General features: G+C 37.8%; 2 protein-coding genes across 2 annotated transcripts; both read right to left on the bottom strand.

Moving 5' to 3' along the window:
* Positions 1-12,261: 12,261 nt before the first annotated feature.
* On the bottom strand, positions 12,262-13,540 carry LOC140926407 (neuropeptide FF receptor 2-like). Its single transcript, XM_073376156.1, has one exon. The coding sequence runs from the start codon at positions 13,478-13,480 to the stop codon at positions 12,521-12,523; it is 960 nt and encodes a 319-aa protein (XP_073232257.1). The 5' UTR covers positions 13,481-13,540; the 3' UTR covers positions 12,262-12,520.
* Positions 13,541-40,273: 26,733 nt separating this feature from the next.
* LOC140929012 (neuropeptide FF receptor 2-like) lies at positions 40,274-54,931 on the bottom strand. Its single transcript, XM_073378825.1, has 2 exons — positions 54,829-54,931; positions 40,274-43,327 (listed from the first exon to the last, which is right to left on the bottom strand). The coding sequence occupies exon 2, from the start codon at positions 43,290-43,292 to the stop codon at positions 42,333-42,335; it is 960 nt and encodes a 319-aa protein (XP_073234926.1). The 5' UTR covers positions 43,293-43,327; positions 54,829-54,931; the 3' UTR covers positions 40,274-42,332.
* Positions 54,932-58,379: the final 3,448 nt, after the last annotated feature.

The following is a 58,379-nucleotide window of genomic DNA, read 5'->3' as shown; positions in this document are numbered from 1 at the left end:
TCAGAACAGAAACGGAATTCGCAACTGCCGGCGTTTGGTTCATGTTATTTCAATCGAGGTTTTATACCTACTAGACAGCAGTTATTCTCAAGTATTGTGGATTTTCCAAGTGATGTTGAACACATTCATCGGCAAATATGTCAGAGAAGTTGTGAGAGCAGTAAAAGCGTTATAGTTTTGTAGCCGTATACAGAATTTTCCTGCTTTTTCGCCACCGCAGCATGAGGTAATGAATTAATACGACATTGCCAGTTTTAATTAAATGTTGCTGTTAAATTAACCAACACTTTTAATTTAAACAGCATGACAGGTGAAAAACATACGAAGGGAAAAAAAGTAAAGAAAGACTTAAAGACCGACGAATAAAAAATAATACGAGCAAACAAAACGCAACCGCTGCATGAGGTAATGAATTAATACGACATTGCCAGTTTTAGTTAAATGTTGCTGTTAAATTAACCAACACTTTTAATTTAAACAACATGACAGGTGAAAAACATACGAAGGGCAAAAAAGTAAAGAAAGACTTAAAGACCGACGAATAAAAAATAATACGAGCAAACAAAACGAAAAAGAAATGGAGTCAACTTAACAAAATCAATAGATTCGTTTTTACAAGGTGTTTTATAAGCTTATACAACAATGTTATAGTTAAACAGCCTAAAAAACTCCATGTATGTCATCTTATTCTTCGTTCCAAACAGAAATATAGAAATTATTATGTATCATTCAATTCTTAGTGAGAAAAATCATGGCAATATCTATAAATGAACTGGTGGACTAAATTACATTGTACTTTCATCGATATTAGCCGCAAATATCGAACTTCTGAGTCTGTTAATAAATGGCTCACACCTTGGGGGCCTAAGTGATGGATTCTCGCGTTCCATTAAACTCGGATTAGAATTGTTTCTCAGCAAATTGGCCGGAAACCAGATATCTCAAGAGCACTTTACATTTTACGATTCTTTTAGGGTCTACCGTTTGCATTGCGTCCGTACTAAAATATTAATGACTGGCTCCCTTTTTTTCCCCTTGTATTATCAGTCTTTTCTCAGTGAAATCCAATCATCAGAAGTAAAGGAAAAATATTTTAATGGTCAAAACATAAATTATCGTTAATTAATGTTTTCCACCGTTTATTTTTATTTATTAAAGATCGAGAGACATAGAAAGAACGACTTCAACGCCTTACAAACCCACGGGAAATGAATTGTCTACTCACTGGTGTTTGTCAGTAATAATATTCATTTAGTGTTAAATATTTATCATCATGATGGCACTTGTACAACGAAAACTCAATTTTTATTTTAAGATATTGGCGTTATAGTTAAGTCTAATCTACTGCAAGATCCGAGTGATTATCCATGTTTGTGACAAAAAGAAATCAATTTCGCCGTATTTAAAACCTTGTATGACATCAAACTTAATTAGTAAGAGTAAAAAAAAAAACGTTATTCATGATAATAAGCACTCTCCTTTGCATGGACCTCTTTGGCAACAGAGAGAGGCTGAGGAGAGAGGAAAAGAAAGCATACGGGGATGCTTCTTCATTTCCTGTTCCCATCATTCCCCGGTCGCTGTTTTTACAATTACTTGCCTTTTATTTTCGGAAAACCCTCTGAGAGCCTCTACTGAGGAGAAAGGAGCAGTAGCAAGCCATCATCGACGGTTAAAGGCCTCCATTAACCATGTTTTGAATCCGAAAAATAAGGAACGCATAAGAAACATAGACAGGAAAGGTCAACAGATTGTTTTAATTGAAAATGTTTTATTCAAGGTGACCACAGCCAGTGTGCGGCATCCTTTGTGATCCTACCGAAAGCGAATAGGAGGAAAAGACATATTACTTGGCGGAAAATGAAAACTGGAACATTTCTAAACACTTTAAAGCCGTATTTTCTTTCAGTCACAGACGGCGGTACCTTTTCAATCAGTTTTCGAAAACTATTTGTATAATCATAAAACATAACGAGCTTTTGCACCAGGCAGAGTACATGAAGTTTTCTGATGTAACTTGCAGAGTCCGTGATGATACTATAGAACCAGCGTGTAAGAACCTGCTGGCAGAAATTTTCCATTTTAATACACTTCTTAAGCCAAGCCCTTGTTCTTTATATATCTTTACAAAGGGCATAAATTCGATAATAAATGTGAGGAAAATTTCTTACAGTTCCCGAGAGCCCCACAAAAATATCACGCCACCACGCTAGCTACATTGTTGTTTGAACGTATAGCTAGACCAAACGTTCACAATAAAATCATCTTCATTTGAAAGAGTCGATCCGCGACTGAAATTTATAAAAAGTCATTCAGGATATTTCTCCGTGTGATCCTGCTGTACTGTCTGCTACACAGCCTTTTTTAGTGTTGTCACGCAACGCTACTCCCCACAAACGGCTGCTGAGAATCGAACCACGTTCCTTTCCCGCGGTTAATCAATTAGAATTCAGCTCCCATTTTCTGGAAGGTGTTCGCGCCAAGGTGACTCCTCCAATCACAGCTTTGCTTTTATCGGTGATGCTCCATGTGGAATGACAGAACAATAAAAATCGTCGCGTGAAAACAAGCCATTAACTGGAGTAGTGTTGTCGTAGTCCTATTCAAAATCAATGAGATAAGCAGCAGCAGCAAGCAAGTCGAGCAAATGTGGGGCACAACAGGCAAGGATGTGCTTGTAAAGTTTCCGTGTATGTTTTGGGAAATCGCTCATCGATAATTTATAAGATTGCTTAAAGTTGAATAAGTACCCTTGGGAGTTTAGTACTCACATGTACACTGAACCCCGGAGCAACACAATAAGCACATTCGGCACATGAAATTCATCATATATATGCCCCCGGACATATGCACGTTGAAGAACCAACCAATCCTAGTTAGAGTCTTTTCTTTTTAACTTGGAACTTTTATGCAAATTTTAATTTAAAGCTTTTCGTAGCTTATAGACACAAAGACAGGCCTTCCAATTATTCAGCGACGATTGATTGATTTGTCGAACATTGAGAAGCGTGTTCGCATCCTAAAGCCCTACGGCTCACGTATTCTCAAGTTTCTTTTTCATGATAGGTTTCTTCGTTAGACTACAAACACAAAGGGAAAGGAATGTACTGGTTCGGTTCTCAACAGCCGTTTGTAGGGAGAAATGTTGCGTGACGAGGCTAATAACGGCTGTGTAGCAGACTAGCTGTGCTGTTGAGTTTGACATATCGAGCAATGTAAAACTAAAAAAGCCAATATTTTAAGATGACTACATCATTTTAAACACGTGTCATTTAATAAACAGAAAAGTAGCTTATGTTTTTCCGTGAGACAGTGATGGTTGTTTCCTGTTTTGGCCCACTTCTGCTGAAGGCTAAGAGCTATAGAAATGAAATCAACTGAACGAAAAATGATTAGATTAGTAAATATACGGTGTTTTATAAGCTTATACAACAATGTTATGGTTCAGTAGCCTCAAAAATCCATGTATCTAATGTATCTTATTCTTCGTTCCAAAGAGTAATATCGAAATTAGTGTGTATCACTGTATATGTTTAATTCTTAGTGAAAAAAATCATGGAAATATCTATAAATGAACTGGTAGACTAAACTACATTGCACTTTCATCGATATTATCTCCAAATATCGAACTTCTGAGCCTACGCAAAACAATTGCTTAAGACCTAAGTCAGTCTTTCCTCAGTGAAATCTAATCCTCAGAAGTAAAGGAAAAAAAAATAATGGTTAAAACACAGGTTATCGTTAATTAATGTTTTCCACCGTTTATTTCTATTTATTAAAGACCAAGAGACATAGGAAGAACGACTTCAACTTCTTACACGAGAAATGAATTGTCTACTCACTGGTATTTGTCCGTAATAATATTCATTTAGTGCTGAATATTTATCATCATGATGGCACTTGTACAACAAAACCTCAATTTATATTTTAACATATTGGTGTTCTAGTTAAGTGTAATCTAATGCAAGATCTGAGTGATTGTCCATGTTTGTGACAAAAGAAATCAATTTCGCCGTACTTAAAACCTTGTATGATATCAAACTTTAGTAAGAGTAAAAAAAAACGTTATTCATGAGAATAAGCACTATCCGTTGCATAGACCTCTTTAGCAACAGAGAGAGGCTGAGGAGAGAGGAAAAGAAAGCATACGGGGGATGCTTCTTCATTTCCTATTCCCGTCATTCCTCGAGCTCTATTTTTACAATTATTAAACCTTTTATTTTTGGAAAACCCTCTGAGAGCCTCTACCGACGATCAATGGCCTTCATTAAACCTTTTTTTAGAATCATATTTTTAATCCGAAAGAAAAAAGAACGCATAACAAAAACAGACAGGAAAGGTCAACACATTATTTTCATTGATTTTTCTTTTTTTTCCATTACAAGGCTTATCACAACTTGTGCGGTATCCCTTGTGATCCCAATGAAACCGAATAGGAGGAAACGACTTATTACTTTGCGGACAATGAAAACTGGAACATTTCTAAATCCTTCAAAGCCGCATTTTTTCAGTCACAGACGGCGGCACCTTTTTCCGACGTAACGAAGCAATCGTCATCAATATTTACGGTATAGGTCATTAGCCTTGAACTGAAATATCAGTTTTCGAAAACTATTGTACATTCATAAAACATATTGAGCGTTTGCACCAGGCAGAGTACATGAATTTTCTGATATTATACCACTACATGAGAAAATTCTGCAATTTGATTGGCTTAGAGCAGTGGTATTTCAGCTTAATTTGAAATACCTACATGTGAAAATTACAACCTTTTGTGGGTAGTGGTATAAACAAATAATGGCATGATTTGTATGTGATATTTGGCATAAATACCACTCATGATATTTCAAAATTGTCTCAAATTTCGCTCGCCTAACGGCTTGTGAAATTACGTATAACAATTTCGAAATATCACTCGTGGTATTTATGCCAAATATCACTACAAATCACGCTATTACCTATACTAATAGAACCAAGAGCGTGTAAGAACCTGTCTGTTTAAGAACCTGCTGGCAGGAATTTCCATTTTAATACCCTTGTTGAGCCAAGCAAGATCAAGCAAGACAAACTAAGACAAACTCTGGCTCAATTTCTTACTCTCTCCTAGCCTCTCTTGCAGAGGGAGTCTGTAGGAACAGACGGACGGCCGTATGCTGAAGTCACAGCCAAGTTTGTGCAATTTGTAACCTCTATTATTGTTTCATGAATGTTTTATGGCACATCATGACTGGCTTTCCATGACTGCAAACTGGTTTGTCTGTGGCAATTTGACCGTTGTTTTGTTTGCCAGCTAGGCAGGGGGAATAGTAATACGTTCCAGTTATAGTTACATATTATTGATTCATTCAAAGAGATGTACCGTTTCATGTCTAAAGAGTGGAAAGCAGCTATTAGAAACAAGAGGAAATATGCCATCCAGTTTGTAAAAGACCACACGCCAGAAAACTTTGAACTTGAAAAGAAATAGCGCAAGAATTTTGCTACTCGTGAACGAAGGAAAGCTCTCACTGCATACTGGTACAAAAAGTCTAAAGAAATGAAGTCCAAAACCACATGATTTTTTCATCGATACACTTCGACCTTTTCTGAACAACAAAACAAAAGATGTTAATCGAATATTCCTTGAAAAACAAACATGAGGATGGGATTATCGAAGATCAAAAGCAAGTTACTGAGACTCTTGCCAACTATTTCTCCACCATTGCATCTGATATCGGTGGCAACCATGTGATCAGTCTAAGTGAAAATGAATTTAACAACCACAGTAGTGTTCAAATGATCGAAACCATCTATAGCAACTCTTCATTTCAATTCAAACATGTAAATACAAGAGACGTACAAGACTCATTTAAAAACCGCAATCCTAGAAAACCTTGTAGTGACCCTGGACTGGAGGGTATCGCACCATCAGTGACAAATCGTTACAACAGATGTATTGAAACTATAGTAACTGGCCAGCTATAAGGAAAATGGGAGAGCTCACTCCTATTTCAAAGGAAGGGGACAAGCATAATGTAGAAATTATCGACCTACGGCACCACGCTTCGATTATTGACAAGGCTTTTGAATCACTGCTTAGCAAAGAAACAACCAAACATTTTGACCCTACTCTATCCTCAAGATTGACAGCATACAGAAAAAAACACAGTTATGAAACGACACTAGTAAGACTTATAGAGGGCTGGAAACATGCTATCGACAGAAAAGAATTAGTGACCATTCTATCTACAGACATGAGTAAAGCTTTTGACTCTTTATGCTCACAATTTAGTCATAAAAAAGCTCAAAGCATATGGGTTCACTAGCCAATCATTGGATCTAGTTCGATCGTTTCTGAATGACAGATACGGCCGTGTTAAACTTGGCACTATTAGAAGTGAATGGTTTAAAATGTTACGTGGTTGTCCTCAGGGATCTTCATTTGGTCCGTTGTCATGGAACTTATTCCAGAATGACATGACCATGTTGGTTTAAGACATAAACCTTTTATGTATGCTGACGACCATCAGCTATATGTAACAGGGTCGGACTACAACATCGTATCTTCCAGGCTACAAAATCAAGAAAAGTTAGCCATGTCATGGTACAGGGATAACTTTCTACTTGCTATTGCTGTCTTACTATCAAACCAAGAAACATTGACTCAGATAAACAGACTGAAGCCCTGCAGATTGAAGATTAGATCATTGCCAACACTTCGCACATCAAATTACTTCGAGCTGAAATAGATTGCAAGCTTAATTTCACCAACCATATCAGAAAAAGTCAAGTAAAAGGCTAGTCAAAACGTTGGTGTACTATTGAGACTGCGAAATTTGATACTATGCCAAGCAAAACCGATAATCTACAAATCATCCACCCTGCCTCACTTAACATATTGCCATCTGGTATGGCAAAACTGCAGATCTTCTGACAGCAGAAAAATAGGGCAGATTCAAAAACGCGCACTTAGAGCAGTGTTTGACTCCCATTCAGAATCATACGGAAACCTTCTGGTTCGTCCAGAACTACCTTCACTACTAAATCGAAGACTGCAAGATATCGTTATATTAATGTACAAAGTAAAATATGGCCTCACGCCGAGTATTGTTGTCGAACTATTTAAGCAGAAATACACTTCTAGTTATTCACTAAGAAACAGTAATTTTGAAATCTCTACTTTTAACACTATTAACTATTATTTGTTGTTGAACAAATTGTGATCTAAAGATAGAAAGTAAACTATGACTTGCCACAATATTTTAGTAGCAACAAACTTGATTACAAGCCATAGAATATGGCTCTAATTTTGTTTGATTTACTGTTCATTTTGGGCATAAGGCAATCTTGTACCCAGAGTCTTCAGGTATTTTGGTCAGCAGGGCAACGCCGGGAAGACTTTTTTGATTGGCTATGCCTTTCATAACGGAAGCTGAGTACCAAAATAAATTTCTGCATTTTCATTGGCTCCCGGGTATGAGCGGAAGCTTTACGGGATCCTGGCGGAAGCTCGATGTTTTGAGGGATGTTTCGCAGAAACACTTCCGGGATACTAAATTTTCAAAAGCCGCGACGGATGAATGATGTTATATCTTTTCAAAGTCAAGTTGAAAAAGTTTAGCGCTAAATAATTCAGCTTGAAGCTTTTCGCCTCGTCTGTCTTCGAACCTCGCAATTCAGTATCGATCAGTAAAAAACCACCACTGCGGACGAGGATAACAGAGCTTGCTCTAAGGCTATGATAACAGGAGAAGAAAAAGACAACAACAACTTCTAATTATTTAAGCAGAGGAGAGAGTATTAAAGATTCTTTTAGACCTTAAAGTATTTAGCTTTTCTTGGCAAAAGTAATTTACACCGAGGAGGCTAAACTGCTTAGCTTAAAAGTTCGTTTTTTTATAATAGAAACACTGGCTTCAAACGTTTAATCTCATTTGGACACGAGACTTATGTACAAAGGTGTACCAAGTACTCCTCTACTAAGACAGTTAAGCTATATAATGCCATATGCTGATTTCAATATTTATTTTACACCGCTGGAAGCTGTCAGAAAAGAGCCGGAGCCTTTTTTGCTCTTCCCAGTTATTGATTGATGATCTTATTGCATGTGATTCCCGGTGGAGTATCAAGCAGGGATAAAATATTTCTCTTCTATCTCTCGAGCAGGCTCTATTTCATGGATGGTTGAGTATTCAAACGGGCCTTTCTGAAGTCTTATTTCCATATAATGATAGAGGGCAAAACAGCACTATTCTAGTGCCTTAATTGTTATTTGGGATTAAGCCGATCAAGAATCCAAAAAGATCTGCATGTTTTTAAGTCCTCACTATAAAACATGCCTAAAATAAATCAAATTAGGGATAAGAAGAGGGAGGTTATAATAAGAAAAGTAATGGAGAGGTCCTATTTTGTAACGGTAGGACCTCAATTTTTTAAAACAATAGGACACTTAAAAGTGTGAAAAACCTACAAATTCTTAATGAACGCCAGTCTTTTCCCTCTAATACACCCCTCAGTGCAGTGTACATACATGCATAAGGTACCTGGCCTTACTACAAAGTTGTGTAGCATGACCATTGCCTTCAGGTTGTTTACTTTTAAAAGGCATCTTGGGTATGATCTTAATAGTGTTTCTAGCATCTTCTTATTCCATAATCATACATGTATAAGACACAAAATACTCAGTCAACGGTTTATAGTCTACTGTTAGGAATCAGACAACCAATCCCTTTTTGCAAGGTTCTCATGTGGGACACATATCTACAATCCTACAACCAAGTTCTAGTTGATAACCCCTCTCCCACCAATTCGCCAGGAAAAAAAATTATAAAAAATATAAATGACAGCTAGCTACGAGAAAGAGTTTTCAACTGCACGCAAAGTAAGAGTATAGACAAAATCCCAGACAAGGATTTCGGCGCATAAAGTTAGCATATGGCTAAGATGAATAACTAAGATATAACCACCCACCACCACCACCACCAAAGTAACTACAATAAAAAAAGGCTGTGGTCTCATCATGTGGGAAGTAATTAGTTTATGGTAGCATAAGCGGATGTTGAACCAGACTCCAACAAAGGCTTCATTCCTATTATCACATCCTAATCATGCACATATTTCTCCCTTTATGCCGTCACTGTCCATTTTCTGCCAATTTTATAAGGCCTTAATGATTAAATCACAACAGTGTTTTTTTCCTTCCACCTTTCTGCATTGCACCCCTTTAATTTTGCTTCCTTCTTTTCTCATGGATCCCATGCACAGCTTGCACTCTCAACTAAATAAGGTATGCCAATAGGGACAAATATATTCTCCCTATAAGCTCCTTTAATTTGTCTACAAAGTGCATAATGAGACCCAGCAAGGGGGGAGGTGGTAACTTGATGCATTATTTTTGGGTTTAGTCTCTGTTTTAATTACATAGTAAAAAGAATTTTTTGGGGGCATCGCAAATTTCAGTGGGCTCATGATCCTTTCTGCATCCTTGCAAATGACGTCCTCATGCATACAAGCTCTAGACAGAGCATGGGACGTTTTTAGACATTTTTAATTGCTAAAGATTTAGATCTTTTAAGTATACTGTTTTTGATATTAATTGCATTGACCACTGTCTATTAATATCTCAAAATTCCTAAGTTCACCACAGTCATGTACTTTAGCTAAATCACAATAATAATTAAGCAGGTTGGAATATTCTTCATTAATTCTAGAACTGGCATGGCGAGCAATAAACTGTTCGATTAGTTGAAGCTTTTGCATTCAGTGCAGTTCTTTGCAGTTAACCGACGAGAAAAATACCGCATAAGATAGTAAATAGGCAAATATTTTGGGGGCAGGGAAGCACTTAAATCCAGGGGTAAGGGGACTAGGAGTGAAGCCCTTCTGGGGGGAGGGCAAGATAGAGTGGTAACGGGAGTAGCCACCCTGCTCAGGAGTCCCGCTCAGTTTCCAGGGGGTGAGGTCCATATCCCCTAGTCACTAGGAACGAAGTGCATAGAACCAGAACCTAACCTAGACAATACTATCCACAGAGATTTTAAAATCTAGGTAGCTACACTCAAAAAACATACAGCCAACAAAAGCCTGAACAGTCTGCCTGCAAGGGAACCTGAATCAAGAGACTTAGAGACATTATGCTGTACTAAATGGACTTACAGCTGTTTCGGATAATACGCGATTTGCGATGTCTAAAACGTCTTCGGATTTTGGGTTTTTCGGCGACGTCAATCAAACTCTATAGAATTGGCGCTTTCGCGCCTTCACATCTTACCGGGCCTCTAAGGAAACAAAAGGACATCATGGTTTGGGATTGTGATTGGTGGATTTTGATCCATTTTGTGAGTTTCTAGCCGGGTTCGTTGATTTTGAACTTCAGATTTCGGTCGCGTGTTGTTGAAAAGCGGAAATAGTTTTACCTTAGTTCTAAATTTTTATTATCTTCTTTATACTGAAACACGGCAAATTTAGATTGTTCCTTAGACCCTTGCGCCAAAAGCCTGGTAAAACCATGGTTTACCAGGGTGTAAGTCTGGTTGAACCAACCAGACGTTTCTGGTTGTCAAACCAGGCTTACCAGACTTTAACATATGTGCAAAAAGCCTGGTTAACCAGGTTATTCCTGGTAAGCCTAGTAAGCCTGGTTATTATAAGAACCAGGAAAACCAGACTTTAACCGGGCTATTATCAAGATGCTTATTAATAGTTTTAAAATTTGTAATTGTACAATTGTTCTTTTAAAGCAACGACTTCAGCTTGTTTTGCGGTTTATATATACAATACAATACCAAACTTTAAGCAAATATACAGTGTAAATAGCCCAAGTGGGATATCTTAAAACTCTAACATGACTCCGAGGCTTTCTGGTCAGTTTTCTATATTTGGTTTGCTTTGTTTTTTGCTCAGGGCTCTTCTGGAAATAGTCCAGTTTCGAATTAAAAATCACCGCTGGATACAAACATTAAAGACACATTCATACAGGGTTAGCCTCAACGTAAAGTAAAATATTGAGAAATTCTGGCAAGTAAGTGTTTGAAATTTAAATATACACAATAGACAGAGTAATAAAAAAAAACATCGTTAGGAACTGTGTAGCCCTGATAAGTTGATTACAATTAAAATTTGTCTTTGCGTTCTTAGCGCTAAAATGTTTGAAAATCCAGACGTTTCGGGACTACTGTCCCTTCATCAGTGGAACATGGGCATCTTCCACTGATGAAGGGACAGTAGTCCCGAAACGTCTGGATTTTCAAACATTTTAGCGCTAAGAACACAAAGACAAATTTTAATTGTAATCAGAGTAATAAACAGGTCTTTTTCTCGTTGGAATTTGTGAATATATTACTTCAGATGGAGGCTAAGGCTGTAAAAAATGCGTCTCCTTTTCTTTAATTCAGCGGTTATAGGGAACTCGAAAATAGGCTATTGCGAGATAATGGAGGCGTGAAAAATTTGCAATTTTGACCCTAAAGCCTCGAAGTCATGTAAGAATTTTAATATATCGAACGTGGACTATTTTCTGATGCCTATGATGTTCATGCACAAGTCGTTTCTCATATTGCTTGACTCATTGTCAAACTTAAAGTGACAGGTGCAAGGTTAAGAGCATGCTTATTAATTAAATTACCAATTTTTCAAATTTATTTTTAATTCTAGCTGTCAATAATCCATTTACATTTATCTCAGCGATCTCAGAGTGTATTTCTCGGTAGAAGTGTATTTTAGAGTAAGCTGAAGTAGGATGGAGGAGTACTAAAATCGCAGAAAAAATTAGTGGATTATGCCAACACTACGAACGTTGAATTTATTGTTGACCCGAAGGTTTTATTCCATGGTTGATTAATTTACAGCTATTTGCAAATATTTGAGTTAATCAAGTACAAGTGACTGCCAGGGGAGTGTGCAGATTGGTTCTTTGACAACATTATAACATGATATTGCTTGCATAGACGATACAGCATGTCCCGGCAGAAAAACGGCCTTTTTGTAAATGAGCATGCGCTGAACCCTGAACCTGTTCCTTTAAAATTTTGACAGAAAAAAAAAAACATGAAAAACCTGACAATCAAGAAATTATAAATCATTTCATGACGGGGAAGGGGGGGAAACAAATGATGTTATATTGACCATAATCTTTTAAAAATTTGAATGTCTTTTGCAAAGACCATCAATCATCGCGATAGTTTGTCTACAATTTACAATGCAGATATCTATGTTGTAAGACGGACGACATAACTCGTTCACTACATGTATCCTTTCCTTGACCATACAACCCGTTTTTTTTTTTTTTTTTGGAAAAATAACAAAAACGTTTTGTCGTTTAGAGAATCTCCTTAAAACAAATTGTCTTAAGTTAAAGGTAAAACAATCATTACATTATTTTAACACATTACTGTTCTTTGAAATCATAACGTCAGTTGAAAGGAACCCCGAGTCAGGCCAATAACATTCGCTAGGACATTTTCTGGAGTTAGTAAAAAACTTGCTGCTTTTCATTCTCAGACAAATGTTGTGGGCGGATGGTGGATAAGCTGGCTCTTACAAATTAAGAAAGGTGGCGTGGCAGGATATGTGTAGCGTTTAACAGGTTTGCTGGTAGACCAAACAATTCTGTTAGGCCTGCTCGAAATCCTCGCATCCGCAACGAATAAACTATTGGATTAGCCAATGAGTTGGCCAAGAAAAACAGTATCACGATCATTCTTACGTGAAAGTAAAAGATATTCGAAGGGAAAGAAATGTTTGAAAATGCACTTAAACTTATAAATGCTATTACTGGTGACAAAGTCAGCAAAGATACAACCGTTACAATAAATAAAGTGGAAGTCACCTGTCGTTCTTTAGATACAACTCTATTTCGACGGCTTTTTGAACGAGTGATGGTTTTAGTTTTAACGAAAATAGAACAATATGATATGCAAACAAGAAAAAGAGAAGTTAAGTAATATGGTACATATAGGGTGGAGTTAATCATTTGTAACAATTCTTCAGAGTTCTCATGAATCTCCATTAAAATAACTTGGAATGATTCCCTTATCACAGCTACCAACCAAATGATAGTTATTGTCGCTCTATAAGCTGGTTTTCCGATAAGACGATGTTTAAAAGGAAAAAATATAGCGTGTGCTCTTTCCATGGCCATTGCGACCAGATTGCCAAGAGAAGCCATAGAAAATAAATGGAGCAGTGCATTTTTCAGATAGTAATCCCAAGTCGATTTCCTAGAATATCCCCATACGTCACACCGTTCACCAAACCGTTCAATTTGAAGAGGACCAGAGATTGCGCCAGCCAAAAGGTCGATTACCGCAAGATTACGGATAAGTATGTATGTTTTTTTTCGTCGCAGTTGCCTTTGTTTCGTAAACACAATAACGGTGACGAGGTTAAGGACGACTATGAGCAACGATTCCGTCCCTATCACAATAATCCACGGAACACAGTGTGATGCAGGGAGAAGAAAGTCTGTATCGTTATTTGTGTTGTTGCTAGTGTTGGTAGGCATCAGGCTTCAAGGATATTTGCTAGGAACTCAACAACCTTGTGAAAAAGAAACAGACATTAATAAGCAGCCATGGGAAAAGGCTTTTGTGTTATTCGGAATATCAAGGTCTCGGTAAGTGCTATCCGCAGTAGTGGGAGAGGAATGTTTTACTCCGGTTTTTTGTGAATTTAAGTGACACTATCAGCTATTTATTATCTAAATGGGAGTAAATGGAGTCAATTACATCATACTAAAAATAGATAGAATGATGTAATGAGGATAACTTTTGCAACAAGGACATCAATAGTTTATTATACGGAGCACTTACCCGGAGTCTTCCCAGAAAGAAACAGAGCACTTATAACCTAAGTTACGCATTCCTGATGAAGCCGAAAAAACGCCATGAGACCCAGTTCAAGCTTGAATGAGCTGTAAAGCTGGGCGTTATAATGGCGTGACCGCATGCGTGACACGCCTAGTGACGCTAATAGTATGCATATTAGGTGTTGTTATTTTAGAACACACTATGTTGTATCAGAACGTAGGAAGTAACGGACGCGAGCAGTAGCTTTACGAATCGATTGTGAAACATATACGATGTAAGCCCGACATTAAATTGGCGACGAGGTAAAAGTGGAATGGCGGTAAACATTAGATACAAACAATTTCCCGAATTCGCCGTTCGGAATAGCCTGCGAAAACATCCGTTTCTCCTCGCTCTTCGCCGATGGGGACGTTAGTAGATGAAGACAACACTTTAACAAAATCGACCAGAAGACACGTAAAATTGGACAAATTTGTATTTGGAACCCTATGACTGCTGGATTTATTATGTAAACATTGGATTGCGTCATCAGTATGGAATTTCTGCCGCTAAGTCGCAGACGTTCCTCCTCGCTAAACGTCCCCGACAGCGAAGAGCGAGGAGAAACGGATGTTTTCGCAGGCTACGTTCGGAATGACCCCGAAACGGTATACTCGCGCTTCTCAAAATATGCTAAGCGGTTCAAGGACAACCACTTGAAAGCCTACAACATCACAGACAAGCACCAACAACGATCATTATTCCTAGATTCGATAGGCGAAGCCACGCTAGATATATTCGAACAGCTAGACGATACGGGAACGGATTTGGACGGAGCTATCACTGCACTACTGAACAAGTTCAAAGAATCGCAAAACCGACTGTTCAATATACACAAATTTCGTTGCACTATACAGGGAAAAGATGAAACCTGGGACTTGTTCATCGCTAGGCTAAAAGCAGAAGGCGAACACTGTGATTTTCCGGCAGGGTGGTTGGACACAGAGATATTAATGGCCATGATAACGAAAGGCAAATCAAAGAGAGTGAGAAGAAAGCTTTTGCAAGACTAACTAACGCTAGCTGAAGCTCTCAAATACGCTCGTGGTCTTGAGAGCGCGGATCAACACGCTACAAGAGTAGAAAACCAAACGATGACCGAAGTGACTGTCAAGCAAGAAATCAATAAAACCACTGTCGACAAAAGTAGAGAAAAACTGTATTTTAATTGCGGGAAACATTGGCTACACCAAGGTGGACAAAGAAAATGCTTGGCTTTTGGAAAACAGTGTACGCGATGTGGCAAAAGAAACCATTTTGCAAAGTGTTGCAAAGACAAGCAAGAAATTAAATTAGCCCCAGGAGGCGAGCAAATAAGTGACACATCGTCTGACAGCAGTGATGAAAAGTCCACGTGCACGCTGCAAGAGGTGAACCCCGTGGGACAGTCACACAATAGGCCCCTAAAAACAGTGCTAATTAGCGGCGTTGACATTACGGTACTACCTGACAGCGGTGCTACGGTCAACGCTATGGATGAGGTAAGGTTCAAGAAATACAGCCTAGACAAAAGACTAAAGGTTAGAAAGTCAAGATGCCAAATAAAACCATACGGGGCAGCTTCAAAAGCACACACCCTGCCTGTTCTGGGTTGTTTTGAAGCGCTTACGGAATTTAAGACAAAAATGAAAGTGATCACGTGGCAGCTAATAAAAGGAGACACCCGCACCGAACCGTTGCTCGGGTACAATGACGCGAGAGACCTCGGAATGATTCTAGTGACCAATTCAATTGCAACAGAAAGCAACCAGTCAGAAGGGACAGACAACCTGAATGAAGTGTTAGAGAAATACAAGGACCGTTTTCAAGGAATTGGAAAGCTAAAGGGATTTGAATGTAGACCCCGATTTTAAGCCGGTTGCACAGCCACCACGCCGGCAACCGATCAGCGTACGTCAGAAGATGGAGGAAGAAATAAAGCATTTTATGGATCAAGACATCATTGAAAAAGTCAACGAACCTACGGGATGGGTGTCACCGCCCAAGAAAGATCAGAGCCAGATACGTCTGAACGTGGACATGCGCGTGGCAAATCAGGCAATACCCCGCAGACACACCCAGCACCCCACAATAGACGACGTGGTCAATGAGCTGAGCGGGTCAACGGTGTTCTCCCACCTGGATATGAGCAAGGGATACCACCAACTTGAACTCAAAGAGAGTTCGCGGAACGTAACGACCTTTTCAACTCACATTGGCTTGTACAGATATAAAAGGCTCAACTATGGTACAAGGTCAGCTACAGAGATATTTCAAGAGACGATCAGAGAGGAATTGACGCACGACCTGAAGGGAGTTTTAAACATAAGTGATGACATCATTGTGCATGGGCGTGACAAAAAAGAACACGATTCAAACCTGGTAGCATTGCTCGAGAGAAGCCGCGAAAAGAATGTCACATTCAACAGAGCAAAATGTGAATTCAGAAAACATCGCGTGGTCTACTATGGCTTAATGTTCTCTAAAGATGAAGTATCTCCAGACCCATGCAAAGTGAAAGCCATTAAATCTGCGGGACGCCCTAGAAATGCAGCCGAACGTAACTCATTCCTCTTTACGGTTAGATATAGTTCGCGATTCATGGAAGCCAGACAGTATCAGAAAGCGGCGTGCAAACTGGGTGGGCTAGTGACCGGAAAATTCGAATAGAAACCTGAACACTCCGAAGCATTCGAGGAACTTAAGAACATGCTCAGTAACGACACAGTCCAAGCATACTTTGATCCCCAGGCGGAGCACGAGCTTCATATTGATGGGTGCCCTGTGGGTTTGGCCGCAACACTTACGCAGAGAAAGCCTGGAGAACAATATTGGAGAGTGGTGCAATATGCCAGTCGGAGCCTTACCGACCCGGAAAAACGATATAGCCAGATTGAATTAGAAGCTTTAACAGGTGATTTTGGGTGCAAGAAATTTCACCTGTTCCTGCATGGAAGACCCTTTAAGATCGTGACTGACCACAAGCCTCTGGAAAGTGTGTTCAACAAACCCACCCACACAACCTCGATCCGGGTCCAAAGGATCGTCAACCGTATGATGGACTATGATTTTGTAGTAGAGTATCGTCCTGGGAAAGAGAACATATCCGATTACACATCACGGCACCCTATGCCACTTCACGAGTGCTCCAAGTTCGAATTCAGAACGACTAAGGAGGTACGGCATTATGTAAACTACGTTGTAACGTGCAGAACGCGCAAAGCTGTCACCAGAGACCAGGTAAAGGACGCCACTGAGGAAGACCCAGCACTACAAGCACTAAAGAAGTAGAACCAAGGCTGGATAGACACAGATGATACAAGGACACACGAATTCGGCAAGTTTTGCATGAACTAACCATAGTAGACGGGATTGTCTTGAGAGGGGATCGGATCGTTGTGCCCGCAAAACTCAGACATGGAATGGTGGAAATTGCGCACGAGGGTCATCAGGGCCACGTGCGAACAAAACAGCTTTTGAGAGCACATGTATGGTTCCCCGGAATGGACTCACAATGTCACAAGTTCGTATCCACTTGCATCGCCTGCCAATCTGACACGCCGCAAACGCATCGCGAGCCACTACGGATGACAGACCTATCGGAAGGAACGTGGGAGAAGGTCAGCGTGGATTTTTGCGGACCAATGGCGAGTGGTGACCTCGCCCTCGTATTCTACTGTCAATATGCCAGATACCCAGTGGTTGAATTCGTGGGGTTCACGAGCGAGAAAGCAACAATACCGACATTCAAGAGGGTGTACGACACATATGGAGTGCCAAAAGAAATCAAATCAGATAACGGACCGCCCTTCAACAGCCATAAATTCGAAGAATACGCAAAAGAGGAGGGTTTAAGCACCGAAAAGTGACACCCGGATGGGCAGAAGCCAACACCGATGTAGAAAGGTTTATGCAGAGAATAAAGAAGACCGCTCGGATCGCCTCTTTGGAAGGCAAACCTGTGAGGGATCAAGTGAACCGGGGAATCAGGGCATACAGAGCAACTGAGCATGCGACAACTGGAGTCAGCCCGAACAGGCTCATGTTCGGAAGGGAATTACGTGGAAAGTTCCCTGAAGTCAAGGGACAGCCTAAATATAGGGATGACACGATGATTCGCTGTCGTGACCGTGAACAAAAACAGAAGATGAAGCAATATGCTGATAAAAGAAGACACACAGCCGTGATGAAAATTAAAGTCGGGGACACGGTGTTGTGTAAGCGGGAACGTAAAAACAGCCTGACACCTCTGTATGACCCGGATCCTATGGTAGTCATTGGCGTCAAGGGAAGCATGGTCACTGCCAAGAACATTGTGAGGATTCGCACCAGGAATTACGCCGATTGGAAACTGCTCAAATATAGTTGTAGGGAATCACCGCGGTGTGATGATTCTGACAGCGATGATGCATTTGAACCGGACGAAGTTATAGCGGAGCTCTCGCGCGCGGAGCGGAGCACCATGGGTAAGAAAATTTGATAAACTATCCATCCGAGAAAATTTGGTTATGACGTAGCGTACGCCCGCCCACCCGTACACACACCTCATGTAAGCCGATGTCAAATGTCACAATAGATCTTGCACAACTTGACTAGCCTCTTAGTTATGTAAGCCATCCGTATGAGTACGATTAGATTGACAGCTGTCAAAATCAGACATCCGCTGACAATTATCACATGTCCATCTCGCGGGCTCAGATGAAAGACCAGTCGTTTGCCCCTACATATAAGCTGATATAATATGTCACACTTACCAATTCAACATAAAAACGAAACTACGCCGGGCAAGGCTGTCAGTTGCCTCAGGTTCGCTCAGGTACACGATCTGGCATTTTCCAATACATGCCGGACGGATATGTCTTACTCACACCCGTAGTCTGTTAATTCGAATATTCACCATTCTAATGAAGGTTAATTGACAGCTGTCAAACTAGAGTATACGCTGACCATCATTACCTGAGTGTATCGCGGTCTCATTTTTCTATCCATTGAGGTCACGTAGTGTTTAAAGTTTTGCGCTGATATTTTATTTCATTACGGGCTTAATTCGAAGCCCCATAGCTTAGGAAATCAATCCATCCTAGAAAACGCGGCAATCACGTGACCGTACACCGACCACCCGACCTTCCGTCCGCCCGCACCACAGACGTATCAATGTTTAATCTCACACTTTCTAGATAGTTTGGGAGCCTGCAACCTGATATTGTACATCCATGTTTTGATTAATTGACAGCTGTCAAAATAGTGTTTCTGATGACCAGTATCGACTGACCGTATCGCGGGCTCAATTATCGACCCACTAACCCTACTTAAAGTACCTACCCTAAGTTCGAGTGTGTTTTGAAGGTATCCGCTGACAAGTGGCTACTTTTCAAATTATCGCAGGCTCAAGTTCAATTTTTTTAAAATGCATATGAAATAAGTCGTGTTCGTGAGCCGCACTTGTAAAATGTTGATTTCGAACTGACCTCGAACGCGAAAATTCAACCGGCATTTACATTTACATGCAGGGAAGGCAATCGCTTTTGACTTTTCTCACTGTCACGCGTTGATCACGCTCTACGTCCAATTTTTATGTTCTGATTGGTCAAAATTTGACAGGTGAGTTGATGCGGAAAATTTATGCAACGTCTGGAAACTTGCTTACTGATAGCTGGCGCTGACATAGTTTTGTGTCATCTTGTGATGTTTTAAACTGTCTTTTTCTACTTGGTGTACAAAATGAAATACAGCTGCTATCAAGATTGTTCTAAATTTAATTCATGGCTGGTTTGTTTATTGCGCTTTTCGTTGACAAATGCACCGCTTGTCAGAGTCATCGAAATCCGATTTCGGGTGGCATCGTTTTCAAAAATGAGCTTACTCACTTGCCCTTGCTTGAGGCATAAGAGGGTTGAAAAGTCTCAAGCGATTCTGGAACACTTGATGACCTTCAGAAGCAACATCTCGACTGGTAAGCCTGAGCAATTATTGTCTTTGATGTGTTCTTTTCGGTTTCCTGAAGTCGAGCGTATGGTTTATGTGGCTTAAGTTTATACAAGAGCAATGATCTAACCTACAATAGTATCAGGTTTAAAAAGCCTTTAGACATTTTTTGACCGCAAATTCAAAGAAAAGGTTCCGACGATTATTTAGTTATGATTTCGGCTGTAAACAGAAAGATCAGAGGGATTTTCTTGCCCCGAGTTCATCTTGAAAAAGAGCAAACACCGGGAAGCCCGCTTAAAACATAAATAAGCTGCTTACCTGACTCATGATTTTCAGAGACACTTTACTCTCAATACTTCTCTTCGTGAATGAAAATTATTGTCTCTGTAAGTGTTTCACCGAATTATATTATTTTATTGATTGTTAGTAGTCTAGCCTCTTTCTCAATTTTTATCGCTGCACCGGTTGTTTCCAGTCGAACATAATCATCGCATGGAGGAATACTCAAAACGCCGCGCGTAAATATCACTCGCTTTTAAAGATTACACACAACAAAACCATACACAGTTTAATAAATAAAGGGAAATAAAACCTAAACATAACAATTTCTCTATCATGTTGAAGCGTAAATGGTAACTCTATTAATCGCACTGCAAATTTGGTGTCTGTCAAAAGTGAGAACCCGTCCGGCTGGCCGAAAAGTGATTTTGGGAATTTTTTTTTTATCGTTTTCATTAAAAGCCCATAATTATTACCCTGCATATCACATAGGACAAGATTTTTTTTAACTAAAAAGTCCCGGCATTATAGAATTCTCTTCATGAAAGCGTTTTATAATTCAATGCTATAATTTGTTGTGAAAAGGAAGCGCGTGCTTTGATCGTCGTGGATATTGAATGAGTGCAAATTCTCTTGCAAAATTGTGAAAAACTGCAGAATTATAGGCAAAAAAGAACAAATTCTGTCCGAGGTCTGTATAATAAAAAAAAGGGCCTCATAGTACTGTTTACCTGAGAGGTGATGAGAAAAAGTATGTTTAAAAGGCTGGTTTACACGCCACCAGATTCGTGGCCAAGATTTACTAGTAACCTAAACTTGTCGAACACAAAAAATCCGGCCTGATTTTTTATTTTGGCCTCTCTAGCAAATTGTCTCTGAGATATTAGCCCAGTTACGCTGTGACGATTCCATGCAAATCCTTCTAAATTTGGCTCGGTTCATAAGATTAGGAACCAGGTAAGATTTAGAAGGATTTGTATGGAGTCATCGGAGCATAACTGGGTTAATATCTCAGAGACAATCTGCCCCAAATTGCAAACTTTTGGCGAGTAGGCGTCTTGGACGTTGTTCTTTCAGAATATCTTAACAAATTTCATAATTTCACTAATTTCATGTTCTATGACGTCACACTTCGGTACTCTATTCTCCATGGTACCAAACAGTTGTCATGAGTACTCTCAGTAATATGCTTAAAGGTAGGTAATCACGATTTTGACCATTTAACTTCGACTCCACAAGGTTTAGATATGCAAAGGATGCGCTTTTCACTTTCTGTTTCACTCGTGTATCTTGTGATATTCAAATCCGTCAGCTCATAAATGATATCAAATGTGCAAGTGCATTAGCTGACTGTGTAACCTTATGCCATAGTGCAACAGTGATTAATATCAGGATATTTGACTTACAGCCACTTCCTACTTTTGTCCATAACTTCATTATGTTTGGATCTATACTTCCCGCATATTTTTAAATTAAAAAATTGAGTGGACTACTGAGTTTATCATTGTCTAAACTTGAAATTACGATTACGACAATACCCATTAGCCCTTTTGTCGTTATCTTATCACTGACAGTGATAAGGATATTAGAAATGATTTTACGATTTTACACGTACATGATCCCATCATTTAGAATAGATGGTATACGATCTTCGCAATCTCCAATCCAGTTACATGCCTGTCCTTTGTCCTAATATTCCTTTCTTGGTTCTCTAGGCGAAGAACGAGGTGGCCGCCAAAATCGTCGGAGTTTATATTCCGATATTTGTGGGCAATCCCCGGGAGGACTCCCATATAAAAGTGAAGGGGCTGCTCGTCGCGAAAATTAATTTTAACCCCTAAGGGAGGACAATGTGGGTGTCGCTCAAGCTTAACCTGACCCCTAAGGGAGATTTCTGTTAGGTCAGCATCATGGCCTTTTTTTCTTGCAAATTCCTTTATGCACAGCCCTAAGCGATACCTGAATGAGAATATTTAGTTACTTTCCGTCCCAAACAACCGAAGTGAGACCAAAATCTGCAAACGACGAGCACCCACGTCACTTTTGTATGGAGTCCTCCTGGGGAAGCAGATCACCATCTGTTCCACTTAATTTTTCGTAAGGTCAATGATTACCATCTTTTGAGAGTACTGGGTCTGCTTCACTGAGTTCAAACTTCGATGGATGACAGTTTCATGGTGAGAAGTAATGGTGTCCTGACATTCGTGTACTTTTATCAGTTGGGAAAAACCGCGTGAACTTCCACATTTTATTTTCTTGTTACTTTCACTGATGTTGCACGATTCGAAATTAATGTTGAAACTTTATTATTTGCGTGTGCCAACTTCTTTATTAACTGGCTGCGATACAAAAGTAGCCTAGTTGGACTCCGGACTGTCTCTTGGAACGTGAAAGCAAAAGCTGACCACTCTTAATAGGAAGAAACAGTCAGTAAAAGGAAGAAACCTTCTAATTGAAATTTCATTAACAAAGGTCTTCAAATGTGGGCTCCTGATCAGTGGAAGGTAAATAAAGGAAAAATAGTAACTCGCCGTTCACAGTCCAGTACTATCGCCCCACGTTAGCGAATACAAGACAGTCTTGGATTCTGGATCCCATTCCATTTATTCTGGATTCCGGGTGCTGGATTCCAGTCTTTTCCAGTGGAACGTGGATTCTAGATTTCATTCCTTAGTGGGGTACTTGATCTCTATTCTAGATTCCAAAGCCCTGGATTCCGGATTCTATAGGCAAAATTTTCCCGGATTCCGGATCCTACAAGCAAAAATTTTCCAGATCCCGGAATCCGGATACCAGTCAAACATTTTCTGACCTGTTCACGCATATTTAATTAAGCAGTGGGAAACTTACTTTTCTTCTAACGTCAGTTTTATAATATGATGGATAGGAGTAACTTCTGGTCAATGCAGGTTTTTCAGACTGGACCACATTTTAAGCTAGAAGAGGTTTGGTTCTGAAAAGGTCATTTTCCGTCTTGACATAACAGACTTAACACGAATGTTCGGGGCAGTGGGAAATTAAATGATGCTCGGAAAGGTATCTTTTACTTGCTGAACTAATTCTTGAACAATATATGCCATTGAAAAAGGGAATTTTAATATAGTTTTGGTGGGAAAATGAGGCATATCTTACTTAAAAGTGGCAAGTATTTGAATAACTGAGGATTTTGCTGTGACAGCAGCCTGTATCGTCACGCAAGGCAACTTGAACATTTGCCTAAATTTGAGTTGAAACCTTCAAGTCTGAATCTTGTTGTGCCACAAGTTTTATTGCATAACTTGACAAAATAGCTATTAATCTTTAACTAAAACATGTTTTTAGGTCTAGTTGAGACATTTCTGGTGATTTTGGGGCATTTTTTCGTGCAGTTTACTTTCTTAATTGGATTAGCGAAATAAAGACGACCAGATTTGCTGATTACAGAAAAATAATGCCTAAATGGTATTGGAACAGTAAGAAGAAGTAATATGCTTCCAAATGAGTGCAAATAGTCTAGGATTTGATGACCCGAAGTACTTCTAAACGATCGTTAAAAAACCTGTATAACAAAGACTAAAATTTGCATATTTTAGCCGCTAACGGCCGTCCAGCAATGAAATGCTGGGAATGGAAGTAAAATAAACAATTTCCTCGTTCTAACTGCAATTTCGTTATTAGGATAGATAGTAGTGTTGATGGTAAAATTATAAGGCAAAAGTTTTTTCGAGTTCAAAATCGAGTGGAACGCAGTTTAGGGAGAGTACCTCTTAAATGCTGGAGTCAATCTGTCAAGTTTTTAAAGCACAGGAGAAATGAGTATACTAATTAATTCTTGAAAAGTCTTTCCGTTATTTACTACTATAAAATAACCAAGATAGTACGCACGCTCTGATTGGCCCAGAGGAAAGTTTGCATGAGAGTATGTAGACATGGCTGTGGCGTCAAGATGTTTTGCTTTTCGCGTTCTAATCACGCAAGCACGAATTTGAAAACTTTTTCGAGTTCAAAACTCAACCAGTTTACTTTATTTAGCCATTCCTTCGTCGGCTGAAACTTGGAAAATCGTTACAAAGAAGGCGTGTCAATTTTTCTTCGCTTAAGCTGACATTTTTAAGCAAGAAAAAATCCGTATTTTGGAAAGCATCTTTTTGTAAAACAAGAACTGATTAACCGTACTGTGTTCGCGTAGCCTGATATAAACACCCGAAGCGTTGGGAGAATTCTCGACAAATATGCATATATGATTGACAGTTCTCAGAAATATTTTGTGTACAATTATTGAATATTTAACTGAACGTAGCTAGACGAAACGTTCTCAATAAAATGATCTTCATTTGAAAGAGTCGATCCGCGACTGAAATTTATAAAAAGTCATTCACGATATTTCTCCGTATGTATCCTGCTGTACTGTTGAGTTTGACAAATCGAGCAGTGTAAAACTAAAAAAAGCTAATATTTTGAGATGACTAAAGCATTTCAAACACCTATCATTTTAAAGGTAAAAGTGGTTTCTTTTTTTCCGTGAGAAAGTGATAGTTGTTTCCTGTTTTGGCCCACTTCAGCTGAAGGCTAAGAGCTATGAGGAGCGACAACAGTCCCATTGCATTTTGAAGCCTTGCATCGATTACTGTAGACTTCGAAAATTGATCAAAAAGCTGGTTTTCATGGGCAATTTTGCGTCTTTTACGGTTAATAAACTGGAAGTGCAGCATTTTACGACAATATATACTGGTTTGGCGTGGAAAGAACGACCACTGATAACCGTAGTGAATCTGTATTTTACTATCATTAGGTCTCTACTCCAAAAGTACATTTGACACCCCAAAAACAATTTGACATCTTGATCGAATTTTGAACCTGATTTTCTTTTCAGTACCACCCCTTTTTCAATTAACTACTGCAAACAGTGAGACTATAAAGTTCTATTCAAAAAAAAAAAAGTAATGCAGAACAGGCAACGGCAGGGACAAACAATACTCGAATAGGAACTGTTGGAGAAATACCAGTGACAGACCATTATTAAGAAGGGATTGGGAAATTCGAAGGTAATAAAAATGTTATTTTAAAATCACTGAAAGGTTTTTGAAGGGTTTTACCTTGTCTTGAGCTGCCTTCGACTGAACTCAGAGCAGCAGATCAATTGCTTCAACACTCTTTGCTTTCGTTTAACATTACCTCCTCCAGTTCACTAGGCTGAAGGGAGCTTTATCTCATCAAAGGACAAACGTTTGTTAGACCTCTTTCTGAGGAAAACAAACGCCGCAGCTTTATGTGCATAGAACAGCTGGGACGAGCGCGACGGCCCGTTTTTAACGTTATTAAAGTATTTTTACGCTACTCTGTGATTGGAAGATTTTTTCATTTTTTGACAGACAATTCTTGAGGTTCATGCGCAGACTTGCCATTTTTAAAATTCAGTGACGAACAAAATAGAAATAATTACTTACACAAAAACGAATAAAACAATAGCAAAAACGTGTTTTCCCTAAAAGCCCTGTAAACCTATTAGGCTCATCAACAGAACATATATTCAATATTATTTTACGGCGTTTTTCTCTGATTTTTTTTTTTGCAATTTGTACGAAGAGAGAAATTAAAAAAATGCAGATTTGTGGTTATAATTTTGAACCACAGCGGCTTACCATCTGCAACCATTGATCCATTGCCTTAAATTTGGGGACAAGTAGCATGCACTATTAGCGTATTCTGGGAATCCCAGTTTTTGGTCCTTCAGAACAGAAACGGGCCAAAAAATCGATACGACTTGAATTCGCAACTGCCGGCGTTCGGTTCATGTTATTTCAAACGAGGTTTTATGCACTTACTTAATACCTTACCTAAAAGACAGCAGTTATTCTCAAGTATTGTGGATTTTCCAAGTGACGTTGAACACATTCATCGGCAAATATGTCAGAGAAGTTGTGGGAGCAGTAAAAGCGTTATAGTTTTGTAGCCGTATACAGAATTTTCCTGCTTTTTCGCCACCGCTGCATGAGGTAATGAATTAATACGACATTGCCAGCTTTAGTTAAATTAACCAACACTTTTAATTTAAACAACCTGACAGGTGAAAAACATACGAAGGGCAAAAAAGTAAAGAAAGACTTAAAGACCGACGAATGAAAAATAATACGAGCAAACAAAACGCAAAAGAGATGGAGTCAACTTAACAAAATCAATAGATTCGTAAAAATAAGGTGTTTTATAAGCTTTTAGTATATACACACTCAGTGATCTTGGTAATTCAAGCAATCTGATTGGTTAGCTATCTCGGACTATGACGTTATATTCACCGCGCTAGGCGGTGAATATAAAGCCGAGCAAAATCGCTGTCGTGAACTGGGTGTTTTGCCAAAGTTTCAAAGTAAAACCTGTTTGAAAATACACGAATATCCAAGTGCTGATGACTTTGAAGGCAAGAAAAGACTTCATGGTGTTTAAACAGCATGATTTATTGTGAAGTGGTTTACTTTAGCTGACTTTTTGTACGCTCGAAGCTATGTTTACCACTACAGAGGAAAACGAGGTCGCTTTGTCACTGTTTTGTGATTTCGGGATTTTCTCGCAAGACCAATTTTGCCTATAAATAGAGGTTAATTTATGGAGAAGAGAGGAAGGCAAATATTTTCGAAAATTGTACGTGCCAGCAAGTTAACAAGGCAAAGAACTTTGGAGATAAACAACGCTTACCTTGATCGCAGCCGCTGTTGACAGCATTTGCAAGAAGCGACGAAGAAATCTTTCTCATTCACGGTGAGTTGACAGGACAAATAAAGCTCTAGATACTTTTCTTTTCAGAATTGGGTAGTAATTTAAATTTTCGGCGTTTTCTTTTAAACCGTTGATGCTAAAGCTTACAAAACTCGATACAAAAGGATTAAAACTATCATTTGCCATGTTTGAAGATACTGTAAAAATCTAACCAGGGATCTAACTTTTGCGCATCCACTGTTTACGGCTTCGTGTTCACGCATGAATTTTCACCCGTCAATCAAACTAATGGTTTTTTAATGGTTTCCTTTCTGATTCTGTTGAGATCACTTCGTGTGAATATACTAAAACAATTATTCACCTCAGGCTCAGTTAATATTGTTGAATAATCCCCTCGACTTCGTCTCGGGGATTATTCAACAATATTAACTTCGCCTTCGGCGAATAATTGTTAAATACAACAATGTTATAGTTAAACAGCCTAAAAAACTCCATGTATGTCATCTTATTCTTCGTTCCAAACAGAAATATAGAAATTATTATGTATCATTCAATTCTTAGTGAGAAAAATCATGGCAATATCTATAAATGAACTGGTGGACTAACTTACATTGTACTTTCATCGATATTAGCCGCAAATATCGAACTTCTGAGTCTGTTAATAAATGGCTCACACCTTGGGGGCCTAAGTGATGGATTCTCGCGTTCCATTAAACTCGGATTAGAATTGTTTCTCAGCAAATTGGCCGGAAACCAGATATCTCAAGAGCACTTTACATTTTACGATTCTTTTAGGGTCTACCGTTTGCATTGCGTGCGTACTAAAATATTAATGACTGGCTCCCTTTTTTTCCCCTTGTATTATCAGTCTTTTCTCAGTGAAATCCAATCATCAGAAGTAAAAGAAAAATATTTTAATGGTCAAAACATAAATTATCGTTAACTAATGTTTTCCACCGTTTATTTTTATTTATTAAAGATCGAGAGACATAGAAAGAACGACTTCAACGCCTTACAAACCCACGGGAAATGAATTGTCTACTCACTGGTGTTTGTCAGTAATAATATTCATTTAGTGTTAAATATTTATCATCATGATGGCACTTGTACAACGAAAACTCAATTTTTATTTTAAGATATTGGCGTTATAGTTAAGTCTAATTTACTGCAAGATGCGAGTGATTATCCATGTTTGTGACAAAAAGAAATCAATTTCGCCGTATTTAAAACCCTGTATGACATCAAACTTAATTAGTAAGAGTAAAAAAAAAAAACGTTATTCATGATAATAAGCACTCTCCTTTGCATAGACCTCTTTGGCAACAGAGAGAGGCTGAGGAGAGAGGAAAAGAAAGCATACGGGGATGCTTCTTCATTTCCTGTTCCCATCATTCCCCGGGCGCTGTTTTTACAACTACTTGCCTTTTATTTTCGGAAAACCCTCTGAGAGCCTCTACTGAGGAGAAAGGAGCAGTAGCAAGCCATCAACGACGGTTAACGGCCTCCATTAACTATGTTTTGAATCCGAAAAATAAGGAACGCATAAGAAACATAGACAGGAAAGGTCAACAGATTGTTTTAATTGAAAATGTTTTATTCAAGGTGACCACAGCTTGTGCGGCATACTTTGTGATCCCACCGAAAGCGAATAGGAGGAAAAGACATATTACTTTGCGGACAATGAAAACTCGGACATTTTTTAACACTTTAAAGCCGTATTTTCTTTCAGTCACGGACGGCGGTACCTTTTTAATCAGTTTTCGAAAACTATTTGTACAATCATAAAACAGAATGAGCTTTTGCACCAGGCAGAGCACATGAAGTTTTCTGATGTAACTTGCAGAGTCCCTGATAATACTATAGAACCAGCGTGTAAGAACCTGCTGGCAGAAATTTTCCATTTTAATACACTTCTTAAGCCAAGCCCTTGTTCTTTATATATCTTTACAAAGGGCATAAATTCGATAATAAATGTGAGGAAAATTTCTTACAGTTCCCGAGAGCCCCACAAAAATATCACGCCACCACGCTAGCTACATTATTGTTTGAACGTATAGCTAGACGAAACGTTCACAATAAAATCATCTTCATTTGAAAGAGTCGATCCGCGACTGAAATTTATAAAAAGTCATTCAGGATATTTCTCCGTGTGATCCCGCTGTACTGTCTGCTACACAGCCTTTTTTAGTGTTGTCACGCAACGCTACTCCCCACAAACGGCTGCTGAGAATCGAACCACATTCCTTTCCCGCGGTTAATCAATTAGAATTCAGCTCCCATTTCCTGGAAGGTGTTCGTGCCAAGGTGACTCCTCCAATCACAGCTTTGCTTTTATCGGTGGTGCTCCATGTGGAATGACAGAACAATAAAAATCGCCGCGTGAAAACAAGCCATTAACTGGAGTAGTGTTGTCGTAGTCCTATTCAAAATCTATGAGATAAGCAGCAGCAGCAAGCAAGTCGAGCAAATGTGGGGCACAACAGGCATGGATGTGCTTGTAAAGTTTCCGTGTATGTTTTGGGAAATCGCTCATCGATAATTTATAAGATTGCTTAAAGTTGAATACGTACCCTCGGGAGTTTAGTCCTCACATCTACACTGAACCCCGGAGCAACACAATAAGCACATTCGGAACATGAAATTCATCATATATATGCCCCCGGACATATGCGCGTTGAAGAACCAACCAATCCTAGTAAGAGTCTTTTCTTTTTAACTTGGAATTTTTATGCAAATTTTAATTTAAAGCTTTTCGTAGCTTATAGACACAAAGACAGGCCTTCCAATTATTCAGCGACGATTGATTGATTTGTCGAACATTGAGAAGCGTGTTCGCATCCTGAAGCTCTTAACGGCTCACGTATTCTCAAGTTTCTTTTTCGTGATAGGTTTCTTCGTTAGACTACAAACACAAAGGGAAAGGAATGTACTGATTCGGTTCTCAGCAGCCGTTTGTAGGGAGAAATGTTGCGTGAGGACGCTAATAACGGCTGTGTAGCAGACTAGCTGCACTGTTGAGTTTGACATATCGAGCAGTGTAAAACTAAAAAAGCCAATATTTTAAGATGACTACATCATTTTAAACACGTGTCATTTAATAAACATAAAAGTAGCTTATGTTTTTCCGTGAGACAGTGATGGTTTTTTCCTGTTTTGGCCCACTTCTGCTGAAGGCTAAGAGCTATAGAAATGAAATCAACTGAACGAAAAATGAATAGATTAGTAAATATACGGTGTTTTATAAGCTTACACAACAATGTTATGGTTCAGTAGCCTCAAAAATCCATGTATCTAATGTATCTTATTCTTCGTTCCAAAGAGTAATATCGAAATTAGTGTGTATCACTGTATATGTTTAATTCTTAGTGAGAAAAATCATGGTAATATCTATAAATGAACTGGTAGACTAAACTACATTGCACTTTCATCGATATTATCTCCAAATATCGAACTTCTGAGCCTACGCAAAACAATTGCTTAAGTCCTAAGTCTTTTTAAAAGGAAATCTGTTAATAAATGGCTTACACCTTGGGGGCCTAAGTGCTGGATTCTCATGTTTCCTATCCTTTAAAGTCGGATTAGAATTGTTTCTAAGCAAATTGGGAAACCAGATATCTCAAGAGCACTTTATTTACGATTCTTTTAGGGTCTACCGTTTCCATTCCGTGCGTACTAAAATATTAATGACTGGCTCCATTCTTTTTTTCCCTTATCAGTCTTTCCTCAGTGAAATCTAATCCTCAGAAGTAAAGGGAAAAAAATAATGGTTAAAACACAGGTTATCGTTAATTAATGTTTTCCACCGTTTATTTCTATTTATTAAAGATCAAGAGACATAGAAAGAACGACTTCAACTTCTTACACGAGAAATGAATTGTCTACTCACTGGTATTGGTCAGTAATAATATTCATTTAGTGCTGAATATTTATCATCATGATGGCACTTGTACAACAAAACCTCAGTTTATATTTTAACATATTGGTGTTAAAGTTAAGTGTAATCTAATGCAAGATTTGAGTGATTATCCATGTTTGTGACAAAAAGAAATCAATTTCGCCGTACTTAAAACCTTGTATGACATCAAACTTTAGTAAGAGTAAAAAAAAAACGTTATTCATGATAATAAGCACTATCCGTTGCATAAACCTCCTTAGCAACAGAGAGAGGCTGAGGAGAGAGGAATTAGGAAAGCATACGGGGGATGCTTCTTCATTTCCTATTCCCGTCATTCCCCGAGCGCTATTTTTACAATTATTAAACCTTTTATTTTTGGAAAACCCTCTGAGAGCCTCTACCGACGATTAGCGGCCTTCATTAAACCTTTTTTTAGAATCATATTTTTAATCCGAAAAAAAAAACGCATGACAAAAACAGTCAGGAAAGGTCAACAGATTGTTTTCATTGATTTTTCTTTTTTGTCCATTACAAGGCTTATCACAACTTGTGCGGTATCCCTTGTGATCCCAATGAAACCGAATAGGAGGAAACGACTTATTACTTTGCGGACAATGAAAACTGGAACATTTCTAAACCCTTCAAAGCCGCATTTTTTTCAGTCACAGACGGGCGGCACCTTTTTCCGACGTAACGAAGCAATCCTCATCAATAGTTACGGTATAGGTCATCATTAGCTTTGAACTGAAATATCAGTTTTCGAAAACTATTTGTACAATCATAAAACATAATGAGCCTTTGCACCAGGCAGAGTACATGAATTTTCTGATATTATACCACTACATGAGAAAATTCTGCAATTTGATTGGCTTAGAGCAGTGGTATTTCAGCTTAATTTGAAATACCCTACATGTGAAAATTACAAACCTTTTGCGGGTAGTGGTATAAACAAATAATGGCATGATTCGTATGTGACATTTGGCATAAATACCACTTGTGATATTTCAAAATTGTCTCAAATTTCACTCGCCTAATGGCTTGTGAAATTACGTATAACAATTTCGAAATATCACTCGTGGTATTTATGCCAAATAACACTACAAATCATGCTATTACCTATACTAACTTGCAGAGTCGCTCATAATGCAATAGAACCAGCGTGTAAGAACCTGTTGGTTTAAGAACCTGCTGGCAGGAATTTCCATTTTAATACCCTTGTTGAGCCAAGCAAGATCAAGCAAGACAAACGAAGACAAACTGGCTGCAATTCTCACACTCTCCTGGCATCCCTTGCAGAGGGAGTCTGTAGGAACAGACGGACGGCCGTATGCTGAAGTCACAAGCAAGTTTGTGCAATTTGTAACCTCTAGTATTGTTTCATGAATGTTTTATCGCACATCATGACTGGCTTTCCATGACTGCAAACTGGTTTGTCTGTGGCAATTTGACCGTTGCTTTGTTTGCCAGCTAGGCAGGGGGAATTGTAATACGTTCCAGTTATAGTTACAGATTATTGATTCATTCAAAGAGATGTACTGTTTCATGTCTAACGAATGGAAAGCAGCTATTAGAAACAAGAGGAAATATGCCATCCAGTTTGCAAAAGACCGCACACCAGAAAACTTTGAACTTGAAAAGAAATAGCGCAAGAATTTTACTACTCGTGAACGAAGGAAAGCTCTCACTGCATACTGGTACAAAAAGTCTAAAGAAATGAAGTCCAAAACCACATGATTTTTTCATCGATACACTTCGACCTTTTCTGAACAACAAAACGAAAGATGTTAATCGAATATTCTTTGAAAAACAAACATGAGGATGGGATTATCGAAGATCAAAAGCAAGTTACTGAGACTCTTGCCAACTATTTCTCCACCATTGCATCTGATATCGGTGGCAACCGTGTGATTAGTCTAAGTGAAAATGAATTTAACAACCACAGTAGTGTTCAAATGATCGAAACCATCTATAGCAACTCTTCATTTCAATTCAAACATGTAAATACAAGAGACGTACAAGACTCATTTAAAAACCTCAATCCTAGAAAACCTTGTAGTGACCCTGGACTTAGAGGGTATCTCACCATCAGTGACAAATCTTTACAACAGATGTATTGAAATTATAGTAACTGGCCAGCTAAACGGAAAATGGGAGAGCTCACTCCTATTTCAAAGGAAGGGGACAAGCATAATGTAGAAATTATCGACCTATCACTACGCTTCCGATTATTGACAAGGCTTTTGAATCACTGAGTAGCAAAGAAATAACGCATTATTTTGACCCTACTCTATCCTCAAGATTGACATCATACAGAAAGAATCACAGTTATGAAACGACACTAGTAAGACTTATAGAGGGCTGGAAACATGCTATCGACAGAAAAGAATTAGTGACCATTCTATCTACAGACATGAGTAAAGCTTTTGACTCTTTATGCTCACAATTTAGTCATAAAAAAGCTCAAAGCATGTGGGTTTACTAGTCAATCATTGGATCTAGTTCGATCGTTTCTGAATGACAGATACGGCCGTGTTAAACTTGGCACTATTAGAAGTGAATGGTTTAAAATGTCACGTGGTTGTCCTCAGGGATCTTCATTTGGTCCGTTGTCATGGAACTTATTCCAGAATGACATGACCATGTTGGTTAAAGACATAAACCTTTCATGTATGCTGACGATCATCAGCTATATGTAACAGGGTCGGACTACAACATCGTATCTTCCAGGCTACAAAATCAAGGAAAGTTAGCCATGTCATGGTACAGGGATAACTTTCTACTTGCTATTGCTGTCTTACTATCAAACCAAGAAACATTGACTCAGATAAACAGACTGAAGCCCTGCAGATTGAAGATTAGATCGTTGCCAACACTTCGCATATCAAATTACTTCGAGCTGAAATAGATTGCAAGCTTAATTTCACCAACCATATCAGTAAAAGTCAAGTAAAAAGCTAGTCAAAACGTTGGTGTACTATTGAGACTGCGAAATTTGATACTATGCAAAGCAAAACTGATAATCTACAAATCATCCATCCTGCCTAACTTAACGTATTGCCATCCGGCTGGTATGGCATAACTTCAGATCTTCTGACAGCAGAAAAATAGAGCAGATTCAAAACGCGCACTTAGAGCAGTGTTTGACTCCCATTCAGAATCATACGAAAACCTTCTCGTTCGTGCAGAACTACCTTCACTACTAAATCGAAGACTGAAAGATATCGTTATATTAATGTACAAAGTAAAATATGGCCTCACGCCGAGTATTGTTGACGAACTATTTAAGCAGAAATACACTTCTAGTTATTCACTAAGAAACAGTGATTTTGATAACCGTACTTTTAACACTATTAACTATGGGAAACACTTCCTAAGATATAAAGGACCTCATGTCTGGTCGAAACTAGATAATAAATTGAAAGGCTCCTCGAATATTGAATCTTTTTAAAAGAACATCAGGAAAAAGGACCAAAGTTCACTCTTAAACAGCAACAATAACTGCTGTAACCTTTGCAATTCTTAGAGACTTCCTTTTATATACCTGTTATTTTATTGTAAAATTTATACATGCTAAATATTTTGATTGTATATACATTCTTTATTCCTTATTTGTAAATAATTTTAACTTTTTTGTTTTGTCCCCAATTAGTTGTGACGCATTAATAAAGCTGTTACTTACTATGCTATTTCCTTCTGATTCATTTAGAAGTATCTCCTGTGAAGGTTTATGGACTCTTAATTTCGAACACTGTTTAATTTCGAACACGGTCTTTGGTGGGTGTTGTCGGATTAAACATTGTCTTAGATTTGTATGCCTAACTGTTTAGTGTCGCATTTGCTTCGCTTTGTCAGCGCTCGTGATTTCATTTACCCGCAATTATTTCTTCGCTTATTTGACGAAAAAAGAATGCTTTTGCCTGGGTAGTAAAAAGCCATGTGCTATAAGTTTGACCCAAGCTCTGTGAATATAGTAACAAAATTTCTAAACGTCGTGAGGCATTTTGCAACAACGAACATATGAGGATTTGTACGAGGAGCTGAAATTTTCGATTCTGATGGTAAAATTTAAAATGATACAACCATTTGTTTTTGAATAAATATCGCTTTCCTTTACTCCTTGTTAGTGCCGGTTTTTGTGTTTTCTACTGTCATTGGAACTGAAAACCTCATGAAATGACCCCAATTCGATCCGAAACTAGTAGAAAACACTACAGTGAAACCTCGATTTATCGAATGCACAAGGGACTGGCAAAATATGTTCGCTATAACGAGGTTTCTTTCCCCATGACTTTTACTATTTCTGTGACGGAGAATATGGTTCTTCCAGTATCGAGGACCTCGTTATATAGAGGTTCGTTATTTTTTCTACTGTAATAGACTTGCAAATAACAACCTAAAGGAACTCGATACACTTGTTAATCGCGAGCTTGGTAACGTCAAAAGGCCAACAAACTGTCTTCGAAAATAAAAAAAACAAACTTTGTAATCTTTCGTCCCCGGCAAAAGAGTATGCCCTTCATACCTAGGATTAGAATTCTTGACTCCGTGACTAACACCTACGCAAACCTTGAAATGGAAGATTATGTAAAATATCAGTTGGCTTAATGATTGATCCAAATCTTTCATGGAAATACCACATCGAATCTATCTGTCACAAGATCAGCAATTCGATAGGAATTAAAGCTAAGATTCGACATTATGTCCCGCCGTGTTTTACTATCAGTTTACAACTCATTAATTGTCCCTTACTTGACTTATGGTATTTGTGGTTGGGGAAACTGTGTCTTGACATTTCAAAGAAAGATCGAAACTCTTCAAAAACGGACCTTACGTCTCATTTACTTCAGTAAGTCTAAGGAACACACCGTACCCTTCTTTCTCAAATCAAATTGCCTTCCCCTGCCTAGCCTATTTTTCAGAGATTGTAGCTATTTATTGTTTGATATCAACAGACAGACAGCACCAGTTAGTATACTCAATCAGTTCGTTAAAACAAGTCAGATTCATAACTAGAGGACAAGATCTGTCTCTAGCGACTCGTTTTATGATAAGTTCTCTAGAACCGATAAAATCTATGCCTTTTTCACGAGAATCGGTGCCCAAATTTGAAATTATATTCCTTACTCGATTAAAATACTTAAACGTTCGTCCTTTCGTAAAAAAAGTATAGGAATTATTACTAAATTTTTTGCGGTCAGAAGATGATTATGTCGAAGTCTCCAGTCTTATTAAATTATTTAATACTTTAGGTTGGCCTCTCTTCGTAATCGTTATGTACTTGCGTTTTTTTATGTTAGTTTAAATTCTATTTACTGTATATTAGTGTCTTCACTGTTATTTAGTCTATCTATATATAAATCTTGTTTTGTAATACGTCTTCAGCTCCCCCGCCTAAATTAGTCTACAAGCTAATTGCCGGTAGGAAAGTAATGTAATTAGTTATTTTCCAATTTTCGATGTAGTTTGTCGTTTTGTTTGTTGTTGAACAAATTGTGATCTAAAGATAGAAAGTAAACTATGACTTGCCACAATATCTTAGTAGCAACAAACTTGATTACAAGCCATAGAATATGGCTCTAATTTTGTTTGATTTACTGTTCATTTTGGGCATAAGGCAATCTTGTACCCAGAGTCTTCAGGCTTTTTGGTCAGCGGGGCAACGCCGGGAAGACTTTTTTGATTGGCTATGCCTTTCATAACGGAAGCTGAGTACCAAAATTAATTTCTGCATTTTCATTGGCCCCCGGGTATGAGCGGAAGGGTTATGGGATCCTGGCGGAAGCTACAATGTTTTGAGGGATGTTTCGCAGAAACACTTCCGAGATACTAAATTTTCAAAAGCCGCGACGGATGAATGATGTTGTATCTTTTCAAAGTCAAGTTGAAAAAGTTTAGCGCTAAATAATTCATCTTGAAGCTTTTCGCCTCGTCTGTCTTCGAACCTCTCGATCAGTAAAAAACCGCCACTGCGGACGAGGATAACAGAGCCTGCTCGAAGGCTATGATAACAGGAGAAGAAAAAGACAACAACAACTTCTAATTGTTTAAGCAGAGGAGAGAGTATTAAAGATTCTTTTAGACCTTAAAGTATTTCCTAGCTTTTCTTGGAAAAAGTAATTTACACCAAGGAGGCTAAACTGCTTAGCTTAAAAGTTCGATTTTTTATAATAGAAACACTGGCTTCAAACGTTTAATCTCATTTGGACACAGGACTTATGTACCAAGGTGTATCAAGTACTCCTCTACTAAGACAGTTAAGCTATATAATGCCATATGTTGATTTCAATATTTATTTTACACCGCTGGAAGCTGTCAGAAAAGAGCCGGAGCCTTTTTTGCTCTTCCCAGTTATTGATTGATGATCTCATTGCATGTGATTCCCGTTGGAGTATCAAGCAGGGATATAATATTTCCCTTTTATCTCTCGAGCAGGCTCGAGGTATTCAAACGGACCTTTCTGAAGTCTTATTTCCATATAATGATAAAGGGCAAAACAGCACTAATCTAGTGCCTTAATTGTTATTTGGGATTAAGCTGATCAAGAATCCAAAAAAGATCTGCATGTTTTTAAGTCCTCACTATAAAACATGCCTCAAATAAATCAAATTAGGGATAAGGAGAGGGAGGTTATAATAAGAAAAGTAATGGAGAGGTCCTATTTTGTAACGGTAGGACCTCTATTTTTTAAAACAATAGGACACTTAAAAGTGTGAAAAACCTATAAATTTCTTAATGAACGCCAGTCTTTTCCCACTAATACACCCCTCAGTGCAGTGTACATGCATGCATAAGGTACCTGGCCTTACTACAAAGTTGTGTAGCATGACCATTGCCTTCAGGTTGTTTACTTTTAAAAGGCATCTTGGGTATGATCTTAATAGTGTTTCTAGCATCTTCTTATTCCATACTCATACATGTATGAGACACAAAATACTCAGTCAACGGTTCATAGTCCACTGTTAGGAATCAGACACCCAATCCCCTTTTGTAAGGTTCTCATGTGGGACACATATCTACAATCCTACAACCAAGTTCTAGTTGATAATTAACCCCTCTCCCACCAATTCGCTAGGAAAATAATTATAAAATATATAAATGACAGCTAGCAACGAGAAAGAGTTTTCAACTGCATACAAAATTAAAGTAAGTGTATAGACACAATCCCAGATAAGGATTTCGGCGCATAAAGTTAGCATATGGCTAAGATGAATAACTAAAATATAACCACCCACCACCATCACCACCAAAGTAACTACAATAAAAGGCTGTGGTAACATCATGTGGGACGTAATTAGTTTATGGTAGCATAAGCGGATGTTGAACCAGACTCCAACAAAGGCGTCATTCATATTATCACATCCTCATCATGCACATATTTTTCCCTTTATGCCGTCACTGTCCATTTTCTGCCAATTTTATTAGGCATTAATGATTAAATCACAACAGTGTTTTTTTCCTTCCACCTTTCTGCATTGCACCCCTTTAATTTTGCTTCCTTCTTTTCTCATGGATCCCATGCACAGCTTGCACTCTCAACTAAATAAGGTATGCCAATAGGGACAAATATATTCTCCCTATAAGCTCCTTTGATTTGTCTACAAAGTGCATAATGAGACCCAGCAAGGGGGGAGGTGGTAACTTGATGCATTATTTTTGGGTTTAGTCTCTGTTTCAATTACATCGTAAAAGAATTTTTTTTGGCATCACAAATTTCAGTGGGCTCATGATCCTTTCTGTATCCTTGCAAATGACGTCCTCATGCATACAAGCTCTAGACAGAGCATGGGACGTTTTTAGACATTTTTAATTGCTAAAGATTTAGATCTTTTAAGTATACTGTTTTTGTTATTAATTGCGTTGACCACTGTCTATTAATATCTCAAAATTCCATGGTTCACCACAGTCATGTACTTAAGCTAAATCAAAATAATAATTAAGCAGGTTAGAATATTCTTCACTAACTCTAGAGCTGGCGAGTAATAAACTGTTCGATTAGTAGAAGCTTTTGCATTCAGTGCAGTTCTTTGCAGTTAACCGAAGAGAAAAATACCGATAGTAAATAGGCAAATATTTTTGGGGCAGGGAAGCACTTAAATCTAGGGTAAGGGGACTAAGAGTGAAGCCCTTCTGGGGGGAAGGCAAGATAGAGTGGTATCGGGGGTAGCCACCCTGGTCAGGAGTCCCGCTCAGTTTCCAGGGGGTGAGGTCCATATCCCCTAGTCACTAGGAACTAACTGGAACCAGAACCTAACCTAGACAATAATATCCACAGAGATTTAAAAATCTAGGTAGCTACGCTCAAAAAACATACAGCCAACGAAAGCCTGAACAGTCTGCCTGCAAGGGAACCTGAGTCAAGAGACTTAGAGACATTATGTTGTACTAAATGGACTTACAGCTGTTTCGGATAATACGCGATTTGCGATGTCTAAAACGTCTTCGGATTTTGGGTTTTTCGGCGACGTCAATCAAACTCTGAAGAATTGGCGCTTTCGCGCCTTCACATCTTACCGGGCCTCTAAGGAAAAAAAGGGACATCATGGTTTGTGATTTGTGATTGGTGGATTTTGATCCATTTTGTGTGTTTCTAGCCGGGTTCGTTGATTTTGAACTTCAGAGTTCGGTCGCGTGTTGTTGAAAAGCGGAAATAGTTTTACCTTAGCTCTAAATTTTTATTATCTTCTTTATACTGAAACACGGCAAATTTAGATTGTTCCTTAGACCCTTGCGCCAAAAGCCTGGTAAAACCATGGTTTACCAGGGTGTAAGTCTGGTTGAACCAACCAGACGTTTCTGGTTGTCAAACCAGGCCTACCAGACTTTAACATATGTGCAAAAAGCCCTGTTAACCAGGGTATTCCTGGTAAGCCTGGTAAGCCTGGTAAGCCTGGTAAGCCTGGTTATTATAAGAACCAGGAAAACCAGGCTTTAACCAGGCTCTTAAAGTTTCAATGAACCAGGCTTACCAGGCTCGAACCACATGTCCAAAAAGCCTGATTATTGTAAGAGCCAGGAAAACTAGACTTAAACCAGGCTCTTGAAATTCTTAAACGATCCAGGCTAACCAGGCCTGAACCATATGTGCAAAAAACCTGGTTAACCAGGATATTCCTAGTTAGCCTGTCAAACCTGGTAAACCGGGCTTTACTAGGCTCTAAAGTACGCCAATGAACCAGGTTATCCTGGTATACCAGGGGTTTTCTGGCTAGCCTGGTTTCTTATTAAAAAAAAAATAAAAAAAAATGACAGGAAAACCAGGTTTAACAAGGCTCTTGAAGCACTGAATTAACCAGGGTTTAACCAGGCTTGAACCAAATGAGTAATAGCCTGGTTAACCGGGGTACACTTGACAAATCTGGTAAATCCTGGTTCCCAGCATATCTTTGAAAAACAAGCTATACCAGCCTTAAATGCGATATGATAGAGCTTCCAAATTCAGAAGAAACTGCGAGGTTGAAAACGAATCGGTACGTTCCCACCCGGGGTTGAACATTTACTTTTGCAGCTTCTGCTTGTTATTGTCGCCTTTATTTGACACAATGGATGCCACGGTAACGGTTTGATTGACGTCGCAGAAAAACCAAAAAATCCTGAAACGTTTTTGACAACGCAGGACGCGTGTTATCCGAAACAGCTGTAAAAGACACTCACTCAATGCGCCTCTCAGCAATTTAGCTCAACTTTATTAAATCAACTACATTTTTAATTTCAACTGTTACCAAACGTCAACATATCTTACTAGAAAAATTACATACATATTGAACTTAGCGATCCAGTTATTAGCAGATAGAATTCAGTCTTCGAGATAAGACTTATAGTAACATCAAGTAATCGTTATGATAATTCCTTCACCAGTTATATTTAGTAGGTAAAACAATCACTACAATCAATGATTATACTTGAAAACTTATATCGGCTATATGAAGAGAGGTTTGCAAGCAAACCATCTGTGATTATCCAAAATCATTTAATCGTGTTATTAGTTAATAAAGGTCAAGTCTTAGACGACCAGAGACGTCAAGTTTTCACTTGCTATAAATGTTCAAAAATTACGGTAAAAATGACTCACTGATTACTTATAACTTAGCAAATAAAACACGCATTCTTGCGATTCAAGATGCTTATTAATAGTTTTAAAATTTATAATTGTACAATTGTTCTTTTAAAGCAACGACTTCAGCTTATTTTGCGGTTTATATATACAATACAATGCCAAACTTTAAGCAAATTACAGTGTAAATAGCCTAAGTTCGATATCTTAAAAATCTAACATGACTCCGAGGCTTTCTGGTCAGTTTTCTATATTTGGTTTGGTTTTCTTTGGGCTCAGGGCTCTTCTGGGAATAGTCCAGTTTCGAATTAACAATCACCGCTGGATACAAACATTAAAGACACATTCATACAGGGTTAGCCTCGACGCAAAGTAAAATATTCAGAAATTCTGGCAAGTAAATGTTTGAAATTTGAATATACACAATAGACAGAGTAATAAACAGGTCTTTTTCTCGTTGGAATTTGTGAATATATTACTTCAGATGGAAGCTGAGGCTGTAAAAAATGCGTCTTCTTTTCTTTAATTCAGCGGTTATAGCGAACTCGAAAATAGGCTATTGCGAGACAATAGAGTGGTGAAAAATTTGCAATTTTGACCCTAACGCCTCGAAGTCATGTTAGAATTTTAATATATCGAACGTGGACTATTTTCTAATGCCTATGATGTTCATGCACAAGTCGTTTTTCATATTGCTTGACTCATTGTCAAACTTAAAGTGACAGGTACAAGGTTAAGAGCATGCTTATTAATTAAATTACCAATTTTTCAAATTTATTATTAATTCTAGCGGTCAATAATCCATTTACATTTATCTCAGCGATCTCAGAGTGTATTTCTCGGTAGAAGTGTATTTTAGAGTAAGCTGAAGTAGGATGGAGGAGTACTAAAATCGCAGAAAAAAATTACTGGATTATGCCAACACTACGAACGTTGAATTTATTGTTGACCCGAAGGTTTTATTCCATGGTTGATTAATTTACAGCTATTTGCAAATATTTGAGTTGATCAAGTACAAGTGACTGCCAGGGGAGTGTGCAGATTGGTTCTTTCACAACATTATAACATGATATTGCTTGCATAAACGATACAGCATGTCCCGGCAGAAAAACGACCTTTTTGTAAATGAGCATGCGCTGAACCGTAAACCTGTCCCTTTAAAATTTTGACAGAAAAAAAACATAAAAAACCTGACAATCAAGAAATTATAAACCATTTCATGACGGGGAAGAGGGGAGACAAATGATGTTATATTTACCATAATCTTTTAAAAATTTGAATGTCTTTTGCAAAGACCATCAATCATCGCGATAGTTTGTCTACAATTTACAATGCAGATATGTATGTTGTAAGACGGACGACATAACTCGTTCACGACATGTATCCTTTCCTTGACCATACAACCCGTTTATTTTTTTTTTTGTTTTTTTTTTTTTTGAAAATGACAAAAACGTTTTGTCGTTTAGAGAATCTCCTTAAAACAAATTGTCTTAAGTTAAAGGTAAAACAATCATTACATTATTTTAACACATTACTGCTCTTTGAAATCATAACGTCAGTTGAAAGGAACCCCGTGTCAGGCCAATAACATTCGCTAGGACATTTTCTGGAGTTAGTAAAAAACTTGCTGCTTTTCATTCTCAGACAAATGTTGTGGACGGATGGTGGATAAGCTGGCTCTTATAAATTAAGAAAGGTGGCGTGGCAGGATATGTGTAGCGTTTAACAGGTTTGCTGGTAGACCAAACAATTCTGTTAGGCCTGCTCGAAATCCTCGCATCCGCAACGAATAAACTATTGGATTAGCCAACGAGTTGGCCAAGAAAAACAGTATCACGATCATTCTTACGTGAAAGTAAAAGATATTCGAAGGGAAAGAAATGTTTGAAAATGCACCTAAACTTATAAATGCTATCACTGGTGACAAAGTCAGCAAAGATACAACCGTTACAATAAATAAAGTGGAAGTCACCTGTCGTTCTTTAGATACAACACTATTTCGACGGCTTTTTGAACGAGTGATGGTTTTAGTTTTAACGAAAATAGAACAATATGATATGCAAACAAGAAAAAGAGAAGTTAAGTAATATGGTACATATAGGGTGGAGTTAATCATTTGTAACAATTCTTCAGAGTTCTCATGAATCTCCATTAAAATAACTTGGAATGATTCCCTTATCACAGCTACCAACCAAATGATAGTTATTATCGCTCTATAAGCTGGTTTTCCGATAAGACGATGTTTAAAAGGAAAAAATATAGCGTGTGCTCTTTCCATGGCCATTGCGACCAGATTGCCAAGAGAAGCCATAGAAAATAAATGGAGCAGTGCATTTTTCAGATAGTAATCCCAAGTCGATTTCCTAGAATATCCCCATACGTCACACCGTCCACCAAACCGTTCAATTTGAAGAGGACCAGAGATTGCGCCAGCCAAAAGGTCGATTACCGCAAGATTACGGATAAGTATGTATGTTTTTTTTCGTCGCAGTTGCCTTTGTTTCGTAAACACAATAACGGTGACGAGGTTAAGGACGACTATGAGAAACGATTCAGTCCCTATCACAATAATCCACGGAACACAGTGTGATGCAGGGAGAAGAAAGTCTGTATCGTTATTTGTGTTGTTGCTAGTGTTGGTAGGCATCAGGCTTCAAGGATATTTGCTAGGAACTCAACAACCTTGTGAAAAAGAAACAGACATTAATAAGCAGCCATGGGAAAAGGTTTTTGTGTTATTCGGAATATCAAGGTCTCGGTAAGTGCTATCCGCAGTAGTGGGAGAGGAATGTTTTAATCCGGTTTTTTGTGAATTTAATTTAAGTGACACCATCAGCTATTTACTATCTAAATGGGAGTAAATGGAGTCAATTACATCATACTAAAAATAGATAGAATGATGTAATGAGGATAACTTTTGCAACAATATAAGGACATCAATAGTTTATTATACGGAGCACTTATAAGGAGTCTTCCCAGGAAGAAACGGAGCACTTATAACCTAGGTCACGCATTCCTGATGAAGCCGAAAAAACGCCATGAGACCCAGCTCAACGCTTTGATCAATCAATACGAAGAGAACGGAGATTCAGAAAACGTGGCCTGATTAAAGCCGAGAATGCTCTTTTTCCTGTTTACAGAAAAGAGCCGAGAAAAGTACTCTTAGAGTATCTTCAGTGGATGAGTGCTACGGAAAAAGATCCCACCTTTCGAAAAGTGGTGGAAACCCAAAAAGAGCTTAAAGATACAAAAGGATTTGATTGGCTTGAATCGACAGAACTAGCGATCGATAAGCAAGATTTCTCACTTAATCGAAAGTATGAAAAGCAGCCCATTCCACAAGATGAAGACTAGACCTACTGGAATGCTATAGAAATTTTTTTTCCGGACCTTTGTATTGTTGTGTTTCAGTAAAAACTGTAAACAACCAAACTTTAAGTCTATTTTATTGATAACTTCACAATCATGAGCTTTCTCCACGTGTAGAGTTCATATGCAAATATAGATCAGGATCAGTGTCCCTGCGAGCATTTGCGCATAATTATTGTTTCCGATCAAGTGGTCAACAGGTGACAGGTGAGTTTTTCTGAATTCGACGCTGTTATTAGGATACAAGAGCATAACCAAGCTTGTTTTGTAAGGAATGCGACTGAAAATTGTGGCCGAAAATGATCACTACGACTATTATTTTGCTATTTTGATGCTGGGACTTGTTTTAATTACTTTGAGTACTATGAGATAAATGGATAACTTAAGAACTCTGATTTATAAAGCAATCGACCTTTTTTTACACATTTTTATCGTTATTCGTTCGAAAGATTCTCACGCACTTGACAAAATAATTATCAGAAAGTTTTCAATTTTGCTTCTCAAAAAATATAGTCATTTCCATTCCTCCGCGGTCAAAAGATCACAATTGATTTCTCTCAGTTTAGAAATTGTTGATTCGGGTAGGTCACAAAAAAATTTTTCTTGAGTGATATTATTTTTAAATTAGAGAGAGAGTTGTGGTCCTCACCATCATACGATAGTGATCAAATACCTGAATAAATATGACATCATCATGACTAAATAAGAACATGACTAAAAATTAGCTAGGTGATAGTATGATTTGTAGTGATATTTGGCATAAATACCACGAGTGATATTTCGAAATTGTTATACGTAATTTCACGAGCCGTCAGGCGAGTGAAGTTTGAGACAATTTTAAAGTGGTATTTATGCCAAATATCACGTACAAATCATGCTATTGTTTGTTTATACTACTACCTACAAAAGGTTTGTAATTTTCACATGTAGGTCTTTCAAATTAAGCTGAAATACTACTGCTCTAAGTCAATCAAATTGCAGAAATTTCTCATGTCGTAGTATAAACTATGGAATCATCATACCTGAATAAAAAAATTATGACATCATCATGATCAAGTAGGGACATGATATCACTTTTCTATTTATAGATCATGATCTCAACATTATTTTGATGACGTCAACCTCTAGGTATTCTGACGTCTTTTGCTCCTTGCCAACTAATAATAAACTATGACATCATCATATCTTAATGAGATGCATGATGTTAACGCGTTAGTTTATGCACTATTTTATTTACAGATTATAGCAAAAGTTTATCCTAAGTGTGGGTTTTATTGCGCCGATCCATTCCATCGAAGACTCAACAGCAGGCGTGCATGGTAACTAAACACACCGAGAATTGAAACATTTTCGACCCCAGCTATTTTGCAAGAGAAGCTTTGCAGTTGCAGTTTAAGGCATTATTGAGAGTTTTGGTCATGGCATGGACCGGTTATAGTCGATGGTTTCCGTTGCGACTTGTAATTCCCGGCGTATAATTTCGATATAGTCCCCGGATATGGTTCTTGGAAGACCTTGAATTTGCATGCATTTGAGCCTGGAGTACTCAAAAACACTCGAGTTTCCAACGATTAACTTTTTCGTAATGACTATTTTATTATACTGTTTGCTTGTGGCTTGGGAAAACATAATAAATAACCACATTCAGCTTAAATAATCTGTCTGATTATTGGTAACAAAGGGAACATGGAAAATATCGATGAAACAAAATAATACCCAAATTTAAGTTCCCTTGATCATGAAAAAAAACTTTAAGAGCAATAAGCAACTTATTTATAGAACAACCATGGAGTACTTAAGTTCAGCCAAACAGCTCCTTAGAGTATTCAGGACCTTTGTTTTCACAGTCTAAATGAGGTTTGGTCTTGAAATCAAGAGCAATATTAGAAGAGTGTATCTTTTTTCTATTTAACTGACAGAGGCCCACTTGATGTCAAAAACCCATGAATGAAAGTTTGTCCTTTCTCAAAAGTAACTACACTTTAAAAAAGTTCTTTTGTTCAAAACGAAATTTTTCCAGGGGGAATTGTTGCATCGCAAGGACATGGTGAGGATTTCAAGGCATTAATAATTATGTGTAGTTTTTTTTTGTTTGGAACCAAAGGAAGTCCTTGTAATAAGAGAGTGTCCATAAAAATTATATTGACCGGCGGTCATAAGGAGTAATTTGAGTACAAAGGGAATACCACTTTGTGGACACGTCACTCGTGATTTTTGCGCCCCCCAAATTAAAAAAGCCAAAAAATTTCCCCTTACTTTGACGTGCTTGCTGGAGATACCACTTGAAATGGACAACAAATAATTTTAACCGACCAAAATAAAATGCTAATGGTAATACATAGCTCGCCTAACTTTACAGTCACAATATTATTTTTTATTTGCTTACTATTCACCTTGTAGAGAGAGATCAAGGGTCCCGGCCATGACCATTGTTATGCAATCCTGCTTTATAAAATAGGGACACTAGTTCCGCTTTTTAGATGTAGATACTTTGTTACCATTGGCATCTACTTAGTGTAAATACACAGTAAATTTTCGGGTTTGACTAAAAGCTGGAATCGGGAATCCGGAAAAAAACTTACGACGAACGCCTAATGACTCTGATTAGGGTTAGGAACAGAAACTGAGTGAATCAAGTTACAGGTCAGTTTGCTGGTCAACCCTAAATGAAACCTGATTCACTCAGTTCTCAAGTCAGGTAGTAAAAACACATGACACAATGAATAACAAAATTGAAACAGGGCTGTCATTAAGGGCTGGAGGCTACTTTCATAAAAAAAAGAGACAAAAATAGAACCAATGGAAATCCCTAGAAGTTTGATACCCTGCCTACATGTTGTTTGAACATGAGAACTTGAAATCTTTGTGGCCTCCCAGCTGAAAGCTCATTCAAGGCTCTTACAAAAAAGCAGTTTTTCCCTTTTTAATGCATCAATGTATAAACTCAATAATATAAGCAATTTCATTTTATAGTAAATTACATTTTCATAACTTTTAACTTAGACTTCAACATATCAGTTTATTTTAGGTAGATATGTTTCAGTTTGTTAAGGTGTCCTCCAGGGCATTTTTCTCTTGGCGACATATTTTGACAGGCTTAACCATTGAATTTTACCTTGCTTTTTGGCCCGTGTTTGGAAGTTTGTTGGTGCAAAGGCTAAATTATGCCTTTGAGTACGGAGAGCTTTTAAATTCACAGAAACGGACTGTTATAACTTTAGTTGAAAAAAGAGGAAAAGACACAAAGCAAATAAAGAATTGGCGTCCAATATCTCTTATTAATGTAGATACAAAAATAGCGTCCAAGACCTTGGCCAAGCGGTTGGAAAATGTGCTACCTGAAATAATTCACTTTGATCAGAGCGCCTTTGTCAAGGGGAGAACTATTTTTGACGCCATCAGAACAATTGACGATGTGATTGAGCATACGATGAACAGAGATATATCGGGGATCTTGGTGGAAATAGATTTTGAGAAAGCTTTTGATTCTCTCCATTTTAGTTTCCTTATAAGAGTCTTACACGCATTTAACTGTGGTCCTTCTTTCATTCAGTGGGTACGAGTCTTGTATAATAAGGTCTCCAGCTGTGTTATTAATAATTGTTTTACTTCAGGACCTTTCTCTCTAAGTAGAGGGGTGAGGCAGGGGGATCCTCTTTCTCCCTATCTTTTCATATTATCTTTGGAAATCTTAGCTATCAAGATAAGAGACGATAATAACATTCAAGGTATTAGGATAGGGAAAAAAATTGTTTAACTCACTCTTTTTGCGGATGATATGACCTGCTTCATTAAAGACATTAGGTCTTACTCAATCCTGTTCGAAACCATGAGGGCTTTTGGAGCGTTTTCATGGTTAAAAGTAAATAAGGATATAACCGAAGCATTAGCGTTAGGAAATAGTGGATCTGTCTGGGAAGGGCATTTGGTCATGAATAATCTTTGTGACATCATCAAGATTCTAGGTGTTTATTTTGGTGGTGACGCTAAAAAAAGAGAAGAACTGAACTTTTGGAAGACTCTGGAATCAATTAAGAAAACGATTAATTTATGGAAATGGCGAGGCCTATCTCTTATAGGCAGGATACAAATTGTTAAAACCTTTGCCATCCCTAAGCTTATGTTTAGAGCATCGGCCATTTCAATCTCTAAGGATCTCGGTCTTTTTTGGCCAAAAAACAAACCAAACCTACCGCTAAAGAGAAGCTATCTGCAAAGTATCATCAATTAACTATTGACTGGTAAAGAGTTTACTTATCATCTTTCCGCACAACATTAGAAACAAAACATAGGGAATTTCAGTTCAAAATATTAAACCGTATCGTATTTACGATAGAGAAACTTTTTCGTTTTGGTATGGCTGAATCAGATAAATGCGTTTTCTGCCAAACTAAGGTCGGTTCCATCGAGCATTTACTTTTTTCCTGTAAAGTATCCTCTGTTTTAGGACACACGTCTTGTCCTGGCTAAGAGACAACAATATTGTTGTTGAGAATTTAAAAGAAGAGGATATAATCTTCGGGAAATTTGATGTTGGAGATGATTTCCTTCTAGTTAATCATATTTTATTGCTTGGGAAGTACTATATTTATTCACAAAAATGTCAAAGGGGTATGCCCTCCCTTCAGGGGTTCATTACTAGGACTAGGCGAGTTACCAACATTGAACTTTACATTGCCAGGAAAAGAGGCACATTAAATAAACATCTTAGTAAGTGAGAAAAGTTAATCAATATAATGTGATCTAATTAACAATTAAACTGATTAAATATTGTACATAAATATAAAGATAAGTACTTTCTATCAAACTTAGATATTGTCTGCTGTAATAGTTTTTTTCTTTTTTTTTTGTCTTTTTGTTTTGTTTTGTTTTGTTTTGTTTTGTTTGCTTGTTTGTTTTTTCATTTTACTTTAAGTGTACTCTGTAAAATAAAAACTTCAAATAAAAATTAATAAATTACAAAAAAAAATCTTTGACAGGCACATTAATTTATATCTCATCTTCTAAACTATCATTGTCTGTATTCATGCTATTCTTAGGGCAAAATCTTTCAAAAGGTTTATAGATTGCTTGATATATGAGCACTGAGGGTAATGCGTCCTGAATTTTCCATCTTACAGTGTTAGCTATATATTTTTGTTCAAGCAGAAACAACATTTGATAGTGGAATGGTGAAATTGAACCAAAAATAAAAAGCCTGAAGCCATATTTTTCAGTAAAAACCTAGAAATAAGAAAAATACACAAACATAATAGAATTAGCTGGGAAGCAAACCCACTTCTAAAATCTTGGATCCTGGGTGGATCCGGGTTGCAATTTGTTCAACAAATTGCAACCCGGATCCACCCAGGATCCAAGATTTTAGAAGCGGGTTTGCTTCCCAGCTAATTCTCTTATGTTTGTGTATTTTTCTTATTTCTAGGTTTTTACTGAAAAATATGGCTTCAGGCTTTTTATTTTTGGTTCAATTTCACCATTCCACTATCAAATGTTGTTTCTGCTTGAACAAAAATATATAGTATAAACTTCCAAGCTGTATATTGCACTATATCATATGAATAATACGATGTTTTCCCTGGATCAAAAGACCCCTTGCCCTTCAAAATCGGAATAAAATTATTAGTTTGGCTATTTTCAGTTTGAGACAAATCGAGTCTTGAAATTAGGGCGGTTCTAGGAGTAGTCTTGTGCTCAAAAGCTTTATAAGCAGCTTACTCGTGTTTACCTCTAAACAGCATGAAATTACACAAATTTTTATCGCCTATAACAGACAAACGGCAAGAGGAGCGATGGGATGCGATACCCTAAACACAAAGAATACATTTTCCTTTAATAGATACTGCTTTTTTTTTTGGCGAGCACCCCTAGAATATTGGCAATGAAATCGAACGTGTTGGATGAACACACAACGTGGGTAATGGTGGCCAGATTGGGATAAGCCGCGCGAGGAATTAAACATATGGCGAAATCAATTGAAATGGCTACAAGCAAAAGCAATAAAAGGTTATTTAGGAACTTACCTTTTATTTCGACCTTTTTGTTGTGACAAAAATTATATTGCACATCTTGAAATAAACGCAAATAAACTTGACTTCTTGCGTGTGTATAGTCCTTCTAAAATGAGCAGTGAATAAATGCGGCGACGTGATTGGTTGAGTAACCTACTCTGCCGTTGTACGGATGACATATTGCGCTTGAAAATCATGCATTGCGAGCAACCTACAGATTAGGCGGTTATCTCGATAGCAGATAACTAACTAATCTTTATTATATAAGTACTGATATTTGCTCACAGGATGAGAGTGATGAAAAATCGTTTTGTTTTTAGTCACAGCCAATAGGCAAGTTTCGTATTCCCCGATAGCCCTAGGAAGAGAGCCTTCTTAGCATGATTGCGCGTGAAGCTAATACGGGTCAACTTCTTAGCGAAAACAAACAATTGCGGCTGAGTAACTGGAAAACGATACAAATCATGAAAATAAGAATATTTCAAAGCTCAAACTGAACCAGTAAGCGAATGAGAGATATCTGTTGCAATGGAAAGGGCTGGTCGAACTAACAGAGACCTGAAAAAGCCACAACTGAAGCCAAAAGAAGAAGTAAACTTCAGCTTGAAAGTGGTAAATTATGTTAAAATGTCAATGTTCGATTACCTTTAATTTTCAAACTTCTTAGTTATTCTGTTTTACTCGTGCGTCGGTAAAATGGATTTTTTTTTTTTATCTGTATAAAATTCTTTTATTCAACTTCTAATCGAGTGAAATGTGCATACGTCGATCGTTTTTCTACACGTGACTGAAGGTTTTGGTAAACGACGTAAGCTAAATGTATATTAAATAAACTTATATCTTTCAGTTCGTCTTTCTATACCCGTTGTGATAGATATTTATACACCGGATGTACTTGTTCAGTTTATTTAAAATACACAAAATCTTTTATCCCCTATGTTAAAAAATGTCTACTGAAAGTAGGTGTTTTAACTTAATGGTATTTTTCGACAACAACCACATATCAATGAAAGGTATCCTTAAAGAACTTATGTAACGATCACTGAAAAATAACGTTAAAGGATTTTTCCATGTTGTGAGGTTTTTGAGACCATCTTTGCATTTTATTAAACTCGCTCACCAACCCACTCTTTCGGTCAATTTCTGGTTTCGCTCGTTGTTTTTCTCGACGACGAAGAGCTGGTGACTTCCATATTTGCTGTTCGCAACAATGATTTCTCAGCCTATAAGTAAGTTTGAAGCCCGCCGAAACCTTAAACCTATACGATTTTCCACAATTTCCGGTAACTCAGCCGCAGTTTTCTCATGCTGGTTCGTCTTCTTGCAAAGAAGTGACCCGCAGTAGCCTCGCTTTCGAGCGAAAACAAGCACTCGCCCTAGGCTCCCAGGAATACGAAACTTGCCATTAGCGAGTCGAACGGTGAACTTTCCCTAGTTCAAAAAAAAAGGTTCGCGGTGTGTGGTTCGACGAACGATGTTTTTCACAACTGAAAAGTGATCGGACAGGAAACCACTTTACTGTTGGCGTGAAAACTGGCCAGCCGCCATTTTTATTTTCAAGATGCGGAAAAGTTTGGGGACGTCGATTCAATCAGTTGATAGATTTATCGCAGCAAACTATGACTTTATTCAGTGGGGCTGTAATTCAAGGAGGCTATTTTTCCATCAACATAATCATGAAACACAGCTAATCAGTCTTCAAAGGTCACTCTAGAGAAATCTCTAGCTTAGCCGAAGCGTTGCACGATGAAAAAGACTTAAAGTACCTTTAAAGGGCAATAATACTAATAATAATGATAATAAATTTATTACTTATATTGCGCAAATTACATGGCGATTGTGCATATGATCAAATGCGCATCACATATAAAAGCATATTAACTAACAAAATACTGTAAAAAAACTGCATGATTGATTGATTAGCTTCACTCTAAAAACATTGCTTTAATGATTTTCTCTTGTTTCCTTTTGCTTTGAAAAGACAAAATGTTGAAGCTTTTACGCGTTTCAGTGTATAAAACTCATGGCGCTAATTTTCAACTGTTGGCCCTTAAACAATGAGAAGGCAGATGAGACAGTGATAATCCACAGAAAGACAAGAAGGATAGTGATATATTAAGTATTAATTGTATATTAATTCTCAGTTATTTTGGTGAGGCTGAGGACAATATGAATTATTTTATTTTAAGGTGTTAAGAGGCCTCCAATCAGAAGTAACTTTTCAAGTTTGTCGATGGAATTTACAAAGTGAAATCTCTCTCGCTTTACCAACCAACAAGACCTCCTTGAGCCTCTAAAAAAAGTCTTTCGCTGAATGTTAAGCTGGTTTAAAAACATAATCCTCTCACCCTAAATGCAAAACTAAATCGTTCCGACCCCCTCCCCCTGAATTGGCTTTTAAACACTCCGCGTTGATGCCCTTTTGCAAACATAACCACCATAACAAATACAACTTATTTCCTTTCAGATTAAAGCGGTCACAACAGGAAAACAAACAGTTCTGATACTAATGAGTAAGGGACTGTCCAATAATTATCTGAAGAGGGAGTTCTGATGAGCAAAGTAGGCCTTTTAGTGAAGTTACGCCCCCCCCCCCCGTAAAAGATGTAAAATAGCTAGTTTCCCCCCCCCACACTTTCAAGATAGGATCACTAACACCCCCCCCCCCCCCCCCCGCTTAGACATCATTTTTGGCGGCGGAACTTATCGAATTTGCACTGGTTTCGCTTGATTCACCTTCAGATGATGTTATATTTCAGTCATTAGGAGGAAGCTCTATTGCCAATGAGTAAGATCATATTGAAAAAGAAACTATCTCAATATTTACTGACAAATCCAGTTTGCGTGATCTGCTTGCATGCAAATGCTTTACTGGGAAAGCCAAGGACCACGTTCACAGCTTTTGTTACTGATAAGGCCTCAAATTGCATGTATAGTAATGTTTGTTTTGCTTGTTTGTGATTTCTGTCAAACGACATATTCGTTGCGACATGTTTGTTCTTGAATTTTTTTAAAAAAGCCACTAATTAACACAGACAGTTTGCAAATTAATTATCATTTCCATTTCTTTTTTATTATCACAGGTTCTAGGTATGCCATGTACTGTTCTTGATATTCTAAGAAGTCATTCAATAACAATGAAGTTGAGTTTGAATAAAAAATGTACCACTCAAACAGCAATATAACTTGTAACCCCCCTCTATATTTAAAAAATTGACATCTAGACCCCCCCCAACCTAGACCTACATCCAACTGATTTATGTAGAGGCTATGCAAAAAAGTTAACTGCATGTTTTATTGAAAGGCCAGTTTCAAAGATATATATTATAACTTATAACTTACTTATAACTTATATTAAAAATTAGAATTGCAATTAGACTCTTTCTTTTTTTGGTTTCTTTTGTCTTGGTTTTTCCTTGTTTCTTACCTGTGTTTAATGTGCACAAAAAAATGTCAAGTATTGCTAAAATAATTTAACTTTAAATTTTAGCGGAAAAATTCGGCTCAAATTTCGCCGAAAAAAGATCGTCAAAAAAGCCAATTCCGCGGAAATCTTCTGGGCAAATTTCGCTAGAAAGCAATCGGTTTTGCGCTGATTTCACCAACCATTTTTAGTGAAACAAGACGGCAATTTTGCCAATTTTTGGGGAGGAGGCAAATGATGAGCGTTATCCTGTGCAATAACAACAACAACAGAAACACTGACTACTTATAAATGTTGCCTTTTTAAACCCGGCGATTTTGTGCCCAAAACCCCTGCTTGCTTTGCGAATTCGTTTGGACTTGGTATTCTCTCGCACAGCTTTTTTTTTTTATTAGCGATTATCACTTACTTTTTTAACAACAATGAGCTCAGAAAGGCGTCAATGGCAAAGCTTTTTATATCGTGCACTGGCCAGAGCCCAGTTTTTTGCCATAATAATCTAAGAACACCTGGTAGTTTTTGGGATGTTTTCTCGCAGCAGTGACGAAGTTTCAAGATAAATTTGTAAGTGTACGGCAAAAAACAACTCAATTAGCCGAAACTGCTGCGAAGTCTCAAATATGTTGAAATGACATGTATTCGGTAAGATTTCTACCGAATTGCGCGATATTTCGCGTGTTTTTGTGAATTTCGCAGGATTTCCCAGATTTACCTGAATTCCACGGCTCTGCGACCGCGCAAAATTTCAGAAGCCCTGCGCGGCGGAGCGGTAACAGTGGTTTTTCATTTTCCTGGAGTTGCGAGTTATTGCTTTGTCCTCTATAAAATCGTCACCGCAAACTCAGGAGTAGGGTGTGTTGTGTTGTAAAGTATTATTAGAACAGTCCGCATGTATTTTACTGCAAAGTGCAATCGGATAATCTTCGATGAAAGACATTTGTCCGGCCAAAAACGGGTTGTGTCCGAGCAAAAATAGGTTTGACCGTACAACTTGACCGGCGCCAGCCGGGAAATTATTTCAAGCCCTGAAGGTCATACTTACATCTTCTACCCGTTTACTTTAAATAGGAAAAATGCTCAGTGAATGCTCTGGGGAACAATTGCTTAAAGGCAACGATCTTCAACTCCATTCCTTCAGTCGAACACTTTAGATAATTATCTCAAATTAATCCGTTCTTTTTAGTTCAGCTGAGTACCAAAACGTAATAGTAATAGTAACACCATTGAAATTCCTTTTACCTTTTAGTTTAACCCCTCCAGGAAAAGCCTATCCCAAAAACATTTTATGTTCTGAATACTACTTTTTTTGTTCCTCATCTACTTCTCAGATTTTCCGTGGCAAAACGAGGCGATCGAATTGATGATATAATTAAACAACCTACCTTTGATAAGTGAATGGTTATTTCTTGGTGATTACTGAAATTCGGCAAAAATCTTTCCAAAGAAATGCGAGCGTACACTGTGTCTCGTAAGATGTAATGTACCATCTTCGCAAGGTGTTCAACCACTTTGAATTATTTATAACAGCCAAGAAATTGGAAGACGAAACATTCGATAACCTTGCCAAGAAACCGCTTTTCGTAATGCAATTTGTGGTTGTCTTATGTTTCGTCTCATTTTTCTAACAAAGTTAATGGATAGAGAAAAAAATGTACGCCACCGTCTGGTTAATATACATGATAAATAGTTATGTGCGACAGACAATCACTTAGTCTTTAATTCTAAATTTTGGTTTTTTTTACAAAATAGTAAACCGTAAATAGACATAACACTGAAGATGTCCTGACCTCCACGGAAGAGAAAATAAGGCGTGCAATAGTTATTTCGCGAATTAATTTCACGATTAATAAACAGTTGAAATGGAAAGCAACAGAGTACCCGACAGCTGTTTCCTGCAAAATAACTTTTCCAAGAACCCAATATTGTCAAAATAATTGAATGAAGGATGATCATGGCAGTTTTAACTCATTCATCCTTCATTTAATTCTTCCGACTCCGCAGTTCACATACATGATTTTCATATATTCAACATTCATTTTCAAAATAATAATCAAGGAAACTAAATGTTTCTAATCAGAGCACGTACGATTTTAAAGCTGTTTCGTTGTTTGTTTGTTTTTTCGTTTTTCACTCCTCAGTTTTGTACATTGACCCTATACTTTTCGGTTTCCAAAAATGGTGGTAGAAAGGGCTATCACAACTGTTTCGTTTTCATAAAGCTTAATCTACGAAGTTCAGGAAAATGATAAAAAGCTCTAGCGAGATCGTGAAGGCTAAAATTACCGTAGAATGACTGAATGACTGAACCAATAACGAAATCTATGACGCACCTTATGATGAATTTTGAGCTTTAAAAACAATCTTGCCGGGAGAGCCTAAAACAGGTTTTTAAAGGGTCTGCTAGAAAAACCGACGATGCCAATGTGTACGTCCCAGAGAGTGGTTTGATGATAAAAATTTTTTGTTGGAGTAAATTAAAGCGTTTCTCTCAAATAAACGGGTTTCTAGTTTCTTAAAAATGTTCCTCACAAGAACAAATCTGTACGAACATAGAATGGAATTTTTAATTCATCATCCCTGTTTTCAGACGCTTGAGGACAATTATGTAGTTCTAAGAGTAAAACATATCGACAGCATCGTTCGGTAATGAATATACGAAACACGCCAAATATCCCTCCGGAATTTAACGGGTCCGTACCCACCCACGCCAACTCCAGACCTTTTGCGGTAACAAGTGATAATCAGTTATTTTTGGGAGACCATTTAATACGCTCTTGTAACTACCAACAAAAAGGAGTACCTGAAAGGATTTCCTCCTCCTCCTCCTCCTCCTCCTCCTCCTCCTCCTTGCTATTAAAAAAAGGATAGTAAGTTTATTTTCGATCGTGATCGTCTAGTGTCCTGAACAGCTGGATCCAAGCGGTGAGGGATTTTATGATCGGTGTGAAACTGTTTTCATCTCATTTTCCTTTTTAGCGAATATTCATCGACATTGTTGGAAAGAACGCCTTAAAATTAGAAAACTTACTGAATTAAAGTGGGTTAAGTTAGAAGCAACCGTAGACGATCTGTAAAATTAGGTGGAGGAAGTTTGTATGGTGAAGGGCACGAAGTTGCCCCCCTCCCTACCACACAAGCGTCTTAATGCATTCCTGTTAGCCGTGTTGACGGATTTTTGTTAACGGATCCCAGACAAAAGTTGGAAAAAAAACGTGGAAGAGTATATTTACAGGTCGTTACTGGTCTGCTTACAATTGATGTGGTTTTTTAGAGTTAGCTACATAAACTTTGAATTCCGATATAAACTATTACAAAGCCGATTATGCACTGACTTGTCAAAAAGGTTTATTTCAAAGCAGTGAAAAAATCGCACATTAGCTCCGATCCTCTGGCTCTCTTTTTTATCTGCTTGTTTCTCGAATGATTATAAAAAAGTTTTTGCCCACTGCTGTTTATCAGTACCTTTGAAACTCACATTTATATAATGTATACATGAAAAGTATGCTGTGGCAGGTATTGTGTTACATCCTGATACCGTACCTTCTCAATTTCTAAACACCCTCGACGTTTCGATTTTGAACTTGGCCTTGTGGAGCCGACATTTAATTGAGTTTGTAGTATATTCGGGCTTTCTAGTCTTCCAGAACGCTTTTTTTTTTTTTTTTTTGGCTTTATTCTTCTCTGAGGGTCTTGCTTACCAACCTTCCTTTTACTTGAAGACCCGAAGTTAATTTTTTGTGCCGGCGTTCAATCAATAAAATACTGTAATCTACACATTTTCAGTGGACGCCAGTATTAATACCGAAAACAAGCATCTGATGGTCCCAGTTTTAGCTATCAGGCAATAAAATATAAGAACGTATGGTTACAATTACGGAACCACCTTAATTAAGTTGCGGACGATAAACTACGGGCCGTTTCGAACAATGGTGAACGTTTTTTCTTACAAGCCACTTAAAAGGGGTATATTAGAAATCTGATGGGGTATTTCGATTTCGTCAATTAAGTGTTGGTGAATGCCGCTAATGTTCTTAAACTAATTGAATGTACTTAAGTTAGGAATAAAATTGAAAATGAACATCTTTTTTGCGAAGAAAATGACTATGGTTAACGGTTTCAAACCTTTTCTCTTTGATGATTTATTAGCACGGAAAATCATTTCAGGTTTTTGGGTGCAACGCTACTCACTTAATAGATAAATCATCATTTGAAATACTTAACTACTCAATAAAAGTCTGCGAAATGTAAAAAATTGTTTGACATATTTAAAATGACAGTTGATATATGACGCAAATACGAGTAGGGTAGCTAATGCTTTTACGATTTAGACAAAGAAAGCAATTATACTCTGACTCATTGAAATATGAAAAAAAATACAATCAGTTCGAATTTCAGAAATTTCTCGTTGATTGTGGACATAAATTGTAGTGTGTCATCATTTTCAGGAAAACGATCTTTTGTTTTTCTCTCTCACTCTCTTCTTCCGTTCTCCTTTTCTTTTTATTTAAATTTACTGCTTTATTTATTTATTAAATTTTGCTCTGACTGCGCCCCGTTAATCAAAAATGGGAGAAGAATAAATAAGATGATGAAATGACTAGAAAAATTGAACTTCCCTGAGAGAGAGCCCAAAAAGCACACGGCATCATTCAAAGATTGTAAATTGAAATGTAACTATTATGTGGAGCCATACAATCTCTTTGAGGGATAGGCAGAAAGAATTATAAAGTTGCCCGAATCGTACAGTGTGTGCAAGCCGAATTCGCCTTGTCTCCTTAGCGATCGCGTCTAAAGTAAGGTTTTTGAAGGGAGAAGTTCAAAGTTAGAGACTTAAATTCACAATACTGAAAATAAACACACTTGCATTATAAAATCTTATTCGTTCTTATGGCAGTGCGTGAGAAAAATAACATAAACACGACGGCATAAATAT

The sequence above is a fragment of the Porites lutea genome, chromosome 2 (genome assembly GCF_958299795.1).
Source record: "Porites lutea chromosome 2, jaPorLute2.1, whole genome shotgun sequence".
NCBI classification, from domain to species: Eukaryota; Metazoa; Cnidaria; class Anthozoa; order Scleractinia; family Poritidae; genus Porites; species Porites lutea.
Note: the sequence above shows the minus strand (reverse complement) of the source record. Positions and strands in the feature narration are given on the sequence as shown.

Coding starts and splice junctions, on each gene's coding strand:
- LOC140926407 (XM_073376156.1), bottom strand. CDS start 13,480: ATGCCTACCAACACTAGCAACAACACAAATAACGATACAGACTTTCTT.
- LOC140929012 (XM_073378825.1), bottom strand. CDS start 43,292: ATGCCTACCAACACTAGCAACAACACAAATAACGATACAGACTTTCTT.